This window comes from Toxotes jaculatrix, chromosome 4 (genome assembly GCF_017976425.1).
Source record: "Toxotes jaculatrix isolate fToxJac2 chromosome 4, fToxJac2.pri, whole genome shotgun sequence".
NCBI classification, from domain to species: Eukaryota; Metazoa; Chordata; class Actinopteri; family Toxotidae; genus Toxotes; species Toxotes jaculatrix.
The window spans coordinates 6,552,815-6,605,027 of record NC_054397.1 but is presented as its reverse complement, the minus strand read 5'-3'; the positions used below and the strand labels follow the sequence as shown (position 1 = coordinate 6,605,027).

At 39.3% G+C, this 52,213-nt stretch overlaps 1 protein-coding gene across 1 annotated transcript; it reads left to right on the top strand.

Annotated features, from left to right (window-relative positions):
* Nucleotides 1–3,317: 3,317 nt before the first annotated feature.
* On the top strand, nucleotides 3,318–33,468 carry mtnr1aa (melatonin receptor 1A a). The gene is made up of 2 exons (XM_041036066.1): nucleotides 3,318–3,660; nucleotides 31,979–33,468. The coding sequence occupies exons 1-2, from the start codon at nucleotides 3,477–3,479 to the stop codon at nucleotides 32,845–32,847; spliced, it is 1,053 nt and encodes a 350-aa protein (XP_040892000.1). The 5' UTR covers nucleotides 3,318–3,476; the 3' UTR covers nucleotides 32,848–33,468.
* Nucleotides 33,469–52,213: the final 18,745 nt, after the last annotated feature.

Genomic DNA, 52,213 nt, shown 5'->3' with positions numbered 1-52,213 from the left:
TAGGAGGTAGGTACAGGAAGTCTCAGCTACTGATTTACAGAAAGAAATACTGTCTCATACATGGTTATAGTTGAATCGTTGTTGCTAATAAAATCAGTATATCATCAGGGTTTGTCTGAATTGTGCAGTTACCTTAAGGAAAAAAATGAAGTTTTACATATTTTTTTTATTGAGTGATGACTCCACATGTTGCAGCGACCTTTTTAGCGCTGTAGCCTCCTGGTCGATTGGCTGGTTGATATGCTCTAGTCCGACTAAATTCTCATTGGTCGGACAATCAACAGTCTTGCTTTGATGAAGAGAAAAGCACTACATCAATAGCCTTCAAGGATTAGATCATTATTTGCATCAGTGGGCTAATGGGCCTAATGGAGACTGCTAGGTCCAACTTATTCAACGTCTACCTAACGCTTACTGTACATTCACGGAAAAAGTTTACTTGTCATCGCCTACAAACTAATTGACGCACTAATTGATTGCAATATCTTTGTTCCTCAGTTTCAAATAACATGGATCTCTCTTTTGACTCAAGGGTGACTAGCAATGAGTGAAACTGGGCTTAATTTCATTTTTTTATTTAATTTTCATTTTTAACTGTGCAAGAAAAAAAAACCTTATGCCAGTAAATATAACTGTTGAATCACAGGCAATTTACCGCTCTGATGATGAAGATCAGAATGTTCCACTTGCCCTGCTGATGCTGCCATAGCTTCTTTTATCATCAAGCAAGATAGAAATGATTGAACATTAGCAAATGACGCACTTAGACTTTCCTCCCGTTTTCACCATCCCAGTCCCCATTTACTTTTTCTTACAGCATGTTTGCTCCACTGTCTCTGTAACTGCTCAAATGATTCCGAATCAGTCCTTGCTGCTTCTTTTTCCTCCCTCCAGTGTATTCTGATATACAGCAGATTTTCTCTACCGTGTACTTTGAATGCACGACAAATTTCTGTGTGCACTGATCAATGTCTGCTAGCAGAGCAGTTGAGTGTGAAGAGTAGATCAACCTAAAATGTAATTCAGAGAGATACATAGGGAGAGATAATGACCATGTTTTGGATGAATGCACATCACAACTATTTTATAATAACGAGCTATTTGTATTTTAAAGTGATTTGACAAAAGACAAGAAAATGGAGGATGAAGAGTTCCAAAAGCAGCACAGGATTGTTATGGGACTTGGTTGAGTATTAATATAATGTTATGAGGGACATAAAGGAAAAACACGAGAGCCTCTTCAGAATAAAAGCAAAGTAAGGGCTTGATCAGTCTGTTATGCTGCACTTGCAAATCAACAAACATGCACATGTAAAAAAAAGAGAACTCCGTGACGTCAATAATAACATAGAGAAGTATCCACATGGTGTCTGAAAAAAAAGAGCTGCAAATGTTGTGATACTAGAAAGACTCACTATTACTAATAGTGAGTTTTAGGCCTTTTATTTGTTTCTAGGTTTATAGATTTTACATGTTTGTATCTCCATGTGTTTGGTCTGGCTTAACATTAGCAACTGTGGGTGTCTTGGTGAATAATGTAACGAGGCCAAGTGTTTTTCTTTCCAGTGACAGCTGAGGATAAAGACAACATATACAACAAACCTCACTGAATTGAGAGTCTCGAACAATAAGAGCTTCCAAGTGGCTTGTTTACTCTGATGTCATCACTTACACAGTGAGTAATTAATTGATTTTGCACTAACAAAATCAAAAACACATCAACAGTCATTGTTATGTTGCTGGTAAAATATAATGATTATTGTAAACTCACTTAAAGGATTAAGTAATCAATAACTTATCAGTGTCTGTCAGGGACGAGTGGGTCTGTCAGTACAAACCACTAAGAGGTCATTAACTCAAACTGAAACATGGTTTAGTCACAAGTTAATAAAATACGCTGGTGAGCCCCAAGAGGTCACAGCATAAACTTTAAGTGGTGGAATGACAACCGGAAAGCAGGAAAAAATGCTGTACTTGTTTTCAGACATTTCTCTACTATTTTTTTTTTGTGAATTTTGGCATAATATTTATTATTTATTCCTTAAAAAGTACACTCAGACAATCACTTTTTGCCTTGCTTGGTCACCCATTGCCACATTCAAACCTAAGTCTTGCTAGTAGCCACTGGTTTATTTAACGTAATCACAAGCCAAAAAAAGTTATGAACCACTGCTGAATATTAAGTCTGCAGCTAACAATTATTTTCATTATCACTTGATCTGGTGATTATTTTCTCGATTCATTTATTTATTTAAAAAATGTCAGAAATAGGGAAAGATATTCTGTTCAGTCTTAGAAAAGTGAGGAAAAATAGTGAGAAATCTCCATGTTTGAGAGGCTGAAAACATCCATTCGTTTACGTATTTTCTTGAAAAATTACTTCAGTGATTAATCGATTGTTAAACATAGTTGCAGATTATTTTTGCAGATTATACAGACTGATTGAAAGTCTGTTGTCTTGGCATATGTAATTATTTCTCAGTATCCTCCAATTTGGAGATCAAATAAAACTGTAATGAGGGGTTTCACCTTTTATTATGACAAACAGCTCGTGAATAGGCTGCAGAACCTGTTTGTGTGCAGGGTGGGAGGTGGTCTGACCCATTTGTTGTGAACTAACAATACTAACAGAATAATGGTCATTCTTTGTACAACTCCACCGTCCATTCTCAGGTCCATTCTCCCGTCCATAGCAGTGTGCACAGTGGTTTCACTGTGGCTAATTCTACCGTTTTATGTTATACAGAATAAATTAACAGTTGAATCATATCTGTAAAGCATTTAAAATGGCATTGTGAAGGCAAAGCTGACAAAGCAGTTGTGAAGTTGTGAATTTAAAGACCGAATCACCTTTAATCAGCAGCATGCTTGAGCCTTCCTGTGGGTTACAATAAGAGAGCTTCCTAATGTGTTACATCTCCCGTAAGCACTGGGGCTTTTTCCTGAAACGGATACAGCATGAATGATTCTTCAAAATAAAAATGAATGGGCTGAAATAAAGCAAAGCAAGAGACCGTAAAGATATGAATGAACACGCATCCGTTAAATGGAAAGAAGTAGGACGCTTTTCCAAGCGGTTGAGTTGCTTTTCCTCCTCTCGGCCGCCAAGCGACAGTGTTTCTCCCTCAAAATAAAAACCCGCTCCTCTCCGGACTGTTTGATCACATGCTGGGAAGGTTTGAAGTTGCGGCTTCATGTCACACGCGCGCACCGACAAAGTGAATGGCACACGGGCGCAGAAGTGACACCGAGGAGACCGGAGAGGGGAGACTACGAGAGCTGATCCACGGCAGCTGGGTAAAGTCCACGCGTGAGAGAAGAAGGAGCCGAAGCGTGCGTGGAGAGGATGAAGATGAAAGCCGCGGGAGGCTATAGTATCCCACAACCGGCGTCTCCGAAACCCAGGCTTTAGGACGCACGGGGAGTCACGGCACGTTGAATTTGGCCCAGTTGAGAAAGTTCAGCGACTGTATACAATGATTATAAATGGGTCCCACCTGAACACCTCCTCGCCAGACCCCAGTGACACCGTCCTGAACCGGCCGCCGTGGGTTACCACAACTTTGGGGTGCTTCCTCATCTTCACTATCGTTGTTGACATCCTGGGCAACCTCTTGGTCATCTTCTCCGTGTATCGGAACAAAAAGCTCAGGAACGCAGGTGAGTGAACTCAAAAGTCGGGGGAAAGTATGCGTGCGTGGCGACGGAGCGGCGCGCGCGTGATTCCACTCAGCAGCGTTAAAACAACAAAACAAAAAGTCCGTTTTTAAAGTGACAACAACCCCACGTCGCGGTTATTAAGACACGCTTTTGTGAAATACCGCGCGTCCACAGGGTGACATTCTGTTGCTTAGGCGCTGTGTGTTATTGACAGTAAGAGAAATATTTTATTTTTGTTTTCTCTTTTTAACGGTGGTTCATCTTTCCCGGTGAGCTGCTCGTAACAAATCCGAGCCCGCACGAAAATACCCGTGCTCGCGATTTAATAGCCTACAACCTTGTTAACCCATAACACATCTCCCATCAAGGTCACTGTCATTTTTTAAAATCATTTTAATACACTGGCACATACAGTTTTGCTCTTAAATTTATTCAAAGGTTATCGTATAATTCTTCATCATAGAGGCTGACTGTAATGGACAGCTCAACTCGACCTCGACTTGTTATAGCCTACTTTTGAAGCGGATATAATTTCACTGACCTACACCAAGTACGCGGGCAGCTAAGCAGGTTCAGAGCAGAGTAAAGCGAAGAGAAACACTATAGTAATTATTGACACAGTCTGAAGCCACGGGGAAAGCCCAGCGCCCATCCCAGCAGTGCTCCGACTGATGCTTCCCAGGCTTTTCCACTATCGATGTTACTCCAGCCAGGAGATTTTATTTAATAATGATAATGGCAACAGAAGAATTTTTAAATTATTACCAGGTCGATGATGGAACCACGAGTGTGTTTTTATAGCTACACGCCACTTGAGCGTGGATTTAATTATGATATGGGCTGTGGATTAAATTGAGTTTGGACAAGATTGACAAAGCAGTGTTTGTCTTGCTCAGTATAGGTGGTAAAACGCTCATAATTTAATAGTCAGAGGACAGCACCGCTGTGAAAACCCAAGAGGCTTCTGTCGTGCTCAGGTCTGCACACACTAACTGGCAGCTACACTTATCATGGCTGTCATCATTTGGAGGCTGTAGTAGGGTGATTTTCTAAATACACTCCTGACATTACCATTTCACTCACCGCAGAAATGTTAGGGTCAGAATAGATTTCCATCATGTAGATAGATAGCGGTGAGCCTCTGCGAGGAATATTAAGTGTTATCCAGGATCTACAAGGATATGATTGCCTCTTACCGAGATTCTTGCAAGCTGGCACTGCTTTATGATAACCAGCATTTGATAAAGCACACATGCAACTCTGTAATAGTTGCGCTGGATTTGAGTATTTTAATAGAGCTGCTGACAACACAGCTGTAGACAAGCTGTCTTGAAATAGAATTTGTCTCTGAAACAGAATAGACTAGAATAATAGAATAAAGTTTATTTTTGCCATTTGCACAGATACATTGCATTATTCTATTCTAAATACATCTGTGTGACTTTGTAAATCATGGTGTTGCGTGTTAAATTGTGGAACAAAGTATGAGACAAAAGGAGAGATAAATTTAGGAAACTACATCTTTGAAGTTGTTCCATTAATTATGGCTAATTACATGTAAGGAGGTCATAATGCAGAAGAGGCAAGGTTTTAATCAAGCATACAGTTAACTTATATTATTTCCATTTTAATGTTGTCTATGGTTGAGTATTACCAGCTGGAATTACCATATATTTATTCACTTCATTGGGCAATTCAATTTTCTCTTTGCCACACTGAGCCAAGCAGCTTGAAGAAAAGTCCAATGTCTGAGGATCAAAAGGAAGTTGGGGGGGGGGGGGGGGGGGGGGAGTGGGACTCTGCTTAATTGTGTTTTGCAAAACTGTCCGTGAATGCTAATAAGGTCTACGTAGGCTGATGTCTTGGTTCTTCAAATTCATGCCTTTGAAGCGCATTTGCTATTTTCCATTCAAGTTCTGAAGACGTGCATGCCTAACTTCAGGCTCTTTCAATTTTCTGTTCAAAAAGCCATTGGCAAATTGTGTGCAAATTGGCAGACATATTGATTGGTATAAAAACTTTTCCATTCATGCTTTCAGCACTATTGGAATGTTTTGATGACGGGCAGGTTGTTACTGTTCATTTTACTGGACCTTATCTGTTGGAATTTGATGCCACAGATGATTATTTCAAAGACAGCCACAGATTTTACTTGGACCGAGCACAAGTCTAAACTTTCCAGAGTGGGATTCAACTGCCACATTTTATGTCCCCGAAGAAATCCAATTCCTGTTGTTGAATAGATCAGTTCTCCTCTATGGGGAAACAAATGGGCATAAATGTTCTCGGCATGAGCTAAATGTTGTTAGAAATTGCATAGCAGTCCAACAACACGGGGATAAATTAAATAATAAGTATATATATTATTTAAATATGCTCAGTGGAAAACCTGGCAGGCGTTGTGGTCACATATTGCAGGCAGCAGCAGCACTGCTGTCTCTACATGGCCAAACCCTCCGTCAGTGCACGAAATAGCCAGTGAGCGAGTGAGCGTGAAGCCAACAGCACATGGCGAGCGGTTTGAGCTGCATGGCTGGATACAAAATCAGTGCTGTGAACTCAGCTCAATGCCAGTAAATCATCTTAAATGTACCTGTTCTGCTGTAGATAAAGGAATTCTTAAACTGATGCTGAAGAAAAAAAGAAAAGATTGCCACAAGGAATTGTTGTAACTGGCCATCTTGGCTGGCTTTTATTGATGACAACAGAGGAGAATACCAAACATGGTAGCCCTGTGTGATCGCTGACATGCCATGCAATGCCTTTCCTTCACATACGTTGTGGTATTAGACTCTTAGCTTCTCCTTCTTGTTTGACCTAGAGCTGTTTGTGTCTTGTATGTCACAGAAGACTATAAACTGATTTGACATGTTGTGAAAAGGGGTTAACATTTGAATTTCTAAGCATAGTGACTAAATGGAAAATCTGAGCAGTCCCCGTTGTCCAGTGTGGTGATCCAGCTAGGCTTGGTGTCAGCAATCTTCACTGGAAAACAATGGAATCGTGTTTTTTTTTTTTTTTCATTCGTGTTGTCAGCTTGAGTCAGTGAATGAGAACAAAAGAGACTGAGATCTCTGTAGAATATCTGAAAAGTCTTATTTGTGTCACACCATCCGTTTTCTTTGTGCTTATCATTCTCAAAGCAGAAAACTTTACTGGTTCAACAGCACAGGAAGTTTCAAGAGGGTCTTAGAGTACTGTACATTCACAGTCTGAAGTGATAGACAAAAACAAGCTTTAGCTTACTGATATTTTGGTGTACTGAGTTTTGCTGCTGCAGAATAAACCAAAGAGCTCCACACAGGAGCAGGGCTGTCTGTTTTTGAGTGTGACACAGAGTTAATCCTTTTTCAGTGCTACGTGACTTAGCTGTGTGTGTCGGCAGAATGTTATTTCCGATCGTTCATTACACCTCTAGTGTCTGGTACAGTGGTATTTCTCTCGGTGTAATGAATATTTTGAGGCATTAATGCAGTATTAAGTGGCATTTGCATGTGTCTCCAATTAAAATGAGTGTTTTAGGTCTCTAAATATCCATTGGCTTTGTTGGGAGATTCTAAACGGAAATTAGCTCTGAACTGTGGAGCTTAATAAAGAGATGACTGTGAAAAGAAAACAAATCCCCTTCTGTAAATGTTATACAGTAGATTTTGATTTCGCAGCATCCTGTTTTATTTTCATCATGAGGAGAGCCATTTGAAAGACTTGTTTTGTGAGAAACTGTAATCTTTTAGACCAGGCTTTATCAGGGCCTCACATATCTGTATCAAGACTGCACAACTATGAAGAGGCAAGTTCCTTGGGTTAAATTTGTTATGCTGGAAGACAGCTAAGGCAAAGAATTTCTCAATTCATGCTGTTCGTAGGAACCATCCACACCACATCCCGCTTGAATGGCTGAGTTTACTACTTACTGTACTCTCTAAAACTGTTCATGGTGTTCCCTGCATGGCTGAACACCGCTTCAAAAAGTTTTTATTATAAAGACAAGATGATGTAGAGTTTAGGGACACTGAGAAGATGTGTCTTTGAAAAGGTGTCAGGTATTGTCAAGCTACACTGCATAATGTATCCTCTGCCAGCAGCATCAATATCGGGTGGCTGTATCATGTGTTCCCACCTCTGATAACAAGGCTGCCTCTTTGTGAACCCTGCTGTGCCCCCTGTGGCTCACACTGCTACAGTTTCACTAACAGTGACTAAAGCTGTTTTCTCATATGAACTCTGGACAATGTCTGGAGAACCAAGTCCGGACATTGTCCGGAGATGCCCTTTCACACGTGTAGCACACAACAGGAGATTGTCTGTCTCAGACGCGTTCTCACTTACTGGAAATCGCTGCGGAAATCGCAGTGTTTTGTTTACAGTTGTCTGATGATTTTGGCGTCGGCCATTACAGACGGAAGTTTCTGAATCTCATTGTCTCTCCAGTCAGATATTTTCTTTGGCATCTTTGTGTAAATTTTCCTTCTTCTTCACCTCTGCATGTTTGTATTCTTCCAGTCTCGCACCAGGCGCATGGTAGATACATCATCTACAGGCCCAATCCCTCTCTTGTCTCTGGACAGTTTCCTGCTCTATTCACCCATGGGCTCAATCAGACATTACAGTGACTTTGTATTAGGGAGCTGGCAGAGTAAAGTCTGTTTGCGTTCTCACATACAGGTCCACTGGGTAATGTCTAAACAAGTTCAGGGTTGCACTGCATGTATGAAAGCATTATAAGGGATAGGAGCTGTGAATGCATAGCAATTGTGGCTAGAAAGTTTAACTGTTCTTATGTTGTTAGGCTAAAATACATTTTGCCACATCATGATCAAAGCTGGTAGGTAAAATGTGTTGTGAAGGACAGTGAACCTCTCCTCTCAAAAATGGGATTCCTGTGGCATGGGTTCCACAAAAGAAAGTTTCCAACATCTCCTGTTCTACCACATCCCAAAGGTGTTCAACTGGATTCACATCTGGTGACTGGGGAGACCACTGATGTACACCGAACTCACTGTCGTGTTCAGACGGCTTTAGCTTTGTGACATGGTGCGTTATCATGCTGGAAGACTAAATCTGGTGAAAGGGGAGTTTCCCTTAAGTTCTAACCAGTAAGATTTCAGTCCTGGTTGAATTGGTGCCAATTGAAAGCTTGTAATGCAAAGCAGTGGCAGTAGGATGATCAGTTTACATTAGCAGTAACTTATTCACAGTGTAAAGCTCTGACACAGTGTAAAGAGAGGGAACATCAGGGGAGGCTGAATCTGTGTCCACACGGGAGGCATACCACGAACAGCATGATAGTAGAGCAACAGCAGAAGCCTCAGTACTCCATGTGTCTAAACAGGATGCGTTTAGGCACAGTAGTGAGTTATAAGTCACTGGAACTCGCTACCTCACTATTCCCATTATGAGATGGCCTCTCTTGATAGCTTGATTGATTGAAACAGAAGCGTGTCTGTTCCTTGAGACACGCATGAGTTGGATGACTGACAAACACGGCAGTTTCCTGTGAATCCCTTGTCCAGCATGGGAACGGTGGTCTCCACCACTGCCAGTAAAAACTACTTACTGAATGTAAATAGATTGATTGGCTATTACAGAAAAAATGCAGACCATAAATAGTGTCAAAATTGAGTTAAAGTTTCTTGAAAATCTTAAAGATTATGGCTTTAAATATGAATTTAAAATGTTTGACAGGTATTTTTATGTTTTAAAAAGCATGTCTGGAAGGGATCTTTAAAGGTGGTCTTTTGTGTATAAGGCGGATTCAGGTTTTTTGCAAAGTTTAACAGTATTTACTTAGGGTTCAAGTGGGCCTCAGAGCTTAAGTTATTAAAGGGGCCCTCAGTGAATGAAAAGGCACAGCTTAGAAGGTATGCGTGTGAGCTCAGGTTGACAGAAGAGGTACCGTATTGTATCTACTGTATGTTTTTTGCCAAGACTTTATCAGATTGTATGCCTAATAAAACAAACACAATCTCCGAACAGTCACATATTTTGGGCTGTTCCACATCACTGAAATATTAGATTTGAATTTGATCCTGAGTGTTTATCTCATGGATCATTATAATGTGAAGAGGAGCAATAGGTAACACAAACACTGCAATGATCAGCTTCATTTAATTAAAACTCATATTTGGCTTGTCTTGTCCTATCATTCCAGCTGCTCTCTCACAGATATGTGAAGGTGCAGAAGTCATAGCTGCTCGCTGGGTTTTCGTCAGTTTCTGTGGTGATTGCTGTGATAAGCATCGGAGTGGCACAGTATGGTGGAGCAGCTTAATCGTATAAGAACAGAAAGAAAAGGGCTCAGTGGGTGAAAAACACAGACTAATTGGGGACCCACAACAGCCAGCAGGTCATGACTTTGCAATTAATTCATAGTTTGCCCAAGCTGAATAAATGAACATTGAGTGGGAGAGGATAAGGATCTCCTTCTTTTACTCATGAGGCACTTAACTCCCAGCTATAGATTAGTTAATGCCCCTGCTGTCAGCCAGGACACGAAAAAAGGAGCGCCTGCTAGGGTACCCTGAGGCTGCTTCGCACCTGATAACTTGCAGTCAGCATTAACTGCTTCTTTCACTGCTTCTGCGCATCCTGAAACATGCAAAAGACTTTATATGTTTTCATTAATTACATCTGCCTTGCAGATCTACTATGTACAGATTTCCTGTCAGAGGGGTTTTTGACTCTCACAAGGATTAAAACTCAAACATTAGATCACACACGCATCTAATTAGGTAGCAGATATATGCACGGCTGTGGTTGTGCTGCTGGGATTGCGTGCATGATGTTATCAATGCTTGTGCTGCCAACCTTGTCTGGCTTGTTTACTGATGCCTTTCGCTCTCAGACATTGCGAGGGAGAGAAAGGTTTACAACAGTACATGATAGTGGAGATAAAGAAAAGAAGGAGGCAGCAGATTGGTGCAAGCTTGTCATACAAAGTAGACATACAGTGAAAGAGACAGAGGCTTATTTTTTTCTGTTCTGAGATAGACACTGAATCACCATTTCAGTCATGTTAGTTTGTTGTTTCCACCATGGGCGACTGGGTTTATCTTTTTGTGACATCAATAGCGACAATCATGGGAAAATTGCTCTGCAAAAAAAACCTTGTTTTTTTTTTCTTGTCTTGTTTTTCTCTATTTGAACCGACTATTTCAGTCTTGGCAGGTGTCACATTGTCCTGCTGGGTTTAGGCCTCTTTCCAGGGTCATCTGAGAAAGAAAAATTGACCCAGCAAGTGTTCATTTGACTTGGATGACTCTTCACAAGGTGCCTCAGCTTCTACGCAATTTCATGATTTTCGAATATTTACAGGATTATCTGTACACACAAGCCTGTCTGCAGTAATCCATTCTGTATATATGATTTGCATCTGCTGTATGTTAAGAATGTAGGCTGCGTGTTTCCAGATTCCTCCTCTGAGAAAACACCTCTGTGTTCCTTTCTTTTTCTGGCTTACATTCTTCGTTTGGCTTTCTCCTAACCAACTTTTGTGCCTCATCTCAGTCTGCCACCTTCTTTGTACTCCTCCTCCTCCTTCCAAGTTTACTCACCCTCACACATGCACACTCATTTTTTTTCTTTTCACTTAAATGTGACCTTCCAGGCTTCATATTCCATGACACCCTGTCTGTTTGTATCACTCTGATCCAACACCCCCACCGTTCTCTAAGGACGTTATGTTGTCAGACTGCATACCTGTGGAGGAATTCTGCCAATAGCGCTTTGCATCAAGCCAGTCAGGCTATAAGACGGTTATCACACAAACCCTGTGGATTCCGGATTATATAATGGGCAAGTGGGCAAAATGATTTAAGCCTGTTATTTTGATAAGTGTGAAACAATGACCAGCCTAACGTGGTCAAATTTAACAAGAACAGGCGTGAGGCATCTGGTCCTCCTGTCGCGACCCCCCGTGCGTGTTTCCTCTCTCTTGCTCTCATTCTGTCTGTGTCCTTCTCTCAGTCTCACACACTCAAGAGGAGAGCATGGTTTAACTTCAAAAGGAAGACATAAAGTCTATAAATACTTATACATACAAGAGAGCATATTTGCAGCCATTTAAGATTCCATCCCCCCACTCCAGTTACCCTCCCTTCCTCTTTCCATGTTTCCCTGTGCTATTTTTAATCATTTACAATATTATACAGTGAAACTTCTTTCTGCTTGATAGGAGCTTGGGATGACGCACATGGGAAGCTTAGGGCAGTGAGATCAAGTAAACCCTAATGCTCATCCAAGGGGAACTATGCCTAACACATGCATACTGTAGAGTGCTTACTGTAACTATTTGATTACACACACATACACGAGGCGGCTAAAGCTCAGGGGTTAGAGATGCTGGCTGGTGATGAGAAGGGTGCCAGTTTGAATCCTAGTTAAGAGAATCAGAACTGGGAAGCAAGAAACGCTCTCCTCTGCGTTCAAGGTGCCCTTGAATGGAGCACTTAGTCCACCATTTCTACTCAGCAGTCAACAGTGGAAGACTGTGGTTGGACTCGGCAGCTTCCAGCTGTGAATGCGTCAGTTTGTATAATTTTTAAAGCAGGACACTGATGAAAAGCAGAAAAATATGCAGGCTCAGTCAGTCCTTCTCAAATATAATTAAACAACAAAAAAAGGACAAACGTACAAACTGACCTCATTATCTTTGAAATTTTTTTTTTGTTATTTTTCCATTAATAGGTCTAGAAATAGAGCACGGTTCATCTCACTAACAAGCAAACAGCTCAATGAGAAAGCCTCGTCACTCTCTATTAGCCAATGGGTTGATTCAGTTGAATGGCATGTAATGAAAATTATTTTGGCAGACACATGAATGCCATTTGATGTAGCTCAACAAAATGCCCCATTCACTCTTATCAGACCAATGTCTGTGGGTTCAGCATGATGCTTTATCACTCAGACATAGCACTGTCCCGCATGCTCACTCCAGATGACTGCACCATTATAAAAATTAGAATTTTAGTAACTACAGAGCAGAGAAGGGAGGGCATTACATACTAAAAATAAATCCTGAGGGTAGAAGGGTGCATGTTGTCTGTGTGAAATTAGTAACATGGTTCAAACCATGCCAGGTCTAAAATAGGAAAGAAAGTCGTTTGTTTGATAATACCAACTAATTTTGGAATAGAAGTGTCAGAAAGTGGAAACAGGATATGTATTTCTCAGGAGATAACAAATGGTAAGATGATGTTTTGTTCTTCAGAGACAGAACAAGAAGAGTCTGGCCATGAAAATCTGTATTTCTTAAGACATTCATGGAGACACACATTTGTTCTTTCAGTCAGCTCAGGCCAAGATTCACCCTGCATTTCCTCCGCAACCTTCTGTAAACTTTTGCGTTATGTAATAACAGTAGCCAGAAGTGTTCTGTGTTAGATTCGCTGTGGAACAGACTGAAGAAGTATAACAGCTAATGTTTATCAGAAGGGAATTTCTGTATTGTAGTTCCAATATTTAATTGTTGAGGCTTTCCAGTAGAAATCAAATCAACTGAATAGTGTACTGTGCCTCTGATACTGGATACTGAAGATTAAAAAGTCTGATCATTTTATAGGGATCTCATAAATTTGGTTATTAAAGCTACTTTAATGATAACAGTGGATCCGGTGGCTATGGCTGATGTGACAGGGGCCACTTACAACAACAAATTACAGAGAATTATCACCCAGCTCTGCAGGTGCCTTAGCTCTATGGAGTGCACTACACTCCATGTGGCACTAGAGAACCACATATTTCCCCAAGGAGTTGGTGGAGAAAAAAATCCAGAAACGCAGCTCTAAATTAATTCTAATATCACTTCATATTTCCAGGATGTCTAAGTAAACAACTGTTTGCTAATAACATGTTGTATCAACTTTTTAAAAGTTAAAATATTTTATTGTAGTGTTCAGCTTGTTTGTGCTGCCCCCAAGTGTAAAAAACATTAGTTAATGCAGGTTTTAAAAACTGTCTCTAAGATGTAAATGTGCAAGACATTTTACTGTTGAAAAACAAACTTCTCAGTGCTCTATGGTGGACAAACTCTGTAACACCCTTTCTAAATAATTTGGAACATATCTGGCATTTCAGTTGTTATACAGTATATCAGCATCTACACTGACACTGATATATCTGGGGACAATCTGAAACTGGCTGATGATATACCGATGTATTGGTCAAGCTTGAGAAAAGCAGCTAAAAGTGAATGCCTCTGTGTGCTCAGCCATCCACATATTTAATACTTATTGTTGTGTAATGATATGTTGTTATCCAACAGCCAATCCTATCATTAACTCATCCATTTAATTCAATTTAATCGCCAATGAATATTTCCATTACTAGTTCTTTGTTATGCAGCCAGAGTCCAATTTAGTTTCCCTTTGCTTCTGTTTTGTATCATATAAGATCACTTAACATAATATGCACTTTATATAACTGACTCCATTATAAAGACTTGTGTGGTTAAGGGCTTTCATCGTGGATATGAGTGTCAGTGACTCCTGCACTTTGTTTTACCTGCAGAGAACAGTGGTTCTAACATAGCTTTTTCAACAGCCCTTTTCTAATAAGTCAAGTCACAGTTAGCATTGCAGAGGTGTACACTAATTCTCAAGAGGCAGATTATGACACATTCTTCATGGCCTGTCACGTTTGTAAAGTAATTAGTTGAGTCCTACGCGTCCCTCTAATGAGCAGGAGCTTAGTGTGTGAGATTTCCACATCACAGTATGCTTTCCTTTAATGACCCATAAACATGCTCCCTGTGATTATTGTCTAAGTGAGTGTATTTTGTCACACTTTAAGACACATTCACACATTACTTGGGTTAATTCCAGCGTTCCTTGGGTCCTGTCCAAAAGCAATGGGGAATTGTGCAGAAGGAAGTTAGATGTTCATGCTTTTCAGTAATCAGTGAACCAGTCTAAGCCTCGGTTTCTCTGAGAATATGAGAATGAACTTGTGGCATTTAGTGTTATGAAGAAATAATTAGATATTTTATGGAAAATATTGTACTGTGATAAAATGGGAGATGTGAGGAGATATATATGATATCAGTTCTGCTTTGGGACATTTATTAAAACCCTATTTTCTGAATCTGCTGCCACAGTCGACCTAATATCTTATAAATCCTAATTTTAACTTGAAGCGCTATGTGTGATTCAGTGCCAGATTGTTTTGCTGTGGTTGCTGTTCACTGACTAAAGTAAAATTAGATAAGGTAAGTTTAGGGGAAATTCAGTGGTCACACCAGACTGTTCACTGACAACCTATCACAAGTAAGATTATGTACACAACAACAGTAACACAGAAATTTTTTTGTGTGAATGGCTATGCAGACTGCACCTTTTGTTATTCCAGGAACACCCCGCATATCTGCTCTGAGCACTAATGAGATGATGATGATGATGATGGTGTTTTCGTTCATAGTAATGCACAATAAGAGCATGTTCAGGATGAGGTCATTAGGGATGGGATTTGAGAATGTTTCCATTTCGAGTTGGTCCCAGAATGTCTGATTCCTGAGAAATGTTTCGCTCTGACGCAGTTAGCTCCTCTATAAAAGCTTGTGCCTTTATAGAGGGGATATTATGTGATTTTGGATCATTACTAGTTCAGAGAAACTCCAAAATCATAGAAACAGAACACAAAAACAGAGTTCTTGTTTGTTGCTTCTGCAACAACTTGTTTGTGGCTTCACAAAATATCAAGGCTCAACATTCAGTTGTCTTTTAGCTATGTTTTGCTTAATTTACCACCCAGTTGTTTACTCAAGCTCTGCCATGAGAAACAGTGGGAGGCAGCAGTTTAAATAAAGACCGTTTACATACAGACCCAGTAACCAGAACGATGAGGTAAATGTGGCTAAAATCTGATTAAAGCTGTGCTGATTTACAGCTGGTTTGGCAGTACTAGCAACCCTTTCACATTGCACTGTAATAGTTTATTTCACTGGTCATATCAGAAATCTCTTAATGGACATCTCAATGGATGTCAGGAACTGGGACTTTTGCCATGGCAGGAAATAAAAGATATTCAAGTCTTTGGATAGATTTTATTGGACTGGACAAACACAGAAAAATATATATAGAATACTAATAGTTTCATCCACTGTTATGCTTTGAGATTTAGTGGCAATGCATGTGATGAAAATAGATTAGTGCTAGTGATAGCTAATGGTGAAATGTGATGCCAGTGGTGCTTTGGAGGCACAAAGTAAAAAACATCTCCCTACCACTGTAGGGAGGTGGAATTAAATATAGCGATTAAAGAGTATCAAAGGACTGATATGACTCCCAACAACCTCATGCCAATGGTAGTGAAAAGAACCACAGTGCAGATGAAAATATGTTTTTCCCAATAGGGAGAAGAATGTAATGTAACATTAGAATTGATAGTAAATACTGTCAATATTAGAGCATAGCTGGATTTGATAAAGCATGGAACCCATGAAGAAAAATAGCTGCTACCCAGCAGCTTCATAAAGCAGGTGAGTGTGAACTGGCAACCATACCATGAGATCATCATGTTGGGACTGGAGTAATCAGAGTAGTGTGGGGCCAGCTGTTAAGGTGGTGTTTTCACAACAACATAAAATTACTCCCAGTTTTGGGGTCAAGGTTATGTTAAAAAAAAATCCCCTGGACTAGATTTGATGTAACCAAAGTGGAGACCTCAGTTACATCAAATGGTTACGTCAGAACAGATTTTGGCCCACGGTGATCTCTTAGGATGGGAAATTTACACGAACTGGTGTGGAGAGATGCATAGCTGGTGATATACCCACGGGGTTAGGATGATGATTTTACCAAAGGATGCAAGCAGCTTTCCTGCTGAGGGAGAAAAATGTTTGGAGAGCTGCACATCAAACCGTAGTGAAATCGGAGAATGAGAATCTGTCCTCCCCTTCTTTTGTAATTCAATTAAGTTTCAGAAAGGCGACATCAGATGCTGTCAGTCATTCTCTGCTGAGCCTTAAATACAATATCATCATATCCAAAATGAGTAATTGATCATTCATCATCTGTGTCCATTAATTCCACATGAGCTAAATCATCCTGCCAAGAGTCCAAATTACTGCCCTGTGCTGTAATTTCAGGCCAGGTTACTGTGTGTGTGTGTGTCTCCCTGTTAGGACCAATTTAAGATTCACTGAGGACATTTTTGCAAAGTGAGGTAATTTTGACTTCACAGTTGGGGTTAAACTAATAAAATGAGAGTTAGAAATGGACTTAGGTTAACTGTGGGTGAAACTTTGAGGGTGAACATGTAGTTCTGAGGGTTATGGGTAGGATTAGGGGCTAAGGAACAATCACTCTCAGGGACCCTTACCTGTGTGTGTCTACATACATCTCAGCTGTAAATGTGTGTCTCAATTGGTGGGAGGCTAAAATGTGAATTGTAGTGTGTAGAAGTGCTGAAACAATTAATCAACAGAAGTTTGATCAGTTTGATTGAATTTTTGGTTTATCATTTAACCTGTATTAATTGATTTTTTTAGTTTTATTTTTTGGCCACCTAAGGGGCAGCGCAAGAAGATGTAACATGCAACAAACACAATTTTATAAAGTTGACATTGTGAACACATTAGCAAACACTTCCATTGAGCACAACCAACAAACATTAAGCAATCATCCACTATGGTCACCATGTTATTTGCTAACATTGACTGTTTTTGCTATCAGGCAGGAATCGTACAGTGGGTTCATCAGAGCTGTTTAAAGAGCTGTATGTTGTGGCTGGGAAATGATTTTGATCAGATTGATGAGAATGAACTAAAACAGTAAAGTCGTGGGCCCCAAAACTGCAACAATAAGCTTAAAGCTAATAAAATACTGTGTATAGATAAGGGGAACTGCAGTCAGGTGATGATTCTCTGTGGTTTCATTGCTAAGTGCATCTCCTTTTACATTACATGTAGTAGGTTGATCCACTGTTACTGTAAAATATTGATTTCTGCAGCTTTTAAGTCATTTATCATTGTACAAGGAGTGATGTCTCATGATAGTATTGGTTGTATTTGGGTCCTCCTTTCTGCCACCAGCTTGTTGACGGCATTGTTGCAGAATATTAGGTCTATGTGTGTGTGTGAGACACACAGACTGGAGTAGAGTGGGTTTGCATGACAACTGTGGGTGGGTGATTGATGTCTGTCTCCCAGCTGCTGTGTGTGTTTACATATGATGCTTATTTCTCTGTGTATTTACTGTCAGCCCATGAAGCGTCTTTCCACACGCAGATACAGTTTCTGTATGCATATGCTTGTGTGACTGTACCCACACACACACACACACACACACACTTACACACTTACACACTTACACACACACACACACACACTTTGTTTAAGTGAACTTTTGATCTTGTCATCATAATTATGATGGGAATGGCTACACAGGAAGTGATGTGAGGTTGAGAGACAGATGAATGTGGAAAATTCTAGTGATGCAAAGAAAGATCGTGAGTTGTTAATATAGGGATTAGTGAGATTCAGTGACATTCTGGCTGCTCTGTATGTGACTTTGAAGCAGAGCTGTTACATTCAGTAAATAGAAAATTGGAAGCTATGTCCAAAGCTTATGCTTAGAGTGGCACTCATAAAAAAATGGTAAGGATAAGCCATTAACCACAGCAATAAAATACGGCTCATCTGTTCAAAGACCTCAAATTTATGGTATGCATGTCTGAAAACACAGTAAAAAGATGACATTAAAAAAAATGCAAACGGAATCCCAGCTATGGTATAAGGAGATTAGATTGAGCTCTTTCAGGTCAATTGGGGTCAGATAGGATGATGGAAATAACTGCTGCACAAACTAATCATATATAATAAAGCTCAACAGATGCTAGAGCTCTAGTATGACCTCAATTTTCCATGGGAACAGCAATAACATATCAAAACATACAAAGGACTGTTCGCATTAGGATAGTTACGTAACTCATTACATTACTGATTCATCACCTAAAACTGTCACACAGTCCTGTCTCTTGCATATCATGTTGATAACCAGAACAATGGTAGAGATATGTACCATGGATTTTAATCGTCACTTAAATTGCACTGCAAACGTTAGCTAAGCTCACGGCATGCTAACCAGTACAGCTGTTAACAATGGCAATGTCATTGATAGGTCAATAGAGGTTGTCAGCATACTCTTCCATTTATATCCATTTGCATGCCAAGTGCTGAAGAGCTAGAGATGGTCAAAGTTGAAGAGGCAGGGCCAAAAGACTGAGAAATTATTAAACAGGAGGATTCATCTATAAAATGGAGAATATAAGAGCAAAAGCTGCAATAACTTCTTTAATCACCTCAAGATGAAACATGTCAGCAGGCACAAGGAATGTCTGAGAATGAACTCCGGCTCTTACACATGTAGTGTGCAAATGCCGACATCAATGCCCGTGTTTCTTTTTGGCCTGTAGAGGTCAGTGGAGTGATCTGTAAACACAACAATGACATATTATCACCTAATGCAGTTGTTGAGGTGAATGTGTTAGCAAACAGTGACCTTTTTCTACATTGATTCATTTGGAGAGTGAGAGTGAACCAAAACAGAAAAGCTGCTGGCTCAAGAAACCAAAATAGTTCACTGAAAGACGCTAAAATGGTTAGGTTAGGTTAAGTTGGTTAAGTTAGGTTATAATTCTCTGTGGGTTTGTCACTACAAGTGACACCTTTGCACAAATATCGATTAGTGCAGCTTTAAAAAGCCGAAGCGGTAGGTTATGGCACACATCATCTGCGGCATGTGGAGATATGTTGGCTATCCAAGCTGCGGAGACAGATGGCTTAGAGGTACCGGTGAAAACACTGGATTCATGGTTTCTAATACCAAGCTGCAAATATTTCACCCAAAACAAGATCCTGAAGTTGTACAGCAGCTGCCATGAGAAAGTGGAGCAAACAGCACACACACACTCACAGATACACACCCAGCATCAGCTGTGCAGTGTGATAAACTTCCACCATGTATGAAACTGCTTCTGTAACCACTGTAAAGTATATTAATAGTTAACTGAAAATAACTTCAGCTCCAGGCATAAATATTTACTATCGCAGAGTCTTGTAATGTATTTAAACAACATTTTACTCACGGGTAAAAATTATATATGGTGATATACTGTATATCATTAATATACAAAATATACTGTGATATAAAATTTAGGTTATACCACACAGCCTTATATGCAGCTACCCTGCACTGGCGTTTTTTTCCACTATGTGTCCATGTCCAGTTGTGGAGGTCAGGGAGGTTGATGGGTGTACATAAGCCATGCAAATGTTTATCCTCTGATGACAGTGCAGGTTCACTTCCTGTCTCTTACCAGTAATCAATTTCATTGCGACCACCAGATAGATAAAAGCATTTCACAGCTAGTGGTTTGTATTAATTTTGCAGCTGCTGGAGAGTCAAGGACATTTAACAGTACAGTATTTAAATAAAAATGAGTTAACTCCATTTAAATGTATGGGACAGTTTATGTACAATTTGTGCATAATTAATGTTCTTAAAATTGTAATTTTAACTGTACAATTCTTTTAGTTTGGTTTTTATTGTACAGTAACCTCAGTGACCTTGAAGCATGATGAGTGTGCTCATTTCATAATGAGTGGCAGTAACTGCTCATTAAATACTTGCTTTCCAGGGACCTAAATGACATAAATGGGATCAATCCAATCTTCTGACAGGATCAAGCTGCTTGGTAATTGCAAATGGGAATCCAAGCCACGCTGTAATTGGTTGCTGTGTGTGTGTGTGTGTGTGTGTGTGACTAGGTGAAATGTCAGTCCTTGGAGGAGACTCTGTGCCAGTGTTACTGTGGCACTTTATTTATTTATCTATTTTTACACTTAATCTTTTTACAAAAACATTTAATAATTGCAGTCATAATTACCAGCTGCGACATCAGGGCCAATGTTGTTTTCACCTTGTGAGCCTGTGTGTTAGTGTGTCATCATGAGAAAATGTGATACTGAGTTACCACAGAGGCAGTTTTCAGTACTTTGGCAGGTGTTTATATGTCTGTCTGTGAATAGATTTTGTCACCACGATAGTCTGGAGTTAGAAGCTGTATGCGGTCCAACCCATTAGTTCTGAGAACCCATGTAATAAAGTAGTAATGAATACTGAGTACTCATGGGTCTGAATGTCAACATGTTGATGGGCATTGCAGTTTCTTGTGGGAGCAAAATAAATGCACACATTTTTCACTTTATTGATGTTTTACACACAAATTTGTTCTGTTCGCCAATGTTAAGCCATCTTAATAATCTCATCTTATCCAGCTCTTCCTTCCGTGAACACTTGCTCTGTAGTCTTTGCATTGCATGTCAGGTCCCATGGGCACAAACGTTAAATCAGATATACTGTGTTGTACAAGTGTCAGACTTCAGTTTATCAGCAGAGTCGGATGTTTAAATAGCCTCCTTGTGACCATCTGTAGACAGTACCTCTGTTCATCTATACAGTAGCCCTCTGTCTGCAGAGCTGGATTTGAATGCTCTTATGTAATGGACATAACTTGTTTTCTTTCTCCCCAATGTTAACTTTGTCTGTCCCAGTAGAGTTGAAGATAAAATCTGCTGAAGTGTACATTAGGAAAACAATAACCATAGCAATCAGGCAAATAATCAATTCTGATTTTGAGGTGTGTACCTGTATGAACTGCAGACTCAACTGTCACAGTGCCGGTGATAATGTTTTTTTTTTTTTTAAAGGTGACATGTAGGCGCACAATCAGTGGTTTGGGGTTTGTGTGTGGATGTATGTTTGAGAGAGATACAGCAGTGGTCACCATAACACTGTACTCAAACCTATCCATGTGTCCTGGTTGAACTTTACGTCTGTCTCCCCCTATCTGGGTCAACCCATCAACCCCCTGCCGTGCGCTGCACTGGTCTGCCTTTCAGACAGCTACTCTACTACTCAGACTGGAATCACCTGTGGAATAGTGAGGCAGGATAGAAGGGGGTTAAAAGGTATTTTTCTTGTGGAGACAGGTGGGTCCAAAAACCACCTCAAAAATTTGTTTTCAGCAGATAATTTGTCTGAATTGTGTTTGAACATTCTGTTTTTCCATTTAGTTCTTCCTGTGTTTGAAAGGACTTTCACGCAGGAAACTATGCAACTATGGTCCTTTTCAGTCTGTGAATTTGGTGGTGCACTTTGGGATTTGTGAAGAAAACGTGCCTTCAAGCTAAGCTAAGCTTCACTAAACAGTAGTGACACAGTAAGATGTGATCATTGGGCAAAAATAATGTCTGATGGAATGGTTTGGTTTCCCGATCGTCCATTCAGCGTCACTCATGAGAACAACAGCAGCCTAGTTCATTATTGTAATGGTATTTTAATTAAAAACAGATGAAACAGTATTAAAGACGACCCTACATTAGTGTTCAACTCACATAAAAACCGCAAACATTCAGGTTGCTTGGCCAGACAAAGATTTATATTTTCTTACAATATATTGTGGTTTCTTTTATTACAGGATTGAATAAGAACTACTGACTGCAACTTCATCATTTTCATAGTTGTTCCACTAGTAGAGTGAGGACCATCAACTTAGTACATAGGAGTGGAGAGAAAAAAAAATTCTATATAGAAAGGCAGGAAAATACAGCTTTAAGATTGATCATTTCTGTGAACAAGGATACCCAGAGATGAGTGTGCAACAGCAGCCTGAGCCGTGGCTAAAACGGACGTCATTCACATGTCCCCGGTATGAAAGGGATTAAAGGCACTCTGGATACTAGCATCAGCAGAATAACCAGCACCTGCCACATTAATGACAATTTAATGGGACTGGAACTCAGCAGAAATACCTTTATTCAAACAACACTTAGCTTCAGATAAGGGTTTCTGCTGGTATTGTCCTACTTATGTCCTCTAGTTGTAATCTTGAACAATAAAAGGAAGACAAAGAATGCGCTGCAGTACATAGAACTGTATAGATGATATTGAGTTTTTCTCTAGTTTATAGCAGATGCAGTAGCTGAACCACAGTGAGTGTGGCTCACTGGGGAGCAGCTGGAGTACTGTAAATCTTAGCAGCACCAGCAGCGACAAGAGCTCTGGCCACATGGTCCACACAAACCACAGTTCCTCAGGGGATCCAAAGTACAGTACCCCCACATAATGAGCTGATGTTCATCAAGTGTGATGGAAAGATAAATACTTGTACATCTATGACAAGATGACAATACTGGTGTTTAATACAGATATTATTCACATATTGTTAAATTTCATGCCTGGTCTCACAAACAGGTTAATTTTTCATTAGAACTCGACTGATGAGGACGTAGTTTGTTTTACTTTCCAACACTGCATCTCAGCAACTGACAGCACAGCATATAGTCAACACTCTACAGACTTGAAGCCACCACCACACCGTCGTCTGCTGAGCTGCAGAATGAATGGGATAAGATGCTCTGATGCCTACCTTTCAATCTGCTACATCATTGACTGCACTGATGCTAACTATAGCAGGCTAGCTACCTCGCGAACATAGCGTTGTGTCAGCATGTGATAAGCATGAGTGACATGACTGTTGTGTGATTCAAAATGTGCTATTTGAGACAAATTGTGTGATGATACAATTTCTAAATTACCTTAAACATTGTTCTGTACCTATATGCTGATATATCTGTGGCAGGTCAACTGGCCAACCGATAAATTGGTTGGGCCCTATTTTTTATATCCTGTTTTGCCACTAGTTTATGACACATGAAGACTGTGTAATCAGATTGACAACATGACATTGGACAACTTGTCTAGGGGGCTTTATCTGGAAGACGTGACTGGTCCTGTCAGGCTGTGTCAGGCCACCAGCTGTGGGGGCCTGGCTGACATCCAATGTGACACCACCCGTGGTGTTTTGTCATGTCTGCTCCCTGACCAGAGAAAGTAAGTGTGGCGGACAGGTATTTTCACAACACATGATCCTCAAATTTGCAGTGGTAGCTGTAAGAAAGAAGCCCAGCAATTTGAGATTGAGACTGCTTGCGTTTTTTGAAGTTTGACGAGGTTGGCCAGTTAGCTGATAAACCTCGCTGGATCTGAGATCTTGTTAAAGTCTCACTCAAATTGCATCCCACTGGTAAAACCTACAGGACATCACAACAGTGTCACACAGAACAGGCGCTCATTTGTATTTCCTTAAATAAAGCATAGACAAATACTTGAGATCTGAAATGTGTTGCTGTTAGCAAAATTCCTAGAAACAGAAAATACACCATTGTTTAAAAGCTTGCTCTAAATCGAGGACATTGTGCTAACCTGAGAGTATCACGAAAGGAATCTTCTGCCCAATGGGAAAACTTTCTCTGTCTGATAAGAAAATTACGCAGGAGCATCTAGTGATAAATATTCTAGGATGTCAGGAGTCAGGAAATACCCTTGAATTAAAACACTGCCCACAAAAAAACCACTGTGTTGTCATAGCTATTTGGAAGATTTTTGTTTAACTCACACTGTTTGTGTGTTAGTGTGAACTGTGGTGATTAACACTTGATTCTGACATTTAAATAGTCTTCAGGCTACTTGGGGCCAGCTGCTTTATGAAAACAGCCCTGGTGCTTGGTGCGAACTTGAATCAGGCTGACAGTGCATAATGCTGCTTTCCACTCTGCTGTTTCTGGTTGGTACTTCCCTAGCAGAGAGGGCACTTGAGGTCAGTTTGTAAATCCTTTCTTTCCTTTGCCACACCAGGGTAGGAATAAACCACTTCTGGCTAAATCCAGATCCAAAGTGCTTCCTTTTTCACCCTTCTGTCAGCAGCTGAAAACAAATTCTCTGTACAGTAACAGAGAAGGCTACTGCCAGATTTTGTCTTCCCTGTTTTATTGTTAATGTACTGTATGTTCTGTGTGTTTTTGTACTCATCGTAGTCTCTTGAAATAGGTTCTGTAAGAGAAGTGAGGAGATTAAAGCTGCCGAGAGTCTCATCATCCACGCCTGTCACTGGCTTCATTCATAAACACAATATCCGCAAATCCAATAGTGACCCAGCGACATAATCTGCTTCCTCATCGAGCTGCCTTCCTTTCTCTCTCTTTCTCACTCTGTTTTAATTCCCCTCCCTTTTTCTCTTCCTCTCTTTCTCTCTCTGTTTCTCTTTGCATTATTACTAATACAGTTCAAGTAAAGTTCCACCGTCACAGTTGTTGTTTTGTGTGCATTTTGTCACATTTCTGTGTGCACACCAAGGAACTGCCACCCCATTTCTGCCGGACGGATTGCCATTATAATCCAATTTTGTTTCTGTCAATAGTGTTGGCTGGGAGATATTTTTAAGTGAACTTCACAAGACTCTGCTAAATACACCCAAAACAGAGTCTCTCTCTCTCTCTCTCTCTCTCTCTCTCTCTCTCTCTCTCTCTCTCACACACACACACACACACGCACGCACACAACACAAAAAATATAAAAATATCATATCCTTTCATTCATCAAGGGCTCATCTTTATTCAAGACTTTCAAATTTGTTGGCACAGAACTGATTGCTGAATCATGTATGAGCAGTCACCCCACGGTAATAATGAAAGAAAATCCACAAGAAGAATGTTTTCTTAGACGCAAAGTAAAGATACAGAAAGGTAATACATTGAGGGCTCTGTTTGAAGGAACAAAGTCCAACACAAACTACAAGGTCATGATGGCAAGGTCACTGAATATATATCCAGGTGTGCAGGAAAGAGCAGAGTCCCGGGTTTGATTTCACTTGGAGACCATTGTTTCATGTCATTCCTCCTGTATTTCTCCTCCTAGATTCTCTACTAAAGGCAACATACTTAAACAATGATAATAACAACCCTGCAGAATACCAGTTTATAACTGACCAGTTTGATGTGCTCTGAAAGTTTTGTGGTTATTTTATAGCAACTTGGTGTTGGCACACCACACATTACCATGATTAATGGCACTAGAGATCACAGACAAAAACATCTCCTCCTCCTCTTTTTGATCTGCTTTAGGGAAATTCTTTCATATTAGCTAAATCATATTACTCTAGTTGCATTAAACTTGCAGTTTTGCTGTGAGGATGTGCGATTGAAAAGTGTTAAGTTAGACTTCTCACCATTGTTTTGTAATTGCTGTGAACTTCTGCCAGGCGTTTGGTTTGCACCAGCTGGGGGAATCACCAAATTAACAGCAAACTGAGGTTGTACTAAACACAAATTTGGTTTTCAGCATAAAAAGATTAATTTTTCAGGAAAATATAAACACGTCTCCTCATGTGGCCTCATGTGTTTGGAACTGCCAAGCCTTTATGTTACCTCTTCCATCTAGCGCATAGCACTGGGCGTGAAAATACCAAAGCAACAAAGTACATTTCAAGGTCAGGAAAATGCCCACATCTTATAGCAGAGCTTTTACCAGTCTTTGCTCTGCCATGAAAACAGAGCTGGTTTATAATTTAAATTCATCGTATGAGAAATGCATTTGACTACTGTGGAGTGTAATTATAATCAAAATTTACATATTCTTGACATATTGAAATGTATTCATTTTCCTGGGGTGGTTTTTCACACATTATCATACATTAAAATAAGTGCTCTGCAGTATGTTCGGCTAAGGGTACTGCACTAAAGGGCCTTACGCGCTTTTTTTGCACATTCATTCTGACCTCTGTAACTTCTCCTGACAAGGTATGCAGTTAGACTTGACTTTTGACCGTGGGTAATGAAATGCCTAGTTCATTAGTGCAGTCAGGACAAAAGGTCTCACAGTGTCGAGGCTGTCATATTCAGAATTGCTCCACCTGCTGCTAACCTTCAGCACATGCTCATTATATCTTAGATTGAACCTCAGACTCTTACTAGGATTTAGTGGGTGGTGAAGGTACAAATGGGATACTCTTTAGTCTACCAGTCTCACAATCTGAAATTGAGCTGTTCAAGTATTATCAGAAATTTCTTCTCCTTTAAGAAGGAGGCATCAAATTTATACTTAACATTCATCGGTGTAACAGCCTGTAACAGTTGGTAGACAGCTGTCTGCACATATTCTCTGTAGGCTGACGTCTTTAAAGGATGTCTTTCCACAAATAATCCAATAAGGCACTCAAACACTGTTTAATTTAGTAGGTTAAAATATAAGTTCCAAAGTAATTTCCTGAGTTCTAAAATGTTTTTTTAAGAAATGCACACCCTGGGAGTAAGCTCTGCCTGAGGAGAGAAAGTTGGAGGGAAAAAAGGACCTCAAAAATAAACATAACTGTAGAGATGGTTTTATTCGGTTTCATCTAGGATTGTAACACCGGTAGAGAATTGGATTATTTTATGTAGGAAAGTGGAATGTGTACAAATTACTGGTTTTCATTTATTTATTTTTTTCCCCACATGTGTTCTACTGGAATTAGACCAAAACTTCTAGAAATGATAATAGTGTTGCATATCTATAGGAATTGTAAAGATTCAGATAAGACTTTTGAGGCAGGACAAATCCAGGGAAGGATACGAAACAGCTTATGTGTTGATATTTCACAGGAAAATAGGCCGTACTCCAACAGTTAATTTGCATTTCTGTGTAAAAACATCTACTAATTTGAGTACTCACAAAGATAATATACTCTAAATTTGACAGCAGGCTGTCTTACTAATCTGAATGACTGGGCAGAGAGGGCATTGGTCAGGATCACTGACAGAATTTAAGTTTTGCTGAGGTAGAACATTTTGAGTGACAGCAGTCAGAGAAGCACTTGCTGGGCAACATGTCAGAATACCGAAAGATGTCACTGCTTGAAAAACAGACTCTGAGAGCAAAACATTGGTCTGAAACAATGAAAAACTCTTCAGCTGTAGTGCAGGGCAGTTTGGAGGAAACAGACAGCTCACCACCAGTCTAACATCCCTGCTGTAAAGCGTGAAGGTGGCATTCTCATGCTGTGGGTGCTCTTTTCAGCGCGGAGGCACCGGGGACTTGTGAAGTTGGAGGAAGTTTAAATGCAGCCAAATGTGAAGCCTTATGTTATGGACAGTTTGTGTTCCCACAGGAAGGATACACAGCCCATTCAGTCAGGAGAGACTATGCTTATGAATTCAGAGTCCCGCTGATTAAATGTAGATCAGTTCTAAGCTTAGACTTAATTTGAGCTAATGCCCAATTATGGACAATAACTGGTATAATTGGATAATTGGTCAGCCCTCAGTGTTATGTTGATGTCTGTCAGAGAGGTCAGCATGAGACAGAAGTGAAAGAGGAGAAAATAAAATACACACTGATTAGTTAGCGGAGATAATAAATGGAATTTTATTTGATTGAATAATATGAACCAAGAAGGAGTTGCCTCTTTTCACCTGGTTTGGTTTAAAAGAAGAGGCAAAATTTGTGAATGGAGAAGAGCCAAGGGGTGGAGCTTAAATGATTAGATGAGAGTAGTCAATGAACGAGTAGGAGCAAGCGATTTAAGAATAAAATAGTCTCCCTGACTGCACTTGTACGCTAAGCTCCATATCACAGCCCTTCCATATCACTGCAATGGCTCCAGGACAAGAAAATGACAATCCTTGTATGACCCAGTAAAAGCCAGGTCTTAAATCCCTATGGAAAATCTGTGGAAAGACCTCAGTATAGCTGCTCACAGACGCTTCACTTTCAGCTTGACTGAGCCGGAGTAACTCTGAAAAATGGGACAAAATCCAGATTCAGATGTTCCAGGCTGATAGAGACTCAAAGGTATCATTACTGCAAAAAAATTAATTTTCAGAGGATTGACACAGATTAAGTTAACAAGACCAGGTCAAAACCTAGTGTATGGCTAGGCCACAACAACTGCTTTCAATGGAAAGTCGCTGAAACCTGCTCAGAAAGTCGCTAAAAGTAGATCGATGATGTAATACACCAATTAGCATATTCATTACATCATTGCATCATTTTTGCGTTCAGCCTAATGTTAGCCAGGTTCAGCCCTTTATCTGTTTACTTCTGTCCTAATCTCTACCTCACATATACTCTGTTGTAATACAGCCAAATTTCCAGTAAAGTTGTTCTCATTTACATGTTTTTCTGTTTCTGTTGTCTGACGCCAGAACTAGTTTGAGATAGTGACTGACACTTGCGGCCCATTAAGACTACATGTCTTTACGGACATGACACTTTCAAGCTAAAATCCTAATTTCATAACCACAACGTTGTCTGACTAAATTACCATAAGTTAAAGACAATGGTTGTTCTGTAATTTCAGCAATATTTACTTCTAAAATGATTAGACAGGAAGTTGGAAGCTCATTCATGTCTGTCAGCTGCAGCTCCAACTAAATGAGACACATAGAGATTCGTGTCTAGGGAGGGAATGCCCGAACTCATGCTGGCAGGGTAATACTGACAACTCAAATCTACAGAAAGTAGCTAAGATTTGTCCAAACAGTTGCTAGATTTAGATGTTTTGTTTTTTTTTTTAAGTTACTAAAGGGGCCTGAAAAGTAAAGTCTGAGAAGTATAAAGTAAATATATCAACAAAGGTGCTAAGTTGGCAATACTACCTACTACCTACTACGCCCCACTGATGACTTAATAGAAACGGTTTGCGCCAATTTATTTTGAAAGGGCATCGGCCAATGTGGAAATTCCAGCACTTGGCCAGGCCATCCAATGGTGTAACTTCATCACTCAGTCAACGACAGACATTCGCATTTATAAGAAATTATATATATAAATGTGATGCCAGTACATCGATATGTCAGAAAAACAGTTCTAAAAACATTTTTTGACTGTTGCCCCCCAAAAAAAAAACTTTTTCCAGATTATAAAATGTGAAAAAAAGTCAGTGTGGCTGGATACAGTCTAAATGCACTGTATATCTTTTTAGCTCGCCAGTCTGTGTCAAAATTCATTGCGAGCTACAGTGGCAAAAATGCTCACATAGGCTTCACTTGTACCTAAATCCTAAGAGAAATTGGTTGAAAGTGTGGGATTGCAGAAATGGAAAAAGGGACACAGCACCAGGCCATATCTCTCCTCAAGCCAAATGAAAACTCAGAGTGATGCGTCAATCACAAGACTAGTCACAGTGAGAGACAGTGAGTGAGAGAGTCCAACAGCCAAAAGAGCCAGCTGCCTGTAGGCCTTTCACAACATGACCTTGTCAAGGTCAAGCCTGTTAATACTGAGTGACTTGAGTTTGAAATCCTGTAACAGGGTTGTAACAGTAAAGAACAGCCGAGGGAGGGAGAGGGAGCCCCTTAAACGTGACTGTTTGCACATTGTCTCAACACCTTCTCTGAACATGAGAAACATGTTCTCATTTGGCAGTATACATGAAGCTTCACTAAATGCAGCTAGCCATCGCCATACAACTTGTTTTGCTGCTCCCATGTGGCCAAATAATTCAGTGATTGCTGCTTCTACCACCACAACTACACTTAGACTAAGTCTAAACTGACCCTTTAAACCAAGTCTTAAACGTATCCCGTGGAGTTTTTGACCACTAGTGGACATATGTAGCAGTGTTTTGATCATCGTGCTTTTTGTCTTGTACCCCACCACACGCAAATTGATGCACGTGTACAAACATGAGCACATGGGAAATGAGAAAACCTCACATGGTATGTTTAATCTTCAGTTGCCCTTGGGGCTGCACATTTTGGGAAAATGTTCTTACTTTCAAAAAAATATCCTTCCTCCCTAAGTCCTCACAAAGATAGACACACAAAAGCACACACACTCACATACACACATATGCAGTAAAGCTCTCTAACAGTCACAGGGTCTTGTGACAACAGCAGGTGCACCTAATTCCTCATAGAGGACAGCTGAATGACAGATATAAAAAGACAAAACTTAATTAATAGCAGCATATGATCCCTGGCAGTAGAACGGTTGGAATGTTCCACTGCAGATAACCACATAACAGGCCACATGGCTGATCGGTTGTGTACTTCTAATGCTCAGGTGAGACTGACAGGTCTGCCTGCAGGTTTGGGGATGTGTGTCTGATATTGACAGACCAAACGTCAGCACAGAAATGAAACTGCCTCTTGCACTGAAGTGATTGTAGAGATATACGATTCGCTTAGTTCCCTTCTGACATGCAGTAAATGCATCATATCATCTGTGACAGGGTGTTGTCACATAGGCAAAACTGAATCCAGGCTTATCACTAGACCTTGTAATATGGTTCTTACTACTATAAATGCAACACATTCCACTGATTAAAAAGTGACAGTTGTGAAAATGCTGTGTGGCAAGGTGTTAGAATCCTCCAATATTCTGATGAAAGGCCCCTCACCAGTAAATAATGCTAAAATGCAGAGGTCTGCGTGATTAAAGAAAACTGGAGACACAAAACAGTGTGTACCTTCAGTCAAAAGTGAGGCTGTTTCCACAAAGCATAATAAGACATTTGCTCTTTTGTCTCTTTGAAGTATATGTTGTGCATTTCACTTTAGAGAGGCTGAAGATCACAGTTGGTATCTGTCGCCGTCGTGTGCAACAGTGTGTTCTCCAACCAGCCTTGCATAATTTTCCCATCAGTTTGGGGACAAAGAATAGACTTGTGTACCCCTGATTGTTGCCCTGCGTGTACATTATGTTTGTCTGGCATGCACAATGTGGAGTCCTTGCTGGCAATTGGAGAAGTGCGTGATTTAGTGACAGGGACCACACAAGGTGACAGCTGAATGCAAGTTGAAGTTATCACTTGCCAAATCATCACGGGAAACTACGAAATGTGTTTATGCACATTTCGAGCGCACATGTACACATACACACAAACAATGCTAAATTTGCAGATGCATTCCCTTTCAAGATCCAGCCTTGAGGCGCTCTCCCTGTGGCTTATGTAACGAAGCAGCAACAAAAACAAATGGATGTCTCTCAAGGACTGCGCTGGTGTTTTTACATGTTTTAGCATATTTACAAATCGTCTGCACTTAAATTACTGCCAACCATTTCCCAAAACATACCATAGCTTTTTGGATTTTCAAAAGGATTGTCCTTCCTGCCAGGCAGCTGTCGGATTTCTTTCAAATGTCGGTGCTGTATGGACATGAAGAGCCTTGAACTTTGATTTAGATCATCACACAGAATACCTTCAGTGTGATAATTTTACATTTGAAAAAAAGCCTTCAGAAACCATCTGGGTGACTTTACTGCTCTTTTTTTTGTGATGCTCATGTTTTGTCTTCTCTGTTCTAAACACTCATTGTAACCTTCTCCACACAAATGTTTCTGAATGTCTCTGAACAAGTCAGACAGTGTCTCAGCACAATCACTTGTGCTATCTTTATTTCGTTCATTTGGATGACCAATTTGCTCTGCATTTGTTATCAGTGACTCATGACTCCTTCCTTGTCTCTCTTGTGGGTGTGTGTTTGTGTGCGTTTTGCCTGTAGGGAACATCTTTGTGGTGAGCCTGGCAGTGGCAGACCTCGTGGTGGCCATCTACCCTTACCCTCTGGTCCTCACCTCCATCTTCCACAATGGCTGGAACTTGGGTTACGCCCACTGCCAGATCAGCGGCTTCCTCATGGGCGTCAGCGTCATTGGTTCCATCTTCAACATCACCGGTATCGCCATCAACCGATACTGTTACATCTGCCACAGCCTCAAATATGATAAACTGTACAGTGACAAAAACTCTGTCTGCTATGTGATGTTAATCTGGGCGCTGACTGTTGTGGCTATCGTGCCCAACCTTTTTGTGGGCTCCCTTCAGTATGACCCACGAGTTTACTCCTGCACCTTTGAACAGTCAGCCAGCTCAGCGTACACTATCGCAGTGGTTTTCTTTCACTTTATTTTACCCATCATGATTGTCACCTACTGCTACCTGCGCATCTGGATACTTGTCATACAGGTGAGGAGACGGGTCAAACCAGACAATCGGCCCAAGCTAACGCCACATGACGTTAGAAACTTTGTCACCATGTTTGTGGTGTTTGTGCTCTTTGCTGTTTGCTGGGCGCCACTCAACTTCATCGGCCTAGCCGTAGCAATCAAACCAGAGGTAGTGATTCCCCTCATCCCTGAGTGGTTATTTGTGGCCAGCTACTTTATGGCCTACTTCAACAGCTGCCTTAATGCCATCGTGTATGGTGTGCTGAACCAGAACTTCCGGCGCGAGTACAAACGCATTGTAGTGTCAGTGTGCACGGCACGCATCTTCTTCCAGGACAGCTCAAATGATGCAGGGGAGAGGCTCAAGAGTAAACCTTCACCACTCATGACCAACAATAACCAGGTCAAGGTGGACTCTGTCTGATCCAGAACTCAGATGAATACTGAGAGGACATCAGCAGATATGCTGTGACTGATGGCTGGGAAAAAATAAATTAAAAAATGGTGGTCAAGAAAAATACCAAATATAATTATAAAACAGCTTCTGTCCTCTGGGCTGTCCACAGACTGTCATACGGTGCTATCTGACCTCTGAACAATCACAGTAAAAACAGGGGTCCATATTATCTTTGTCTTTTATCAAGCACTTTTGTTGGACTCTGCAGTATCTGTAGTACGGTAAATATATGATGTTGGTTTTGTTTTCATGTTTACAGTGATGATATAAATGTATCATGCATTATATAAGTATTTATTTTGTATGAAACGTAATGTAGATATATAGTAAGATATATCAGGTTCCAGTTAAATGAAGACAAAATCTTGAGGCCAATGAAACATTTCTACAGAACTTGGTTGAAAATAAAACCAGAACTTTATTGATGAAGTTAACAGATTTTAATAACCTCATTTGTGACACTGTAACACTAATTGAGTGCAAGCAATGTGGGTTGCTGCTGTCTTATTATACCCTTCAATACTGTCCCTTTCTCTAAGTGGAATATATATTTTAGTAAGAAAGATATCTCTCTCTATCTCTCTCTATCTGTCGCTCTCTCTTTTTCTCTCTCTATGCCACCTTGTGAGCTCATTATACTGTATGCATGGATATCAGGAATTGTTCATATGCAAAATAAAATCTGATATTGATGGATGATTTGCTTTAGTCCTGTGTTCTGTAAATGCATTCTTTAATTCCACTTTAAGATTTAGGTCCAGGGTAAGGGAGGGAGGCAACGAGATGGCGAGAAACACAAGCAGTCAGATGATCAGACTGGTAGTTAGCAAGTCAGCAGTTTAACCAGATTGTCAAAACCAGAGGTGTCCAAACTGTTCCACAAAGGACTGTGTAGCTGCTGGTTTTTGTTCCAATCAAGCAGCAGCACACCAGACTTGACTCATTTAATCAACTGATCTCAGTCTTCAGACAGTTGATTGGTCAAACTGTGTGCCCTTCATTGGTTGGAACAAAAACCTGCAGCCACACGGCCCTTTGTGGAACAGTTTGGACACCTTTGTGCTAGTGAGTACCCCAAAAATTGCACATAGTAGATCCAAAACTTGCACCAAAACGTTTGTGTGTAAGCTGTCGTGGAAATTTCCAATAAAATAAATTTTAAAAAAATAAATAAATAAAAATAAAAATAAAAGTAGTGGCTAACCAAATTTTTTTCTGACTGCTCACTTTCACCTTCATTTCAGCAGTGTTGGCGCATTCTAAGAGCTCAGAGATTTGATGAGTACAAACTAATGCAGTTTTGGTGTTTCTAACATTTAGTCCACTCTTTAATATAAAGAAATATGCTGTAGTATCTGGTGCTTTATATCTACAAACAGCATCACATGCTACAGTTTCCAAAAAACTGGCTGCAAAGTTAAATCAGCATCTCTCTAAAACAATTTTAACACTAACCGAATATTATCTTTAATTAAAGAAAGATTAATTGCAGGGGTTTTGAATTAGACTGTTTTAGCTAGTTGTATCTAATACACTGGAAACCGAGTGTATTTGAATTGTTCTTTCCAAACCAGTTTGTTTCAAGAGAGTGCATGAACAGCACTGCCACAAATCTGCCTGAGTAATATAATTTTATTCAAAGTGGAACACAGCCAGTGAATATGATAGGGCTTTATTTTGTATGCCAAGCATTTTTTTCTGCTCCATCTGACTTACGTGCGTGTGGTAGTCCAACGCAGAAGCTATCAGGTTCTGTCTGCAAACAAATTTCCAGGTGAGCATATAAAAAGTGTTGGTAGGCATCACTGTCCTTCAATGTGAAGGACTCTGCAGTACATAGGAGGCAGGGACTGTGTAGTGTACATCAGCGTTTGCCTGTGTGATGCATAGCGTGCGTGGGCTGCCACCCGGTTAGTGGAACACAGACAAAGGCATCATGCATCACAGAGGAGAACGGCTCAACTATGCATTTGAAATCCACTTGGCTTACATAATGGCTGCTGACCATCATCCTCAAAGCAAGAGCTGAAAGAGCCAGCTCCCAGCAGACTCCCTGCCCCCTTCTCTATCCGTTTAATCCCAAGAGCTCTGTGTGGTAGGAAACGACTGAAAGGGTTGGGGATGAGCAAATGTAAAAATCCCAGGGATTTACACTGTCCCCAAACAGAGTTATACTGTAATCTGGGCCCAGGGATTTTTATAGTCCAGGTTGTATGATGAAATGGAAGAGAAAAGTCAGGTGTTACATGACCAATGGCACTGATTTAGGCCCATCTTCCATTACTGATTCAATACCAAGAAAAGAAAATAGAAGGTAGCCTTCACCGTGACAAGGCCATTGATCAAAGCTCCAGCAGATGAAAACCTCCAAAAAGCAAAAGACACCAAAGCCCACGCCACCTTCGATAAAGTCCTACAATCTGTGTGAACTTTGACAGGAAAGATCTCAGTTTCTTGAAAAATTTTGTTTTTGGCAGAAAATTATTCACTGAACATGTCTTCACAATATCTATTCACTGGACTCTCAGAGAAGTAAATTTCTCCTCAGGAGGGGTACTCTATAAAAACAAATGAACTGATCAGTAAAGGGTCAGTTCACCCAAAACACAAAAAAACCTACAACACATGCTCCATGTGTCTATCTCTGACCATTTGGCATGTTTTTGGAATATATTAAAAAATAAACAAATAAATAAAGAAAACAGTCCACAGCGAGGTCTGAGAAACCAGCACGTTTTTTTTTGTTTGTTTGTTTGTTTTCTGGAGAGACATGTTGCTGTTGAAATTTTGAAACATCATTTTCACTGCTTTGAGTGCCACAGACAAAATTCTGATGAGTTCTATTGTCATGAGATAGAAGCAACGGTCTCAGCAACAGACATCCCAAAATGCTGGCAAATAAAACCAAACTATACTAGGTTATTTTGAGCTTGGCAACAGGCTTTTGACCTTAAACACTGCAGGAATGATGATAAAATAATCTGAGCTCAAGAATTATTTACTATCTAAATAATTCTTTGCAAGATTATTTGGCATCATTTACTGGCTGGAGAGTTGGAACACATAACACCTGCTCTCAGGAGTGGTTGGAGCTGCGGGTCCCTAGAATTAACACTCAACTACATTTACTTTACACCAAACATTTGGAATGAATTGCAGTGTACCTTGAAACTCGAGACTCTAGTTCCAATGGTGAAATTCAAAATTCTTGTCAAAACCCTGATTGATTTTAGCTGTGACTATTTTTTTCAATTTTTTTTTACTATTCTTTTAACTTATTTTTAATTAACTTTTTAAAAAAATGTATTTTATTACTTTTACTATTTTTGGAATTGTAACTTTATTATTGCTCTTTTTTTTTTCTTCATCTTATTAAAGCTTTCTGAAAACTGCTGCTGTTCCAACTGCTGCTGGACATGAGGCTGTTGAAAGCGGGAAGAGAGCCAAAACAGTTTAAGAGAGTGGGTAATAATTCTCTGTGGTTTGGCCACTGCAAACAGCAACTTTCACATACTACATAGTCATTTGATCCATTGTTAATACAGAATATTATTGATTGGAGCAGCTTTATAGAATTTCCTGAAAAAAAATGAAGAAAAATGAAGAGAAAATCAAACAAAGAAGAAAACACACATTCTTGCCCCCATGTTAGCAATAACCACCAAAAATCCTTGCATACTTATCACACTTAATTTCCTTTTTTACTTTTTTGTCACTGATAACATTGCTGTGTAGCTTTGCGACTGTGGCCCTGTGATTGATATGCTGTAAAGAGACCATGTTTCGATGTTTGTTTTGGTTAGCTCTGAGCCTCACTGAAAGATGACTTCGCTAAGATGGTGGATAATGTAGCTCTGTCCTCCCGCTGTTCTCCTGCAGAGACATAATAGAAAGGTGAGTCACTGCTGCCACCTGGGCCCCTGAAAGCTCCCCAGAGCTGCTGAAGCCGGGTATAGGAAAACACTGCACTCTTTAGTCCTACAAAGACACAGCAGTGAGACGATCATAATGATCTCACCAGCAGTCGAGTTACACAAAACGACATGACAAAGGTATGTGTTGAAAAGAGATGGAGACCATTAGCACCCCGGTTGTGTTCCAACTAGAGTGACACCATACAGAAGGGTAACAACAGTTCTAAAAAATATCAGCGAGCATAATTTTCACGTTGCACTTCCTCAAAACCTTCAGTCCTCTACTTTTGTGTTAAATTGCATGAGTTCTTTTCAAAATGTTCAGCAGCATGACAATGAACCACTTGTCAGAAGTGTGTCTTCCCTGAAAAATGAGAAGACACAATTTTCACTAATTTTCTCTGCTACTGCATATTTATTTCATTCTTTCCACCAGCGGTGGAAGCTTCACTTCTCGCCTCATTCAGTTATTTTCTCTCGCAGGTTTTGTCTTGCTTTCTCCTCTAGCTTTCATCCAATAATGGAAGTTGTTTTCTTTCACATACCTTTTACCACATTTCCCTGTAGAGCATGTCAGCTCTGGTTTCTGCCTGACCACACAAGAATGAGATGGACCTCTTCGGAGCATAGAAAGAAATACACAGTCAGAAAAGAAAAAGAGAGTAATTTTAATCATTAGAAAGAAATTAGAACATATAGGATAAAGCAGACAAAAGCTTCTTTGAACCAATCAAAAAAAACAAAAAAAAAAACAAGCACACTTCTTTACATGTTGGCCATTCATGTGGAAGCCTCTTTTTCTTCATCACTCTGTAGCACGGACTGATGCACTGGAAGAGTCGCACATTTCAGTTCATGGCTTTCATTCAAAAACATCAGCAAACATTGGGAAGTTATTGCGCACATTTAGTTTTGCTTCCCTCAAACACCTAGCTGACATTTGAAGTGGCAGAGGGGTCTTGGCTCTTCATGACATGGCGCCTGAGTCACACAGGCTTACGGTATTTGATATGACTGTGTTAAGAAAATACACAATAATGAAACCTGCTTTGATATGTTCCTTAGTAAACACTTTGGCAGATTTATCGGTTTTACCAACATCAATAGCCATTTTTTAAGCGGCAGGTGGTAAGTGTTCAGTTCTCAAAAGACGACTCATGGCCAGAGAGTGATATTTTACCTCTGGAAATGCCAAACAACCACTTAAACTTTGCACGAGGGCAGGTGATTTCCTTGGCCCTGAAGAACTTGTTTTGATTGGTGTAGAAAAAATAAGAACACAACTGCACAAAACTGCACAAAGAACAACAGTCCCATGTGGGAGCACACACCACAACACTGCTCCATTGCATATAAGCATATCTGAGAAGTTCAAGGTGAAGGGATTAAAGGGTGAAACAGCTATTGATATACAACAATGCATGAGACACATACACACACATATACACACACAGACACAATCAAATCTTAGGATGGGAATGAGACATGGCTTGAATGCATTTTTGCAAATGACTGATCTGTCAGTGCGGGATGGTGTTTCTTGTATTGTGATTCATGGACCAGGCGTAGTGAATCCTGAAGTCATGGACATGGATTTCATTTCACACTGGTGCACACACACCACTAACACTGTGGGCAGGACACATACAAATAGGTTATATTTACTTTTATACTGTTTTCAAGGGTTTATTCAATAGCAAAATAGAGCTGTAAGCAATTCCACTGGCTGTTCAAAAACACACCAAGAAGAGCACAGAGACACATGTCCAATATGGAGTTTTTGTATCTACCCAGGGAAAACTTATCACGATCGGAGAGGACCTTGCAGCCATTTGTCAATGCTGCCAACTCTGCCACAGCCATATGGTCTACAGTAAAAGATCTTACAAAGCTGCAGTAATATTAAAACTGTTAAAACTATGCCTAAATAATTAATATCAGAATATAATATTATATTCACCTATGATAGGATGATAAAAAGTCACAACCACTGAATATATATATCACAGTATGGGAGAATAAAATTGAATTGTTTGCACTGAAATGGCTTAGATTTAGTTTTATTTTTTGGGTCATGTGTAAATTGTGTATCAGAAGACATTGGGTATCCAAAGAAGATTCCTTTCACACTCTGTGAATGTTTGAGAAGATTTTTTTATTATTATTATTAATTTTTTTTGTTTTGTTTTTTTGCCTTTTACCTTTTGCCTTTTGTTTGGAAGCCTGACCAGAGAAAGGTAAAAGGATATGATTATTTACCAAAACCGAAGTACATGTGTAACAAAAGTGTAAAGGAAAAACAACAAACAAATAAATGATTTTACTGAAATGATTTAACTAAGAGAACCTCCAAAATAAATAAATAAATAATGTGATCACGCCTCCACAGGTTATTAATATTCATCACTATTTTTTCAAAGAAAGCTACTACAATCATGAATAACTTTTTATCAACACAACATTAAACCCTCTAAAATCCTCCCATACTTGGAATTGCCCATGATATCAGCTGCAGCATAAAAGCAGGAAGTGTTTGGGTGCCGCCCTCTTTAGCTCCTGGGGAAGCATGTTGAGCATGGTAAGTGAGAACAAAGAAAGCTGGAAAGAAAGATTTTGATTCAGTGAGACTAAAGATTAAATTTTAATCTTTAAATCAATCAGCAATAACTGATCTTAAACAATACTTTTCTGAATTTTGATTTAACCAAGAAAGATTGATGGTCTCTTGCATAAACACAGGTTAAGACGGTGTTCTGGAAAACAAACAAATCGCAAGTATGGTTCAAAATACAGAAGAAGAGCAAATTGGACAAATGGTGTGGTCTCACCCACTTTGTCACACTCCAGGGTTGAGAAGGCATTTTTGCATTAGATAATAATGACTCTCAGTTACCCAAACAAGCTGAAAAAGAAACAATTGTTAAGAGTACTTTTTTCCTGTCTCCTGAAAATGCTGGGGTTATAATGACAACATTTAGTCTAAGTTGTTGCAAGATGTTCTCATGTTACAGTAACATCTCATTAAAATATTGCAACAGAAATTGAAAATGTGTTAAGGAAAAAAGATTCAGTTCAGAAACTGAATGGTTTGATGAGTAAATACCATTGAAGCCATAATTTAAAAACTTTGTAAATGTAAACATAGATATTAATTTTAGATTGATGCCACAGACACTTGCACATATGTTTCGTGGCTGTGTAAAGATAAATAGTAAAAGCTTTTCAGCAAATGCTGAGGGTTAAACGTGTATGCATTCATGGAACAGTGAAGTGGTTTGAATAAATGTGTGCTCTAAATAGCATGTTTTTCACTGTTCAATTATTTTCTGACCTGTTTACAAGAGCACTTTGTTTAGGTTGTTTACATAATGTAGCATGGATGTAACCGTTTTCTGTAAAGTGACCTGCAATACCTCAGCCTCAAAAGTGCATCATGATATTTTTCTTTCTTTTTATTATTATTTTTTAAACATAGACCTTGTACTTACGCCTGAAAGTGAGCAGCCAGTTTTGTTCATTGAATAGAACTGAAAAATCTGTAAAAGCTTCAACTTTTGGATGTTCCCCAAACACTGTCACCAACTTTTGAGGAATGGTCAAAGTACTGAAAATCAAAAAAGAGTGCTATGGGGCAGTCAAAACTGATTTGTTGTAATTAGCTCAGAGGCAGAGATGGCTAAGCAAGAGCTGTACCTGAGGCCTATCTCACTAAGCTGGATTACTAACTTAAGCGGTCAGTTTAGAACCTGGAGGCCTCTTAAAGCTGGGCCATCCACTTGAGTTCAACTGTTCCTTGTTTTATTCAGAAAAGTTGGCTCAGTTTTTTTCTTTATGGACTGAACCCTTGAACTCTGGCTCGTATTTCATGTAATTTAATTAATCAGTCTTGGTGATTACTGAGATAAAATTTACATTATAACCTCCCATAAAAGACATACTCATAATGTTTTTCTTATGATTTTTTAGAGCAGTTCCCTCAAGCACAGTCAATTCTTTGAAAATATATGTATAGTATATAAAGCCTGTGAGAGAGCTCTCATGCACTTGCCAGTTTCATGGAGTGACATTTTAATGGCATCCTCTTATCAGGAATCGCAGTCAGTGAGGGTGGATCACATGAAAACGACTTCTTTATCTCAAAAATATGACGTCAACTTGAGTTTTTTTGTTTTTTTTTTACAAAACAACATACACTGTACACATTTGAGGATCAGTAATGAACAATTTCACCTCTAGATGACACATTTTATGTGATTTTATCATGATAGTATAAGCTACAGTGACATTTAAGAGTTCAAAATGAGACTGTGAACACTGTGGTAGGTACATGCAGAGACAGATAAGGAGATTAGATAGGAAAAAATACTTCGAGAGGTAAGATGGGTAGCAAATTATAGCTATATTAGCGTAGGAGTCGTTGATATTAAGTAAGCATCATCGTTTTTATTCGCCAGCCGGTGTACAACCCGGTGTATGAGCACAGGATTATTTCATTAGAGGATACTGCCAGGGAAGGCACAATGATGACTCATAAATGAGAAACTGGGTTTCAGGTGGCTCCCAGACAAGACTGACATTTTTTCCAGCCCCCATTCTTTTATTGTGTTGAGATTTTGAACACGCTATGTGATACATATGGACATTTGTGTGCTTGTGTCTGCAGTGAAGGACTGTGCAGCCACCTCTAGTGTTCTTGTGGAACAGCTGGAGAACACAGTGTGATATCCTGATATCCTAATAGAATGAGGTGAGATGTCTCTGCCCTAATTAGTGTGATACTACTTTTACTTCATGAGATAATTAGAGTTTATTTAAAAAAAAAATAAATCACTTTGCAGTTCATGTCACTACGTGCCATTAAAACACTGACCTAGGGGTACAGCTCGCACACACACTTTTTTCAAAGCCTTTTAACTCGACAGACATTTTGGCTTGTCATAGTAGGAAACGCAAAGATGTTACCAATTCATTAATGAGGGTCTATTCTACTCAAGTGTCCCAATAAACGGTGACAGGAAACTAGAATGAACAAGAAAAAAAACAAAAAACAAAAGTGGAATTCATCTGTCATATGTTTTATAATTTACACCTGTTCTTTTCCTACTGCTAATGTAAAAATGTAGTCAGAGAAAATGGCCACTGGTGCTCTATAAAATCCCAGGATATATTGTCGTTTGCCAATACCTTCAGGTAAGAGGTTGTACTGTTTCATTATGGACACATACATATACTTTTATGGATTACCTTGGCATGTGGACCATGACTGCTGTTGCAACAATAAATCATAAGTAGGGTAAAACCAACCATGGACTAAAATGCCAGACAATGCTGGGCCCAAACAGGACTGAAACACCAGAGTGGAGACAAACTAAGATTGGACTGAACTGACTTTTGTGTAGTCAGTAACTTTACATAGGTCACACAGGTGGTGGCTCACAGACAACAGTTGAATGTTATGCTCATAAGTATGAAAGAAACATCCACTCGCATCCCTGACCAGCCCTTTCATTTCTTTATGTGCACCCCAGTACCATCCTTAACATACTAGGTGAACTCCATGCACCACTGATGGTGATGGCCGACCCATGCTCATTAAGATAACAGATTTTTCTTACCTCGTTATTTCCCTTATGACCAAATTAACCTTGTAGTTAATGGATCGACATCAATATCATGATACATGATGTTTAATCACGACTGGGGTTGTATAAAGAGACAATAAAAAACAATCAATGAAATGAAATCAGTATTTATTGTTTTTCTGTCTGTGTGTGTTTTAGATTCCTATTAACTCTGAGCTGAGATTCAGTCCACGATTCTACAGGATTCACCACTGGACCAGACCATCTTCAGCGCCGATCAACACCCACAACCAAAGAAAGAAGTAGATTGAGGTAGGACTCTTGAGAAGATTCACAATACATAAGCATTCACAGTAGCTCCAGAATTTCAGGCAATGATGGCATTTATGAGTGTTCAACATTTTTTTAAATGAATTATTCATATAATATCTGTCACAATGCAGCAAGAAGGGACTAGGTCAACTTAGTATTTTAAGCTGTTATTTTTGAACATATATGCAGTCACCAAGTGAATGTAAGTAGAAGGTAATGTCTCAAAATGTTGTCTCATTACTTACTACGCCCTGTTTTGATATTGAAGTATAGAGGGTACGACAGTGCTGACGGGCACGCGGCATAACGCTTAAAATCTTTGTATTTAGAAAGAGCTTTCGACTTTTTCGAATTGTACTGTTCTACTAAACTAGCCCAGCAGGCTCTCAAACAACCGGTGCCATGGTAAATTTTAGTTTTATGTTGTCAAATAGTATTTTGAGCACATCTGAAACCACACTAACACTAGATGGAAGTAAATAATTGCCTTGAGCTGTGAATGTACGAACAGCATGGTAGTCTGGATGTCTGTCTTTAGCACCTCACTGCATTATTTACATTGAAATGCAGTCATAATTCATATAATGTTGGCAGCTATTTTTAGAGCCCTGAGAGGAGTGTAGGCACGAAAGGTTATCTGGGTCATGTGTAATTCCAAGTCTTTGTGTGCTATTGTTTCTGTAAAGCAGGGAAAACGTAACAAAGTAACAGATTTAGCGGCGTAGAGTTTACAGATGTTGATGCTGGACAGGTAAGAGAACGTGCAGGTAGAACATAAATCCTAAAATCTGGCCATGTTTCAAGTAAGAAAATCATAAAATTCTTGACGGCCGAGTGATGGGGGAAGGAAAAAGTATCCTTCTAATCACTCAAGTCCTCATGACACTGGCAGTGCCAAATGAATCTGCTGAGATGAATTAATGTTCATAGCCCTCGCAGTTACATGGATAATACACTAAATCATGTCAGGACCAGCAGGGTCGTTTGAAACTGCAAACTCAGGAGTTTCCCTCCCTTCCATATGGACTCAGGCTGTGTCCCAAATCAAAGGCTATGTCCTCACAAGTCCCCATTTCTGGACCAAATACATTGCAGATTGACACGGATTGTCCCATTTCAGTGGTTCTTCCAAAGGGTACCAAGAAATGCAAAAACTCTTATTCTGCACAACTGGTGTATCCTTTGCTCAGTGTCCTCAGTGTCCCATAGTCCATTGCACACAGGTCTGTTGTATTTGATTGTAAATGGAACATTCAGGTGAACGCATTGTACGGCAGATGTTTGCATTCAGGTGGTCATCAGTCACTGGTAAATGTGAAAAAGATACTGCAGAGTGTAAATAATGGAAATCAAAAAAATGGAAGTTTGCTTACATTTACCATTAATCACTGTAACATTTGCCAGTTGTCCATCATGTTGTTGAAGTGAAAGACCTCATGAATGCAGGTGTTATCTCAGAGTCTTTGTATTCTGTGTTGGACTGTTTCTATAGAATGTGTCTGAAGTGTAAGTTCAGCTGAGTGCAGGCAGGCCTTGCTGCCTGGATAGGTTTTGTTGGTTGGGTGCACCCAGGAGTATGTTTATGTGACGGTTGGTTGGGGCTGACACCATCTTACCACTGTGCAAGTCGATGAATGAGATAGTACAGTTGCTCTGATTAAACAGGTCAGTGATCATCAGCTGAGAGACTCACGTACTCAAATAAAGGCTGTAAAACGTATAAACTGTACCAGCACTTGCAAGACGTTTCTTATTGTTCAGATATCACAAAATAAATGTATTTATTTATTTTGTGATATCTGAACAGTGCTGACATATTGTTACTAATTTAATCTTCTGATAAAGAGTGTTTATAAATGAATCAAATAACACACTAAGCACAATAAATACAAATAATAAGAGTAGCTGCTTTCAAAAGCAGAAAAAAAACATCTTTATCCTTTTCCAAAAATGGCCTGCTGGTCTAAATAAACGTTGTACACGCTGTAAGGTATTACTTACTTGCTTATTTATGACTTACTTGCTGATTTCTCTGTGCTGAAAGAAAGTAGGTTATGCACTTTAATTGTGATTCTGAGTGACACAGCTGCAGTGGATAAATATGAATGTATTTTTGGAAAAGTAGTCTCTAACAGTTTTTTCATTCAAACACTAAATTTCTGTTGACTCAGCGTACAAAAGGCTTGGACTCACAGACAAGGCAACAGGTAGACATTTACCGGAGGCAAGTTCAAAAGAACATTAACAAGCACTATTACAAATTACTGCCTGATGTTTTTACAGATTCACTCTGCTCATATAGTCATGTTGTCTGATTACATTGTTTCTATAAGATAGGCCAAAGTCCTGCGATAATTTCCACCAGTTTTCTTTGCTTTACTACAGTCATTGTAACATCACTATATAATTATGAATGTAAACATATCAAGGCTGGGAACTGCTTTGTAACTACATGAACTGCTTAAAAATATTCATATTCTATTCAATATCCAGACCAAAACACCCAAACAGTGCAGTGCAGAAAGCTACCATGTTATTCAAGAACTGTAATAAACCCACAATCTGGACTCTGGACAGAAAACAGTAGACCTGCATTAAATAACCATATTATGCTACATCACTTAAATGAAGCACTGTAAACTACAGCATGTTGTGTTATGTGTCAAGTATCAACACTAACAAGTAACACTAACACATGGACCTAAGTCTGTTGTGTTTTGAGTTGTGCTTTGTAGGCTAGAACCTTGTGCTGCTCGCTCCACTTATGCTCTTTCAGTAACTGACATAGGGCATTTATTTTTCAAGACTATGTAACAACAATGTTTTCATTTCATTATTGCACAGGCACAATGCCAGTATTGGCTTGAAAGCCAACTGAACAGCAAAGGTCATCATCACACTGATGCCAAAAGGACAATTACTGCTTTTAGAATATATGAGGGTCATTCAGCCTTCAGAAATACTGCTTTCTTTTGCTATTTAGATCCATACAAATGGAAGCAATGAACAAATAGAACACATTAAAATGAATGTCTTTAAATCTTAAACTGTTACTATGAAGTTAAGAGCTGAAAGGAAAGGATACATAAGCTCAATGCTGCCACTCATGTGTGGCAGGGTTTTTATCTTGAGACCCTAAGTTGAAAATTACATCTACCAGCAACATGAAAGGATATTCAGAGAGAACACAAACCAAAAATATTTATTACAATATGTTTTATGCCATTTTCAACAAACTTGATAGAATATATTCGTTAGTTAGCTTTAGTGGTATTGCTCGATAAGCTAATTGAGTCCAGGCTCCAGCACCGACATGAGTTGTATCAAATCTTCTCTTCTCTTGATTCATGGAAAGAAAGTGTATTTCCCAAAATGCTGAACTGCTTGTTTGAAAATGAAGTAAAGCCAAATCAAACACAGTTGGCCACACTGCTCAGTTCATCCACTGCAGATGGCAATTCATGCACCCAGATAAGGACTCATTATGCTACATACATCTTTAATTATTATGAGTTACATAACATAGATGGACTGCTTATGTAAAAAGCTGCCCGTTTCCCTCTCCTAAATTTTACAGAATCATTGATCATATTAATCTTATGATCTAGTTTTTGTCTATGAGTTGTATTTTTGTGTTTTTTTTTTTTAAATTAAGACTAAAGCAGTACATGCACAGGTTTGATTTTGTTACATCAGTAATACTAACAGCACCATTTAACCACCAGTTTATCGCTCTCCATGTGTCTTCAGAACTCACATTAAATACGGACACCGTACAAGTGCATTGACAACTCAAAGAGAATTAAGGAAGTCTTGATGGTTTTTCAAATTGCTAAATCACTGTATTAAAAATGAGAGTTAGTTATTTTTAGTCCTTTTCATTATATAGTGGCATATTCAGTCCATCCAATCTATCCCTTTGACGGAGGGATGATGGCGTCTGAATGTGGAATTAGCGCATGCCTCCACAGCGTCTTTGTGAGATTTTTTACTTTTAATGACTGCACTAATTAAGAAGTCCTCCTCGGGTCCTGGATAAAGCAGGAAAAGCAATGATGGATGGGTTTGGAGACAAAGAAAGAAAGGGAGTCAAGAGAGAGAGAGAGAGAGAGAGAGAGAGAGAGACGCTCAAGGGCGGCCCCAGTAGGAGATACTGGTCTGCTCTCTGTTTCAGTTCACAGCAGGGGTTCCTTTTAGCGAAGGTCCAGGAAGTGACACTTTCTCCTAATGAGGGAGCAAGACTGCTTTTGGACATGCTGCGAAGCCATTAATAGCGTTAACTGGGCTAGCCGGAGGAGAATGCATCCTACATGACTTAGCATGTCTCTGTCTCTATGTGGAAGTCGCACTCACACATTTATGTATACTCTACATACCTCAACAAAAAGTTTTCTTTTTCAGTTCTGCTTTATTTTGAAAAAATTGGACATCTACAGCTAAGATGAGCAGATGTGTGGTTATATCTCCACCTTAACAATGTCAAAAAAAAAAACTCTCTTGAATAGTAGCTAAACAGAAGCTGGAGTAGATTTGTGGAATTACAATCTGTTCAACACAGCCACTGGGTATAATTAAAGATACTTAAGGTATTTATGTCTTCATTGTAAGTCATTATGTTGTCTTCGGCAATAATGTAGCTATTCATTTAAGTGGGAGTGGGAGCCACTGAGTGTAAATATGATTTAGACTGAAATATCACCCTTAACGATTGTCTGTAGAAACTTTGTTGTTAGTCTTCTTATAGTATGTTAAAGTCAAACTTGTGACTGTAAACTCTGGTCTCCAGAGGCAGAAGTTAAATTAAAAAACAAAACAAATTTCTCCAACTCTCAGCCATTTGAACAATCTCTGCATTAATTTGCTAGTTTCTCCATGTTGTGATTCATTTGGTCATTTGCCATCACATGAATGTAAATCAAGGTCTAGTGAGAATCACTGCTAACATTAGACAGCTATGCTAATTAGATTCCATTTTTCAAGAGGAAACTAGTGAGCCAAGCCCGCTCTCCCACTTTACAAACTGTAAAGATAAAAAAAATGTAAAAATTATGATTGGTATCAACAGGCATGTTGGGAAAAGGCACTTGAAATTCTTCTGCTGTCAATTACAGGTCAATTAAGGAAAACAGAGGTAGGCAGAGACAAATGACTATACATCTGTTCAAAAAGAAGAGCAAATAAGAGCATTGTACCCCTGCCAGGCTCACATACTGCACACGCTCACATACAAGAAAATTTCTCAAGGGGGCAGAATACCCTATGTGGCTGCCAACTCCAAAGTCACCTTGTCTCAACTTAGCTGGATCTCATGTGTTATACACTGTTTTGTGACAATATTTCTTGAAACACCTTCAGCAATATGTTGGTGCTGCCATATTTCTGCTCAAACTGCTTTCCATCTGTCATGCTCAAGGAGAAATTTTTCTTTGTCATTTTCTTTCTCTCTATCAAGCTCATAATACCGTATCCACTCTCTGTTGGTCACTCTCTTACCTGACACTGATCTTAATGGAAATAATGGCTTAAAATAATGTTCCTTAAGGATTTGTAAGTTGATCCCAAAGCTGACCAAGTTGAACATCTGTCACTTTTGAATTTCTTTGTAGCTTTTGCTGTTCATCCCTTGCAAATCATGGTGACGTTTCACCTAGCTTCACTTGTCAGAATCATCACAACTTTGTCTTCCAAATCTTGTGAATGTTAATGCGCAAAATCCCATTTTAATAAATAGTCAGCTACTGAATCCCTGGATTTAATAGGGGATCAGATTCTTGTCACTTAAGCTGGAAGGGTGCTTGCCAACATGGATCCTCACATCAAAAACTTTTTGCTTTGAAAAAAAAAAAACTCTGCATAATGTAATTGTCACAGTATAAGCTCAGAAGAGACTAACTTAAAAGTTAGATGACCTTGTTTTCCATTGCATGATTAAATTTACAGAAAGTGATTAGACCCAATCATGTAAATCATCTTTCTAAAGGGTCAACAACCCAAGTCAAAGAAACAATAGTTTCTGAATTGTGCTATATGTGACAGAGTATTGACATGGGGTTAGTGGAGTGACCACAGTGAGATTGCACCTAAAGGTTACAAAATTGCCATTGAAATTGATGTATTTAATGGGAATTTACACTGAAATTCACTCTTATTACTCAGGAAAGATAGCAATGGGAACACAGGTTTTAAGTATGTATGCCTGTGTGTTTAAATACAGAGGACTATAGTTGTAGCGACAGTTCAGTTACAGTTCAGCTGTATGATAAAATGGTGTTGCGATGTGACCAGAGGCTCAGTCCATTATATCTTTATGACCTTGGTTGTTATGACAACGGCCATTGGCAACTCAGCCAGTTTGACTCTATCTGTGTCTTCACAGCTGTCCTTGGGACAGACAACAAGCTATTGCTTTAATGCCTGCTTATAAGTGACCAGTGGACCTACTACCTAAAGACCTAAAGAGGGAAAAATTCTTTCACGAGTCTGTAAAAATGTATCTGTAAATAAAAACAATGAAGGCAATTAGATAAGTGCCTGAATCAGGCAGGTCTTCATCCCCACATCAGAGGACAGAGCAGTATTCAACAGGTGGAGCATCAAGTGCTTGTACAGCCCTCACATTGCAAATGAACATTTAGTAACAAAGACCACGTGCCTCAAACTCCTGAAACAACATACAAAACAGAAGTAAATTTTCTTTACATTCATCTTCAGGTAAGAAGAACTCAGAAAGATAGTCCTACACTCTTGTAATACCACTCGGACATATTAAAATTGGCAGGACACTGAGGATGAACTGAGTCCTTATGGTTTACACTAGGACTTTTTAATGCCCAAGAGTTAAAGAGGACTTATTCTACTAAAGTTACCTCATCTTCTAACAAGTACAGAAGAATAATATTAAAAAATGAAAATGAACCCCATCTAATGATTAATAACGGACAGTTCTGTTTTTAACTTTATTTAGGCAAGAAATTTCATTTTATTCTATGTTACATTCCCACAAGATAATGATTCTAAAATCATGGGAAAATAATAATCCAAGGGGCCACTCTGACAGTTGCCACAACACGTAAATTGTGTTCTGTGAGTGTATGTGCGTGTTGGTTGAACACTTGCATTGATGTGAACACGTAATATGACGCCGTGTGTCATGATTAGATTCTCATCTTGTATTCATTTTCAAAAATATTGCCCTCTCATAAAAAATAATCCAGAGTATGCAAGATATGGCAGCTCGGGGAAAAAGGCTGACTGTGTAAGAAAAGAATTCCCTTTCTTGGCACAAACACTTCTCTTTTTGTTTCACCTGGTCATCTCAAAGTATGCTGTGGCCTGCATGCCCTTATGAAATTGAATGAAAGGAAGTCATGTTTAGCCAGCTTTTATTTGGCACTGATGACTTTACTCCTCTGCTGTTCTGTACACTGCTGGTTGTGCTGTGTTGCACAGAGGGTAACATATGGAGTTAATGTACAGTGTTGTGCAGGACATATGTCCTCTTTTGCTTGGGGAACGAACAGCTCCTCCCTTTTATCCAAATGGATAAATCTACCATGATACCAGGGTAAAATACCCCACCGTGAATACTGACACTCTGAAGGTCAACGTGCTATGCTTTGGTGTGTATTCATTTTTCTGTATGTGTCTGTGTCTGTGTATTACCTCGTCCTCACTGTCACTTTGTTAGACAAGAACATTTCTCTTTGTCATTCAGGGTTATTATGACTGAACTTCTGATTTGATACATTTTTATCTGAAAAATAGGATGTTATGCACAGTATATGTTAATGAATTTTAAAGGTCCTGACATGAATCCACTTTTCCAGCCATAATACGCGGAAACAGCTCTTGATATAGTCATTTGGGCCATTCTGGCGTGATGGAAATGGTCATGGCTTCTTTTATACATAATGACACTAGATTACCACTTCTGTCAAGGGAGCAAGAACACTTGTAGTCAAAAGAGATTTAAGAAGTCTTTTAGACAAAGAGCTCCAGTGGCATTCAGGTATTTGAATGTGATGGTGTGAGACACAGAGCAAACTAACTTGATACTGTAGCTCATTATTTAGCCAGAGGGTGGGCTAATTAATGTTTGTGTCTGAGATTCTACTGTAATTGTACAATGGTGTAAAAATAGCTTGTATGACCACAACAAGAAGATAATTGTACAATAAAAGATACTAACAATGCAAGCTCATTTTTCTCAGAGATAATTGTCCCCTGCTTGGGAGCATGTCAGCAACGCTGCCTCAACACTGATTAAGTTATTGTGAGCGACATCGCAATTTTCACCCATAGGAACATCAAAATTTCTCATTAACTATTAGATGAGTACTCTATTTTCTAAACACAGCATTTTTCTGGAACTGTGACATGACATGTAACTTAAACACATAGAGCTTTTGAACCACCTTGTCCTTTTTATGCCTTAAGGTGATGTTGTCCTTGTACCATGTTCCCCATCTGCTTCAAGAATTCTTTGAACTGTCAAAAAAATGCTGCAGAAATGGAAAGAACACATATATACATTTACTGCAGTAGGTGAAAAGTCAGACTGTCATTTTCTCTTCTGTCTCTGCAGCCTTGTTACCAATGTACCTCAGGCTTCTGAATCGTCTTCAACATAAAGCATTGTGTTGCTTGTTATTTCCTTGTTTGTCAAGATGGCTTTGTAAAGTCTGCTGTGTTTCATAAGTATACACAATATTGAAAGAATGTTGATTTACCCCAAAACAGCCAAACAGAAATCTTGCCTGAAAGTTGCTGCTCTACAGCAGTCACCTTCACTTTTCTAAAATTCCTTCTCTTGCGCATTTTTCACATCATTAATCACTTATGAATACCTTGAGCTAGATATTTAGCTCATAATGCACATAATCAGCTACATGGAGACATGATTATTTTTACTTTTATAAAACATTTTCATATAATTTAGTGGGATTTTGAGCTTATCCAATGACTCTCAGTGAGAATGCTCATTTAAACTTTAATAGTTATACATTGGTTTTTTTTTTTTCAGAAATCACACTTTAGAGATGCCCTGTGGAGTTTTCTTCTAAACATTTACAAGTTATATTTGCATTTAGTGTTTCTGTCCCAAATTAAACAATTACATTTGCAAAGCCATGTTTCAAACATTTTAAATCTTGCATTGCTTACATCCATGTTTGCTTGCTAGCAGTGCTGTCCTGTAGCAGTCGGTTCCTTACAGTTTTCATTGCTTCTGGGGTGAAAGCATAGCCTACATAGTTTCATCTGGATTCAGTTGTATTTTTTCAACCTTACTGGGAGAATCCTGGGACTTTTTAATGTGATGTTGGGTGTTACCAACCAGAAGTGTTTGGCAATGTTGTTTGTTCCTTGTGTAAGAAAGTCCATAAATACAAGTGCTGGCCTATGCACAGATGGTTATATAGTGTTCAGTCGATGGCTTTGTCTTTTTCCAGCTGTTGTGAGCAGTTTATTACTTTCTTCTTTTAGTTGCTAGTATGGTCCTGCCTCAGTGTCTCATGTGTGGCCGCG

What these genes read in the sequence shown, in the direction of transcription:
- mtnr1aa (XM_041036066.1), top strand. Translation starts at nt 3,477, where the DNA reads ATGATTATAAATGGGTCCCACCTGAACACCTCCTCGCCAGACCCCAGT. An exon ending in CAAAAAGCTCAGGAACGCAG is followed by an intron (nt 3,661 to 31,978) that starts GTGAGTGAACTC and finishes TTTTGCCTGTAG; the next exon opens with GGAACATCTTTGTGGTGAGC.